The 69780-nt window shown below is 54.4% G+C and overlaps 1 protein-coding gene across 6 annotated transcripts; it reads left to right on the forward strand.

Annotated features, from left to right (window-relative positions):
- Positions 1-11094: 11094 nt before the first annotated feature.
- On the forward strand, positions 11095-57093 carry CTNNBIP1 (catenin beta interacting protein 1). 6 transcript variants are annotated; one of them, XM_054579784.1, is made up of 6 exons: positions 11095-11320; positions 34397-34480; positions 34830-34957; positions 39129-39245; positions 39804-39894; positions 55621-57093. In XM_054579784.1, exons 4-6 carry the CDS (start codon positions 39150-39152, stop codon positions 55677-55679), a joined length of 246 nt encoding a protein of 81 aa, XP_054435759.1. In that variant the 5' UTR covers positions 11095-11320; positions 34397-34480; positions 34830-34957; positions 39129-39149; the 3' UTR covers positions 55680-57093. The 6 variants fall into 6 exon arrangements, with proteins under 6 accessions (XP_054435759.1, XP_054435756.1, XP_054435755.1 ...); XM_054579781.1 differs by having other exon boundaries at positions 34830-34953; XM_054579780.1 differs by lacking the exon at positions 34830-34957.
- The last annotated feature ends 12687 nt before the right edge of the window (positions 57094-69780 follow it).

Genomic DNA, 69780 nt, shown 5'->3' on the forward strand with positions numbered 1-69780 from the left:
TTTTTCTGTTATATTTTTCTCAATGATGTAAGTTGTGCTAAAAAGATCTTCTAATAACCCAAGATTTTCTAATGAAAGAATGTTACTGGGTGTGTGGGAATCCGTTACTGTGGTAGCCTGTCTCAGCAGGGCGTTGTGAGCAGCAGAAATGGAGGGCAAATTAGAACTGGCTCCTTTATCTTTTCCAGGCCCTTAAGCCCCTTTAGCATGTCTCTGAAAAGAAATTAAGTGGGAATTGCCTGCCCAAAGTTGTTTTGAGAAGTCACAAGTGTCACCTATATGCTTTCCTAAGGACTCCATCCTCTTCTCTGTAAGCTGTCTTCTGCTCTTTCCTAAGAAAGCTTTTCTACTTATTGGTGAAATAAGTGTCCCCTTTTTTTCCTGTCTGTATTTAGCCACCAATTAGTAAGATGAGCAGAAACGCTGCCATGCTGAGCGCAGGGCTAGGGGCATGAAAGAGGCCCAGGCTGCATGTTGCCGGCTATAGAAGTGCCTTCTTTTCTTCCAGGAGAGGTCCTCAATAGGTTAGCCTACCCCCTGGAGCCATAGCTATTTCGGTCCAAGCGCTCATTAAAGTCAATCTGAGATATTGCTGAAGCCTTTGGATTCTTTGAGTGAATTGCCTCCACTTGAATTCAGCTAAAAATAGTTCACTTTTACTCCCCACAGGGCTGTTCCCAAATTACGTGAACTCTCCCCTCAGCCTCCCACCTGACCAAAAGTATCGATGTCCGCAGCAAGACTAGCTTCTTAATAAAGACCCAGGACTGTCGCTGTGAATGCCTGCCCAACAGCAAGAAGGGAGGGGAAAGGGGAACCCCCATTAAAGCTGAGCCTGAGAATGTGAGAAAAGGAATCAGGACTTCAGGGAGAGGAAAAAAGTTTTTCTATTCCCCTCAAATAATAAATTATTTTTTAAAAGAAAAGAATAATTACAAATATGTCTAAAAACTGATGAGAGTACAGAGCAGTGTGCCGGACCCATCCAAATAAAGTAAGTACCTACTGTGCCTTTCCATTTGGAAAACATTGTAGAATCAGGTAGCCTTGGAGCCGGGGGCGGGGGGTGGGGGGCGGGGGGGGGGGGCGGGGAGGACGGGAGGGTGAGCATTTCTGGGCAAGCTGGAGCCAGCCCTGACAAGAGGAAGCTCTTCTCATGTTTACTTAGGCATAAGTGCCAAAAGGGATCGATTCGTTTCTCAAAACTTGTACAACCATTTACCATTACAGCATGTGCTGCTGATCGCCTGCAAAGCACCCAGAGACTGCATCCACAGACACAGGTTCAGTGGACGAACTGGGGCCAAGGACCCTAAGCTGTTCTCTAAATGGTTAATGTAATCCTAGGCTGGTAATATTACACTGGTTTTACATCTCATCCATTAAAGGCTTTGGGAAATTTTAAGCTTTTGTTCGGGAGCTAAAGCAGGGTGGCTTAGGATAAGGGAAGCAATAGACTCCACCATTTATTTTGCTTCCATTAGAATGGAAAATGCCTTAATCATGACTGCTTTGATATATTTGAGTGTTACTCAACACATATTTATTCATACCTCCCTCCCTTGGGGTGGAATATGCTTTCTTGTCCTGCTGTCTCTGGACCCGACCATGGAACTGGATTTGATCAAGGAACTGTTTATGGATGTGACCCCTGGAGAATCCTCCATGTGCTTCCACAGTTGGGCTTGGTGCTCTTGCACTTCTGCCGTTTATCGTGAGAGGAATATGCCCTGGTAGCATCTGTTCGAAGACAGTGAGAGGACATGTGGAGCCGACTTACTCCCAATCTTCAGCTAAACCCTGGTGATGCCAGCCCAGCCCAGCAGTCATGGCCAGCCCGGAGGCTGAGGCAGACCAGTGTTAGTGCACAGCAGCCTGAGCAAAGACATGCTTGTGTAAACCCCTGCGTCTTGAGGCGGTTCATAATGCAGCAGCAGCCGCCTCGTACACCATTCTTGTCCCATTTTAGTCCGTTCTCCATGCTGAAGCTGTGATCGTCTATTTAAATACAAATCCAACCGTGTCGCCTCCTTCTTTAAACCTTTCAATAGTTCTCTTTACTTTTGGAATAAAGGCCTATGAAGTCCTCTGTGGTCCGGGCCTGGCCTCTGCCAGCCTCACTGGGGCCTTGTCCCCGTCACTCTGCGCGCCGGCCACCTGGCCTTCTCGCTCAGCTGTTTGCTGTCACCATGTTCTCTTTTCTCCTCATGGTCTTGTTGTGGTCCCACCGTGTATTGTCCTTCCCACTCTTCTCTAGGTAACTTCTACTTACACCTCAAGTGTAAGCTTAAATGTTACTTTTCCATAGACGCTCTCCTTGATGCAAGGTTTGATTCCCGATTATGCGGTCTCACAGCCCATTGTATTTCAGCTTTTAGCTCTTAATTATAGTTCTAATGAATTATTGGTGTCTGACTTATCCTCCATGAGGACAAGGATAGTGTATGTCTAATTTTGCTTTATCCCTTGCCTAGCACAGCGACATGCATCTGGGAAGTACTAAAATATTTTTTGAATGAGTGATTGACTAAAGAGACTATGCTGAACAAAAGCCATGGGATACATAATAGGTCACAGGTGATGCTGATGAAGACCTGAATTAGTTCGATTAAAAAGGCCTGTAAGAACTTAGTGTAAGGTATTGTGACTGTTGGGACACAATCAGAAAAAGACAATTGCGGGACTTGGGTCAAGATGGCAGTGTAGGTAAGCACGGCTTCCCTCCTCACACAACTACATCAAAATTACAACTAAATTGTAGAACAGCCATCACTCAGAACCGTCAGACATTGAGTTGAATAGAAGTCTGACGACTACGGAATTAAAGAAACCACACCCATCCAGACGGGTAGGAGGGGCACAGATGCAGAACGGGCTGGTCCCATACCCACGTGTGGTTGATAAAAACTCGGGAGGGATATCTCGGGAACAAGGAGTCCCAGCCCCTCACCAGGCTCCCCTAGCCCAGCGTTCCAGCACCAGGAAGATAAGTGCTCATAACTTCTGGCTGCAAAACTCAGCAGGGACTGAGTCGGTGGAAGAAACTGCTGGATTCTCACACAGTTCCCCTTAAAGAACCAATACAGACTTTCTCTGACTCACTCCGTCTGAGCTCCAGCACTGGGGTAGCAGCTTAAAAGGTACCAAAGGGAGAAACTGAAGTGTCTGGCATCAAGGTGAGAGCTGAGAGACAGCTTTCTCCCAGACAGAAAGGTGAGCAGAGGCCGTTGTCCCTTTTCTGAACCCTCCCCCTACATAGCCACATGGAGCTCATTGGTGGGTGCCATATCTGAGACTCCATCAACCAGGCTAACACTGTCCTGCTCTGGAGATTCCCTGAGTCTCCATCCCAACTAACTACAGCTGTTAACAGTGGCTTTTTCATATGAATGGCTGGTGTTGGCTCATTATTCACAGCTTCCTAAATCGTATCAAACAACATCTGACCTCAGTGAACCCAGCCCCATACCTCCTACGAAGGGGCCCCAGGCTTGGCACTAGCAGCAGCCAGCCTGGTTTCACAGCTTGGCTTTTCCTGGGAATCTCTAAGCCCAGCACAAGTAGCAGCCATCTCAGATTGCTTTATAGCTCAGGCAGGGTGGTCCTGGGGCAAAACATGGATGGAGGCTGATCTTGGTCTGCACCACCCAGGAAATGCCAGGACCTGGGGACCCAGTGGACTACCACCTCGGAGCACCACCACCCTGTCCCTGCATGGCTGAAACTCCACAGAGGATGGAGGTTGGTGGTCAATGGTCATAGCCAATCCTTGCAGCTGACTGGCTTGGGTAAATCCTTCCCACTGACCTGCCAACAGCAAACAAGGCTCACCTACAAGAGGAGAGTGTACTCAGCCCACTGAAGGGCACACCTTGAGTACCCAGCTTGGTGATAGGGGAGGTTGTGCCACTGGACCCTACAGGACACCTACTACATTAGACCACACTACCAAGACACAGAGTTAAAACAGCTCTACCTAATATGTAGAAACAAATACACGGAGGCTGCCAAAATCAGGAGACAAAGAAACATGACCCAAATGAAAGAACAGATCAAAACTCCAGAAAAAGAACTAAACAAAACGGAGATAAGCCATCTATCAGATTCAGAGTTCAAAACGCTTATTGTAAGGATGTTCAAGGAACTTAGTGAGGCCCACAACAGCGTAAAAAAGATCCAGTCAGAAATGAAGGATGTATTAATTGAAATAAAGAACAGTTTATAGGGAAGCAACGGAAGAGTGGATAAAGCTAAGAATCAAATCAATGACTTGGAACATAAGGAAGCAAAAACAAGTAATCAGAACAAGAAGGAAAAAAGAATCCATAAAAATGAGGATAGTGTAAGCAGCCTCTGGGACAATTTCAAGAGGTACAATGTTCGCATCATAGGGGTGCCAGAAAGAGAAGAGAAAGAGCAAGAAATTGGAAATCTGATTGAAAAAATAATGAAAGAAAACTTCTCTAATTTAGTGAAGGAAATAGACTTGTACATTCAAGAAGCACAGAGAGCCACAAACGTGATGGATGCAAAGAGGTCTGCTCCAAGACACATCATAATTAAAATGCCAATTGTTAAAGGTAAAGGGAGAATCTTAAAAGCAGCAAGAGAAAAACAGAGCATTACCTACAAAGGAGTTCCCATAAGACTGTCAGCTGATTTCTCAAAAGAAACTTTGCAGGCTAGAAGGGACTGGCAAGAAATATTCAAAGTCATGCAAAGCAGGGACCTACAGCCAAGATTCTATCTAGCAAAGCTATGTTAGAATTGAAGGGCAGATTAAAAGCTTCCCAGACAAGAAAAAAACTAAAGTAGTTCATCATCGCCAAACCATTATTTTATGAAATATTGAAGGAACTTCTTTAAGAAAGAGAATATCAAAACTATGAACAATAAAATGGCACTAAATACATATCTATCAACAATTGAATCTAAAAAACAAACTAAGCAAACAGGAAGAACAGAGAGAATCATGGATATGGAGAGCACTTTCATGGTTGCCAGATGGGGGGACGGGGGTGTGGGGGAAGAAGTGAGCAGATTAAGAAGTACAAATCGGTAGTTACAGAATAACCTTGGGGGTGTAAAGTGCAGTATAGGAAATGGAGTAGCCAAAGAACTTACATGCATGACCCATGGGCATGAACAATGGTGGGGACATTGCCTGAGGGAGTCAGGGCTGCTAGGTGGAGGGGGGCAAAAGGGGAAAAGCTGGGACAACTATAATAGCACAATCAATAAAATATAATTTTAAAATAAATTATACAAGGAAAAGACCCCTGCAAAGGAAGTGGGGTCTCTTGTTAATCACAGAGCCGGGGTAGTTAGAATGATAAGGAGAGCTAGATTCCTAAATATTACTGAATCAGAAATGAAAACTATAATTATAAGAGGAGATGTCATTAGCCGGAGGGGGACTGGCAATGTGGAAAGATTGGACTGTATATAGTAGGACTACCGATGAGTTTCAAACAAGTGAAGATAGCCAAGAATTTGAAAATACGGTCAAAACCATGCCTTTTGGGGTTAACTTTTCAAACAGCATCACAGCTTATCTAGTAGGGAGAAACCCTAGGTATCATGATATTTACAGAGAAAAAGTAAAACCTACCAGGAAGAACACAAAGTTTGAAACTTGAAGTGAAAATCTCTTGAAGGTTTCAGTTCAAAGTACAAAGAAGAAAGTCAGGACGGAGTTACGACTTCCCACGTTTTGACATCCTTACCGTGTATGAACAGGAAAGCCGCATCTTGAGGGGAGACTCGGGATTCACAGCCTCCGGGTCCCCCGGAGCCTACGAGGACCTGGCCGAGCCTCGCCGTGTCACTGCCCTGCACGCATGTGCCACCACAGAAGGGGGCCTGTGAAAGCCATTTCATTTTCATACTCCAGCTTGTCAGCAATGTACACAAATAGAACCTCAGTCGTATTTTTTTTTAAGGGACAATAATAAGTGGCAGAGAATTTTGAAAAATTCTGTAGCTATTACGTATCTCAGTCTATGTCCCTTGGCTCTATCGCTTGCGCTAATTAAAATGATTTCAGCAGAGGATCCTAGAGGGCTGCCTGTGTTAGCTCTCATGTTCTTTGCTTAAATAATTAATAATCATTGCTCTCTGTTAGGCAGTGTGTGGAAGAAGAGGGAGTAGGTGCGGATCCCAGGACATTCACACCATGCCTGTGCCCCTTTGCATAGGCTTTCATGTGAGGCTCTTCATTAGCTGGCACCAGGGTGTAGATTTTCCGCCCTTAGCCTTCACTGGGTGTTCACTATAAAGAGGAACTCCATCTGATTCACCAGCTGGGGGCACATACTGCCGATGGGAAGTGATTTCCCGGAAGAACAGCAATGAAGAAAGTGAAGGGAGGGGGAGAGACCAAACTACAAAGTTCATTTAGATTGAGCAATCCCTGCGGAACCAAAACGCAGGCTCTAAGTGTCTGTCACATCCTGCAAAGCCAGACCTCAGTCTTACAAATAGCAAAGGATCTCAGCTAAGGGTTTGAATGTCAAACAGGGAGGTTTATAGTCTCAGGTTGGTTTCAAATTCTTTTACAATGAAGGGCAGGAGCAAAGCTACAAATACTTAATAGTAACAGGCCCCGCTACTTGTTTGCAATAAACTGCTGGGCAATCTGTACTGCAGTCTGCAGGGACAGAAGGAACTGCTTGTCAGGAATGATCTTTTCAGCCTCACCTAAATGTGCTAATAGCATTGCAACATCTAGAGATACGAAATGCATTGTAAGTGCTGGGGGAAGGAGAGCTGTTTATCATTTATTCTCAGAGAGTAGAGGCTGTTTGCTTTTAGGCATGGTAATTTTTTATACTTAATTGGATGATAACCAGCAGGGGGAAAAAGGTGATAAACAGGCTATTATGCTGAAAGGCTGATAGACAGTATTTGGATCCAAGCTGAGGTCTTAAGTTGGCTTGTCTTTACTAAGTGAGTAGAATGTTGAAGGTTGCACAGACAAATACACTTATAAGACGTGTTGGTCTGTCAAAACACAGTCCAAGAAATGAATAATTATTTGTTTATACTGTTCCCAAGTGCAATACGAGCAGAATTCTCGGATATAGGGAGGCTCTGCCCACCAGAGGCTGCAGAAGCCAAAACTCTGGGGACAGGTTGGCGGAGAGCCAGAGGTTCGCAGCTGCACATACCCCACCCATGACACAAAATATGTATATTCACTGATCTACAAAATGCTTTCATCGCTGTGTTTAATAATTCCTTATTATCTCCAAAGTAAAATTAGATGACAAGTTATTTTCCAAGGCAAAACACAGGAGAATGGTACATGGCTGGCATGCTGTCCCCTGTGCCCTTAGCCTCCTTATCACTGTCCTCAGAGAAGATAGAGCCGAACCAAATGTAAACAGGATGGCAAACACAGGAACCAAAGCGAAAAAAAAATGTATATATGTATACATATATATATATTTTTACTTCCTCTATTGCTGGAAATTATTAATTAATGTTTAGAATTTGGTTCTCAAAACAAAAAGAATTATTTCTCATTTTTCCTTTACTAAGAAATCTCTTTTCATTCAGCACAAAATCTCTGCCTTTCTCTCCCATTCTCACCAGCACCTATTCAACTGGTAGGCAGGGAGGCCTTCTTATGGGGTGAAATTTGAGGACCACGGTTGCCATAACTGCTCCAAAATAGCCTCCTTCCCTGCACACAGCCTGCTGTGGTTCTGCCTCTGTCTCATGCTGTACTTGGCCTGAAAACTGTACTGTGTTGATAGCACTGGAGTTGGGGAAGTAGGAGGGGCTGGCCTGTGGGTGGAAAGCCCTGGGTAGGTATTTATCCATTTATACATTTGGTAATTCCTGCAATAATATTCACTGGGCATCTGCAAGTGCCAGGTACTGTGCTAGGCAGACATGGTTCACAGTGACCTCTTTGCCTTCCTGGAATTTATGGCCATGCTGGGACTGGACCTAGCACAGGTGAAAAGCCTCCTTGAAGACGACCAAATATTCAGTCAGATGAAGGGGGAGAGAAGGGGGAGAAATAGAGCCATAGAGGCAGAGGGAACTGCACACTCACAGTCTCCAAAGCACAAAGAAGTACCTTCTGGTCAAGGAATAGGGAGAAGGCCTGTGTGTAGCTGGGGCCCGGTCGGCAAGGGTGGTTCAAAGTCAGGCCAGAGCCAGCTTACGCATGGTCTTGTTGCCACGCTAAGGATTTTGAACTTCATCATGAAAAGAAAAGAACTCATGGAACAGCAGAAGTCTGACAACACTGGCTAAGAAGATTTCTCTAGTTGCTGTGTGGGTAATGGATTGGGGGTGGTAGGAAAAACCTGAATGAGAGAGTAATAAGGTGAGAGCTGACGGTCGGTTAAACTGAGACAGAAAGGTGGAGATGGGGGAAGTGGGGACATTCAAGATATGGTTTGGGCATGGAAATGGCACGGACTGGGTGAGGAGGAAAAGAGAGGGTGGTGTCAAGGATACCCGCCAGTTTCTGGTGTAAGCAACTGGGTGGAGCAGCGCCAGCTACTGGAGCGGGGAGCACACGAGGGGAGGGAAATTTGGGGACCTATCAAGTGTGAGATGTGAGATGGCGTGAGCAGAACTGGTGCAAGGTCTCCTGAAACCATGGAACAAGCTGTTAGAGGTCTCCCTCCTTTTCTTTCCCTTTCCCCTTCCCTCCCTCCAAATTTCTGTTTCTGCACAGTAACACTGCCTCATTCTTTCAGAATTTTCCATGTGGTGGGTGGAAGACGATGCTAATATTTTTGAGGTCTCATCTTTATAGTTCCTGACCCAGTAGGAAATACAGAACTTCATTTCTAATTCAGAAAATTTCAGGGAAGAACTCCAATAGGCTTAGCTCAGGTCACATCCTACTTGGCCATCGTCGAGAAAATGCAGCACTTGGATTGGTCCAGATTGAATTCCATGTCTTCCCTGTTTGTGTGTGTGTGAGGGGGGTGGGGGGCGCGTAGAGAGTGGGTACCAGGAGCCTCATCAGCACCTCTGGGAGGTAGAAGGGGGCGCGGAGAAGCAGTTCCCCACAGAGAAAAGATGGTGCTGGGCTGTCAGAACTAGCAGATGTTCCCTATCCCCTAAGCCTTCAATGCTTCATTTTAAGACCCTACAGATGGATGGAGCCTGAGTTAATCCTGAAGTAATACTGCTATCTAGAAACACAGAATTTTCCAGCTCTGAGCTCATGGGGTAGTTTGAGGCACTGGCTGTGTTGAGAATTTATTGTAATTTTGAACTATAAAAAATATATTTATGAAAATTTGGGAAAAAGGAACAGAATCCATTTCACACTGACACATTTTCATTTTAGGCATTCCTTTCCCACCTTCCTCCCTTAAGCATATAACTTTTTGAAAAATATAATTTATATATTGTGTCTTAAATAGCAAGTGACTTGTTCAATTTTAGTTCATTTGTTTAACTGTCAATATTTACATAAAAATAATTTGAATGTGTAAGTTTTTTTGTGTTGGTGTTCTCTGGAAAACTTGAAGGAACGACTCATACACCGTATTGGCTAATTCTGGTTGAGCTCTTGCTATAGGCACAGTAGTCTGGATGCGAGGGAATACAGGCATGATTAAGATCTGTTTCTGGCCCTTCAGAATTCACAATTTCATGACTTCTGATAAGATTAAAATATTCCTCAATTGTTAGCTACAATACAGTGTTAAAAGAGTAATATGGACATTTTAGAATATGAACAAAATAAAGTTAAAAAAAAAAAGTATCCCGTATCCTTCTTGCATAAGGAAGGGAGAGAAATATCTGGAGAGTGGAAAAGGATGGGACAGAAAAAGGGTGAAAAGAAAGGTTGGGGAAGTGGAGCAAATGGCCTTTTAAATTGCAGTTAGTATCATCCTATGTAATAGTTAAGTTAAAACATTGAAAACGAGATCACACTTAAGTACATGCGTCCCTTTAAAAGGAAGGTGAGTGTCCAACCCTGGCTTGTGTGGTTCAGTGGATTGAGTGCTGGCCTGCAAACTGAAAGATCATCAGTTCAATTCCCACTCAGGGCACATACCTAGGTTGCAGGCCAGGTCTCCAGGTAACCGATTGGTGTATCTCTCACACATCCCTGTGTCTCTCCCTCTCCTTCCTCCTTTTCCCTCTCCTCTCTAAGAATAAATACAATCTTTTTTTTTTTTTAAAGGAAGGGTGGTGTTCAAAGCAATTCACATTTTGCCTATAAAGATCTGTTTCTCTCCATACTGTCTCCAGAGAGAGCCAGATAGGAGAGTCAGACTTTCTATCGAAACATTCTAATCATGGACCGCTTTCCTCGACAAAAATGCGCTCCTTGGTACTGGTAAATACACATGATATTCTAAGTTTAATGGGCCCACAGAGGCCCATCCCTGGGCTCTCTGGGTTCCATGGATCCCAGGTTAGGGCCCCAATTCAAGAGCGGGCCTAACTGCTTCAAAGGTAGCAATGTTCCCAGCTCCAAGATTCAGGAAGACCACGCCTCTAAATGTCTTGCAACCTCGTCCATGCAGATTTTTCAGGGGCCCTGCGTAAACCAGTCTCACCAAGGATTCCGCCCTGACTGGCAGCTCCCATTTTTAAACATAAACCCGTGTGTGGGAGAGGCTATTATTTTTACGGGATCACCATGCTCCCGGAGCAGCTAACGACAGGCAAAGTTGCTTTACCTTGGCGACAGCTCCATCCTTAACCCGGGCTCCGCCCTCGGGCCACCTCCTCCTCCGAACCCCCGCCCCTTCTCCCCTGCCGACTACAGGTCCCGCCCCTAACCCTTTGCTCTCAGAGCTGCTCCACCGCTACCCGCGACCCCGCTCCACCCGCCCGTCTCGTGGTCCCGCCCCGGGTCCCATGGTCTCGCCCCTTTCTCAAGGAGTCCAATAAACGTCCCCGAGCGTCCCGCAGCTCCCGCCCTTCAGCAGGGAGCCCCGCCCCACAGCCCAATATAACCAATGAGCATCCCCGCGCGCACCAGGGCCCCGCCCCCAGCACGGCCCGCCCCTGGGGCTCGGCCCTTGGTGGCCCCCTCCACTTTGCGGGGCGTTGCCGTGGCCGAGCCTCCGCCGCCCGCTCGGAGCCAGATGCCGCCCCCTTCGCCGGTCCCACCCCCGGCGGTCTGGCGCCTCCCTCCCTCCCCGCCGCGGTGACTCACGGAGCGGGAGGCGGAGGCTGAGGTGGCCGCTCCCGCTGCTGCTGCTGCTGCTCCTGCTGCTGCTGCCGCCGCCGCGGCTGTTTGGGGTGATCGCGCCCCGGAACAGGCCGCCGCGCGCCGTGCACGGACCTGCAGCCCCCGCCGGCCCGGCCGGGTCGGGCGGCCCAGGTAAGCGCCGAGGCCAGTCCGCGCCCGTAGCTCCCGGGCCCGCGCCGCGCCTGGGCTCGGGGGAGCTGCCGGCCCTTTGTCTCCCGGGGAGGGGCCGCGGAGGGCACCCCCGACCCCGCTCGGACCCACCAGCTGGGCCCCCGGCGCGGCGCCCTGGTCTGGGCCAGGCCTCCTTGCCCCTCCCGGCCGCCGCTGCCTTCCGCCTCTCGCCCGCCCCCGCCGAAGACCACCCTGCAGGGTCCTCACCTTCTCGGGGGAATCGCCTCCACAGGTGTCCGAGCCACCCACGCTGTAGCTCGCGGCACCGCGTCGGCGTGGTTGTCATCGTCTGTCAGCACTCAGGGTCCTGCGTCCTCTTGTCTCTTGCCTCACCTGAGCCCCACTCTCAGCATCCTGACCCTGTGTATAGAGCTCCTCCATATTTCCCCAAACTAAAGGCTGCCAAGGTCTGGCCACTGGGCTGCCCTTCCTCTCTCTAGTTTGATTGAACTGCCTTCTCCCGACTCCACCTCTCTCCGCGAGTGTTACTGGAAGGTACACATTGTAGGCACATGTCTCATCTGTACGGCCAGCTGTTACGTGAACCTGCAAAATTAACCACTTGGATACCAAAACTACACTTCTCACCTCCTTTTCATCACCCCCTCCCCCAACCACCTTCCTTGTTCTTGAACCTGGTGACCAAGACAGGAAACTCTGGACACCCAACCTGTTAGACCCCACGTGCCTCCCCCTGTCTTGCGTGCTGAACTTGTCTGAGCCGCGCCTGCTGTCTGGTTAGCCCCTGGGAAGGCCGAGGAGGCCTGTGTGTGCAGCAAAACAGTTTACAAATAATGAGATGGGTGGCTAGTGGCACCTCTTATCTGAGGCTATAAGTATGCTATAGCTGTTAATTATTTTGTCTCCTGCCAGTTAGAACTTAGGGAAATGTGCCTGGCTGACGGCTGGGTAAACTGAGGCACAGGCTGTGTTGGTAAGGGGCCTGGAGGCAAGTTGGAGTTTTATCTGAGGTTCTGTTCCCAAGTGCCTTGACTCTGAGCTTCCTGCTACAACTGCTGGGCTCTAGTTCCTGGTTAGATCGTCAATGACACTGATCTTTTGAACCATTCAAGTATTCAGAGATAACAAGTTTCCTTTTTTTTAAAATTGATTTTAGAGGAAGAGGGAGACAAAAACATCAATTTGTTGTTCTACTTATTTATTCATTCATTGCTTGTTTTTGTATGTGCCTTGACCGTGGATCAAACCTGCAACCTTGACACATGGGGATGACACTCTAACCAACTGAGCTTCCCAGCCAGGGCCAAGGTTCCTCTGACTTAAAGCAGGACTTTGAATGATAAATAAAGGTGCCAGCTGTTAAATGCCAGTGTGTCGTTCATGGTTTCCTGGTGGAGTTTGTGGTCCTTGTAATCACAAGTTGCCTCTTTGGGATGGAGATTCATTCAATAGTGAATGCTTACTATGTGGCAGGCACCCTTCGAGCGTCAGGACCACAATGGTGAATGAAGGTAGACACAGCCCATGAGCTCCTGTTATGGACGTTCCAAAGAGGAGGGAGTGAACAAATACGCAGACAAAATAATTTCAGTAGCCGTAAGTGCTGTGAAGGTGGGAGAAACCAGTTTGAATTATATTCCAAGTGCAGTTAGAAACCGTTGGAGGATTTTCAGCAGAGAGGTGATAAGATCTAAATTTAAGTTCTCAAAGATCATTCTGGCTGCCATACCATGACTGGAGTGTAAGAAGCAAACAAAGGAGCAGGGTGCCAGTTGGGAGACAGACTGTTGCCTGGCAAGAGGTGATGGGGGCTTGGGGGCCAGCACGGTGACAGCACAACTGAAGAGGTGGGACCAGCCTGCTCCCCCGGGAGAGGCGGAGAGCTGCACAGCGAAACCTCAGGGAACGCCGACTGCGATTTCTATGTCTAGCAGCGAATTCCTAGACCGGACCGTGCTCAGGTTTAGCCCAGCAAACCTTACTCAGCACCGATTGCGCGCCAGGCACTGTGCCAGGCTCTGGGGGTCTAGACATGCACGAGGGGAAGAGGGAGCAGTCCCCACAATGTGACTATCTGTTCACAGAAGGGTCACGTCCTCCTTGACGGAGAGGGTTTGTGGGTTTAAAAGCCAGTTAGAAGGAGAGGAGGGCCGAGCACACTAGGCTTTGTTCCCCCACTAGCTGCATTATATAAATGAGAGCATTACTGCCCTTCTGCTGCTGAAAGTTGTTGCTCGAAGAAATCGGAACTATTCTTAGGAAGGAGAACATGAACAAGTTCAGTGGCCGTGAACTTCAACCATTAGCCAGAATAAAACTTGATCTCCATTCCCCTCCAAATCTGTGCCTGCAGGACACATCAGACCTGGAGGACCTTGGGGGTTATGTAGGCCAGCCCCTCTTTTATGGTTGGGCACCTGTGGTCCCTTAGAGGCTATATAACTCTTGAAATCCCATGGCAGTTTGTACATTTTCTTATGGTGCTTGCCACTTTCTACCTCTGTTTCAGCTCCATGTGAACGTGCATGGCTCTAAGCTTTCTGAGGCCAGGATCTCTGTTGGGAGAGCTTGTGTTTGCACCCCTCGCAGCGCCTGGATCAGTGTCCTGTACAAAAAGTAAACTCATCAAGTATCTGTTGACATGCCTGGGTGTTTTACAGCATCTAAAACGAGCAGCCAGGAATCCTGACCCTTGTCCTTCCATGTCTTTTTTTTTTTTTTTTTTAAGATTTTATTTATTTATTTTTAGAGAGAAAGGAAGGGACAGAGAGAAGGAAACATCAACATGTGGTTGCTTTTCATGCCCCGCCCCCCACTGAGGACCTGGTCCATAACCCAGGCATGTGCCCTGACTGGGAATCGAACCAGCAACCCTTTGGTTTGCAGGCCGGCACTCAATCCACTGAGCCACACCAGCTGGGGCTCCTGCCTTGTCTTTTCATCAGACCACACCGCTTTCAGCTTTCTCCTCACCAGTGTGCGGCACCGGTAAGCCCAGCAGCCCCTGTCTCACTGAGCTCCCAGGACAGGGCAGCCTTCCTTGATGGCTCTCTCCCCATCCCTGCCTGCAAGGAACAGCTGCCGGATTTGGGTCTTGGTTCTGCCATTATGAGCTGCGTGACCTTCAACAAGTAACTTAACCCCTCTGTGCCTCAGTTTCCCCATCCATAAAATAATAGCACTTCACGCATTTGTCAGCAAGATTGAATTAAGTAAATACCTGTCAGAGGCTTAGAATAGCACTGAGCACTGAGTAATAGCTTGGTTGAAGCTATTACTGCACTATTATTTATTTATCTTATCTTCCAACAGAATTTAAGCTCTTTGAGGGCAGAGATTTTTGTCTTTTGTTTGTTTGTTTGTTTGTCTACTGTTATATATAGTTCAGTGCCTAAACTTTGTAGGCACTCAGTAAGTATTTGTTAAATTCAGTGACTTATTGAACACCTACTAAGTGCCTGGCACACTTGTAGGTGCTGGGGAGGTAGCCAAGAGCAAGGTCACCAAGACACACAGTCTAATGAAGTTTATATTGTAGTGAGCGAAACAGACAGTAAACAAGGAGACACATGGACAGAATAACACAGAGTGGTAGAAGGAGCTACAGGGAGACCACAACAGGGCAGTGACGTGGAGAACGACTGGGCATAACGAGCTAGGTCGAGGAGGCGACTCGGAATGGACACCCAGTCGATGGGCAGAGGGGACCGCAGGAGCAATGAGCCCAGGGGGGCTGGAACGAGGTGCTTGAGGAGTTGATGGGAGCTGGATCTGTGGCCACAGTGAGGAGGTAGGGTTTTACCCTTTCATTCGGACCAATAGGGAGCCACCGTGGAGGAGGTTTTCCTGGCAGTCCATCCCGGGAGTAAGAGCAGGACACTGGGAAAGGCAGCAAGGGGGCTCCCCTCGTCCTGGGGCGGCTGTTGGAGGCTGGGAGGCAGGCAGTGTTGAGTTTGTTCCTGCCAGGTTTCTCATGTTTCTGGCCCAGGTACCCAGGAGTGTGGGGACATCAGCTAGGTTAGTGAAGGTGCAGGTGTGTGTCTGCATCGTACAGACTCCACTGAGCCTTCTTTTCCCCCTGAGTACATGAGTAATCAGTAACCATTTCCTGAGTTGAATGAATGAGCATTGCCAACTCTTAGCAGCCTGTCCAATGCAGGGGCATGTCCTGTGTTCTCTGTTCCTCTCTGCACGAGTTAAAGCTTCTCCTCTTGGTCTTGGCTCTAAAGTAACCTTGGGGTTTTGCTATTATTCTTCCTATGTGCACCAAGGACACCCACACACAAGTGTGGCACAGTGTCTCTGTAGGGGGCATACCAGGGTTGACTGGGCAGCCTTTCCTCGCCCCCCCACCCCTGCACCCTTCTCTTCCAGTCTCCTGTTGAGTATCACCAGGCCCTCTATAGAGGGCCGGGCCACGCTGTCACTGTTCGATTACATGATAAGGAACACAGCGGTACCTAGAAAGCATTGGCTGTCTTCGGTTGAGCTGAGTGGAGTCGAGCAGCTCAGCAGAGCACTCAGAGACAGGGCATTGCGAACCCCGGCGTCCGCTCACCAGGAATCCAGGTGGGCCGCCTCAGACGGGGGCAGTGGGCCAGCCAGCTTTTCAAATCCTCACTCAGGCATCCCTGGTCATCTAGTGTCCATGAGGCCATTGCTCTTTCTTAACCGTGAGAGGCCAGCAGGAGTGAGTGGGAATCAAATAGGACTTTTGTGCTGTAAGTCATTCTTGGGGTCCTGGGGCATTTCATCGGCAGGATCCGAGGTGCTGGTTAGTCATATGTTGTCTGTAGCCTTGTAAAAACTAAACAGAGTGGGTGCAACCTTTTTCTCATGTAACTGGTTTTTTAATTACAAGAGTGATATGTGCTCATTTAGAAAATGAGAAGATGAATGATAATGGCATTTCACATACTACAATGTCTCATTTAGTCCTCGCCGTACTTGCGGAGATACACACCATTAATACCATGTTACGTATTCAGAAGCTGAAGCCTGGAAAGGCTCAGTAACCTATTTGAGGTCAAGCTCGTCTGGAACAGAGTCAGATTCAAACCGAGGAAGCACGTATGGCTCCTGAGCGTGAGCTCTGGGCTCGGTGTTAGATTCTTCTTCGCAGAAGCAATAGAGAAGGAAAAAAAATCTCCCTTAAGCCCAGCGTGGGTGGCGTCGTTAGGGGCCAGAGTGAGCTCACTGGCCGCTGCAAAGAGTTTGAATCCTACGCCCTTTCCCCGTCTCCTCTGACCTTGGGCAAGCTAATTAACCTCCCTTTGCCTTACTTTCCCCAACGGTAAATAGGGATAATGATACCTGTACCTTCCTAGCTCGCAGGGGCATTGTGATCTTTGAGCCAAAGTGCTTTTGAACTTCTTTTATGAAAGAGCGCTGAGCACCAACTGCTGTTATACTCGGTTATTAAAGACCTATTATTCCCTGACCCTCCCCAAAGCCTTGTTAAAAGGGGAAGGCAACAGCCCGCGGAGGGAAAGGCGGCCTTCCGTGATGCGCGGAGCTGGACCCTAACGTTGTTTTCCTCCTTCTGAAGTTTCTTAACAATTGAGGGTCATGACTGTTTCTCAATTCTTCCTGGTCATGTGGTGCTGTGTGAGCTTCTGTGAGCAGATGTGTATCACCATAACGCGACCAAGGACCCCTAAGAACGCGGCAGAGAAGGGGTTAAAGGGCTTGGGTTCTAAGCCTGTCTTCATAATAGAAGCCGAGAACACAGAGATACCAAGTGATGGCTGTCTTCCATTTGTCCTTCCTTTTTTCCCTCCCTTCTAATGAGTCATTAATTCAATTAATAAATATTTACTGAGCTTTTATTACAGTCTGGGTCCCACTGGGAATTCTGTGGTGTGCAGAGTAAAAATAATTCTTCCCTTATAATCTAGGGTCACGAGGCTTATTATGTAGTTGGAGCCGTGTGAATAAAGAAAAAAAAGAAAGTGTTGGTGAGTGTTTTGAGCTCTCGGAGGGAGAGTCAGGATACAGTTTCCAGATGTGCATGCCGGCCCCGATGGGTGCCTGCCCTGGGAGGGTGTTAGGGCGGAGGGCTGCGCCGGCTTCCCGAAGAGCGAGGGGAGAGTTCATGGACCGGAGCCCTTCTGTGCCATGCCGAACAAAAGCCGCGCTTCCTGTGGGCATTTTAGGAACAGTTAGCACCTGGCGGCAGTGATTAGTAAGAACTTCATTTCCACATGGGGCCTCAACCTTCTGTTGCTGGAGTTCAAGCCAGGGAGAGTCCAGATCCTGGCGATGGGCTCTTTCCAAAGTTTTTTGAAGTTATGCCACCAGCCCAGTGTCTTTCTTTTGAAATGCCCGCCAGACCTGGTCTCTCTGGAATGCTTTCCCCTTCTGATAGGTCTCCGCTGCCCACTTTGGAAAGCAGGCACGGTTCACACGGTTCCGTGTGGCGGCCGGTGCCGGGGGGGGGGGGTGTGGGGGGCAGGCTAGCTGCTCGGCGCTCTCAGGCACGCTCACGAGGTTCCTGCAGGAACGGGTGCCTGTGGACGCCTGTGTCCTCAAGCCCCGTTTGGGGTCAGTCTATGCAGAGTGGGGTGGGGGCAGGTTCTGTCTTCCCTGAGTCTGCCCAGCACCCGTCCTCTGTCAGGGAGGCCCCCTGAGAAAGCACACGGTGTTCCTGTCTCCCTCCAGCTGGGGTGGGGTGGCGAGGGCAAAGGGCGGGCAGAGGAGGCACTGGCCCAGGCCAGAGCGAGAGGAAGGTGCCAGGACAGCGTGGTGTGCCCTGGGGGCATTACTGTCACCCAGCTCTTGACAGGTCGCTGCCTTCCTGGTGCTGCCCAGCTGCCCCCTCCTTTAGCACCTGATTAGGAGGAAATGGCCGGCTCCACAAGGAGACCAGGTCACTCAGTGTCCCTGGATTTCTGCAAGTGTGGCTGGAGCCCACAGGGACACCAGTTCAGCCGGGAGAATGTGACCCACTTTCATATCCTCTCCCACGTGGAGAGCTGGGTGGGAGGCTTTTGGAGACCAGCTCCAATTAAGGTTTTTTCAGGCCTGAGTACCTCCTGAGTATCCAACCCACATGTTTCCTGCTGTGGAATTCTGTGGTCCGTGTCCCTGAACTTTTGAAAACAACCCGAGACAGATGAAGTTACCGCCTAGTTGTTCTGCAGCCCCGGATTCCGCAAGCGGAGCTTCCTGCGGGGATTGGGGACCCTTGTGGGTTCAAACACCTCTCACAATGTGAGCCCCGCCCTTGTTCTTCCTGCAAAATCACCAGGCAGACCAGGGACCCAGGTTTCAAGGAGGTGGGTTAGCCTTGACCTCCCCTCCCAGACCATGGCCTCACAGCGCCGGGCAGCCCTGGCTTCCGACAGACCCATCCTGACCCTCGTCCTTGCAGAAGGTCCTTCTGCTGCAGCAATGGGAACCAAACCACGTTCCGGACCCTCTAGGTTTCTTCCCTTCTCTGCAGGTAGAGGACATTTGAATGATGTTCTGTTTGTAATCTTATGTTTCTCCTGTGTGGTTGGGGTGGGGGGCAGGGAGCCTGATTTAAATCCATGAAGCTGGGAGCACTGCCAGGGTGGTTTGGGGATTTTAGGCTGGTAGAGTGGCAGATCTGAGCCCCGAAGTGACCCAATCTTATTTACAAAGGAAGGAACAGAAGGAGGGGCAGGGAAGCTATAAGGTGGGCTCTGGCCAGGGAGTGCCCGGGCCTGCGTGAGCTTCCCCGCGGAGGCCGGGGCTGGTCAGCAGCACCCCCTCCACCACCACCGCGTCTGTCCCCGCCGTGGGCACTGCCCGGGGGCCTTTCAAGGCACACGGTGCTCCTCTGGCCGATTGGTGGAGTTGCAGGAAGACAGGGTTGCCCGTGATTTTGTAGGAGGACATGGTGGGGCTTCCCAGCCAGCAGGCCAGCTGTGGGGGCGTCTGTCCAAAGCCTTGGTTTTGCTTTCCTTCACGGAGCAGACTTCCAGTGCTTATGCTGGGACCCAGCAGAGGGGAGTCGGCCAGGCCAGGTGTCCTTCCTCCCACCTGGGTGAGGCTGCTCTCGCCACCTGAGAGGCTGCCTGTCCCCATCGCCTTGCATTTGCTCCGAGTGTCGTCTGTCGCCCTCACTTTCTGTCTCCTGGATGAGAAGAGGTTTCTTAGGCCTGCGAGGGATGATGGTGGAGCCTGAATCCTCAACACCAGACACCGGACTGGACTGGTTGGACCATGCGCAGGAAGAGCTCTTTTGTTCTCGTATTCTAACCCCATTCCACTTGCTATACAATTTTTTTTTTTTTGTTTTTTAGAGTAGGCAATGCATGCATCATACTTTGCACTGTGTAATGTGCAACCCACGTTTTTGGCCCAAACTTTCAGGGGAAAAAAATTCTTTTGTTTAAATTTCTTAAATTCAATTATTTGTTTATTTATATTTAGAAACAAAACCAACTGTTGTAGTCTAGGGTATTATTTTGCATACTGATATTGTTATTGCTTTCTAAAGTTATACTTTTAATGCATAAAAATTAATAATAGAATTCAAAGCATTTATATAACCCTGGCTGGTATGGCTCAGTGGATTGAGTGCCAGTCTGTGAACCAAAAAGTCACCGGTTCAATTCCTGATCAGGGCACATGCCCGGGTTGTGAGCCAGGTCCTCAGTTAGGGGTGTGTGAGAGACCAATAGATGTATCTCTCACACATTGCTGTTTCTCTCCCTCTCTTTCTCCCTCCGTTCCCCTCTCTCTAAAAGTAAATTAATAAAATCTTAAAAAAAGAAAACATTTATATAGATACAGAATTAGGACTACCCATATATAATATGCATCCTTATTTTTCCTTCAAAAATTTGGGCAAAAAAGTGTGCATTATACACAGCAAAATACAGTACATGGTATAGAATGTAAAGGGCTATATGGTACCCTGGCTGATGTGGCTCGGTTGGTGCCCCCATGCACTGAAAGGCTGTGGGTTTGATTCCAGGTCAGGGCACATACCCAGGTTGTGGGTTTGGTCGCTGGTTAGAGTCTCTATAAGAGACAACAGAACGATGTCTCTCTCTCTCCCCTATTCCTCTCTCTCTAAAAGCAATGAAAAAAATGTCCTCAGGTGAGGATTAAAAATAATAACAACAACAAGAACAACAAAAGGCTACGTGGTAAAAACTACCTCTTCCTTCTTCCCTGGATTCTCGTTCCCGGAAGAGACTGCTGTTCGAAAGAGCCCTGTGCATCTTAGCCAGAGACACTCTACATGGGGCCAAGTGCACGACACACACGTGTGATCACACACAGGCCTGACACGCGTGGTGTAATACACAGTGTTCTGCCCCTTTTTTCACTTCCCAGTAAATACTGGAACTCTGCATAACGCCCACCAGCGCTATCAGTAGGCTGATGCCTCTTGAGCGTTTCCTGCATGCTGGCTGTGGTTAAAAGTGCTTTACTTAAATCAGCTTGTTCACCCCTCACAATAACCTTATGAACTAAAGCACTGTTACTGTTGACAAGTTTGCAGATGCATAAACTGAAGCACAGAGAGGTTAAGTTACTTGTCTAAGGTCATTTAGAGCTATCACTCTCATTTTGATGGTTCCATAGCATTCTCTCAATTGGCTACATTTTAATTTTTTTTTAAAAAACCAGTCCCCTGCTGGTGAGCATTTAAGTTTTCTGTCTTTTGTTTCTATTGACAAGGAATATTCCACATGTATCTTTGTGTATTTCTGTAAGTGTATCTATAGGATCAGTTCCTACAGGCTAAATTTTTAGAGCAAAGGGTGTATCTGTTTTAGTTTTTAATATTGCCAAATTGCCCTTCCTGGAGATACTAACATTTTATACACCCACTGCAATTGTACGAGAATACCTATCGGCACCCATACCTTGGCAGAAGTTGCTAACCTTTTTGATTGTTGCTAAACAAATTGGTGAAAAGTGGTATATTATTATAACTTTAATTTGCATTTTCATTATGAGGAAATAAAGCATCATTTCATATCTTTAAGAACCATTTATGAACAGTCTGTTATATTGTTTGCCCATTTTTTTCTTGGCTTGGCAGTCTTTTTTGTTATTGACCTACAGCTATTGTTTATATATTAAGGAAGTTTGTCCTATTGCTGTGATAGATGTTACACATAGTTCCACAATTTGTTATTGTTCTTTTGATTATATTGTCTTTTTTCCATGCAGAGGGTTTCTTTTTATATAATCAGATTTTTAAATCTTTGATCACTTCTATTTCATGTTCTTTTCTTCTCCCACTATTTTCTCTCCTGTGTTTTCTTCTAATATACGTAAACTCTCTTCTCTGCACTTGAATGTTTGCCCCATGAGCGAGGCGCCAAGCCCAGCATTGCCAGGAATGGAGCGCACAGCCAATGCGTGCTCCAAGGGGACACCAACGACGTCAGCTGGGGTGGCTTCTTGCCATAATGTTTAACCTTACGCCAACTCTAAGGAACTATTAGAGAAATCTGAATTGTGGGACATCCTAAAGACAATGGTCCGGGACTCTAAAATTTAAACGTTCATGTTGTGACAAACAAAGAAAAGCTGGCGAACCGTTCTAGGCTAAAGGAGGTGAAAGAGCAGGGGAAGCAAATGCGATTGAGCTCCTCGATTGGATCCTGGATTAGAAACCGGTGAAGGCCAAAGCGAGGGAGTGGAGGGGGGAGGGGGCCGGGGGCCTTTGGAGATGGGCTGTATATCAGAGACCGCTGGTGGGTCAATATTATATTCCTTGGGGCTGAAAACAGTTCCATAGGAGAATGGCCTTAAGAGACACATAGTAAGACACATTGCCAAGGATCATGATGTCTGTCTGCAACTTACTTTCAGGTGGCTCAGGGTAAGAAGCAGACAGACCCTCCCCTACCCACAGTATGAGGAAGCACGAAACAGATGTGCCACAATGTCAGCAACGGAGGACTCTGGGGCAGGTATTGGGATGTTCTTTGTGCTGTTCTTTCAGCTTTTCTGTGGCTTTGAAATTTTTCCAAATAAAAAAGTAAGGAGAAAAAAACACCAACAACTTTGTTCCATCTAGAATTTATTTTGGTCTCAGTCCCCTTGGTTTCGCCTGGCTCTCTGGGGCAATTGTCTTGGATTCCTAGTGTCTCGCCCCTTATTTTACGGTGCACACAGTCGTCTGTTTCCTTTCTCTTAGGGATTTCTATTTTGAGTGAGCTATTCTTTGTTGGACATACAAGTTTTTATGATCGAGTATCTTTCTGGCAGACGCGTGACTTTTCTTGAGGCAGGTAAGAACTAGTGTGCGTTGGTGCCAGTATTTTTGTTGTTTTCTTTTAGCACTGCGTTATGTGCTCCAAGTACATTTGCAAGGAAGTTTAGCTCTCTGAGACTTAAACAAAGTAGTCACCCTCAGCAGTACCATCACACTGATGTGCCGTGGAACTAACCTTGCTCTCGGCGAACCTCGACACAAGCTTTTCCCCTCGCAGGTGAGAGTTTTCGCAAGAGGTGGGGTTCTGCCTGGGCTCCGTGGGTACGGGCTTGTCAAAGATGCCTGGGTTTCACTTATGAAACGTGACAGTCCTGGGTGAGTCTTTTGGCCAGCAGAGCGCCATCAGGCCAGTTTTGCCCGGAGCTTTCCTGTTGCCTTTCTGTGGCTTGGTGACTAATGGTTTTGTGGCTTTGGGAACGGGAATGTCATTATGAATGGGTGATGGGGGTTTGGCTCCTGAACTGGGTTATCTGGGTGTGCCTAGTCTGGGTGTCTATGCCTACACCCACTGGGAGTGGGCACAGTTTCTCAGGGCCCTCACACAGCCCCTGTGGCCTCCATTCCATTTCCATCCACGTGTCTGAGCTCTTGCGCGGAGGCCCCACGCCCACAGCCGACCGGCCAAGGGGCTCTGGGCAGGCTCCTGCTGTATTAGGTGCTCTGTTTTCCCCTCTCCTCCGAGCAGCGTGTGGGTTTTCTCTGCCCATCCCTCATCTGGCCTGCTGCTGCCACCATCCTTGCCTTCAGACTGGACGAGTTCAGTGACCCCTTAGGATTTCTTGTCCTCAGGCCGCTGCCCCCAGCGAGTTAATGGGACAATGCACGTAGGGTCCGCAATTGTCTTTGTGTGAAATATTTTTGACTCTGATTAGCAGCTTGTTCAACATTGAGGAAGGAAGGAAACCGAGTCTTCAGTAGCCTCTTAGGGGAGGTTTCCTCCTTCCTTGGATTATTTGTGTTTGGAGGGAGCTGGGGAGAAAGGAGAGGGAAGGTCAGGCCTGTGTGGTAGGCAGAGCAGAGTCATCCAAACAAGCCGTGTGCGCGGCTCCGGGCTCCCACGTGACAAATCCTGCTATCTGTGGCAATGGCCTGGGTGTTTTTCGAGGTAAACAAACATGTCTATATTCTTACGCAAATGAGCGCATATCTGTACACTGAAAGCCTATAGGAAGAGGAGGCAGGACCCCTAAAACCTCTTTTCTTAAGAGTTCATAGAAGTTTCCCCCAGGAGACCACACCTGGAGCCCGTCGGCTGGGCCCTGAGCACAGCCGTCCCCAGAGCTGGGCAGAGAGCCGCGCTGGAGGCCGAGTGGTTGGGGGTGAGGGGCCACGAGCCCTCGCCCTGCATGCAGCCCCATTGACTTAATGACCTACTCCTTGCACCAGGAAGCTGGGGCCCTTCCTGGCCCTGTGATTCTGAGGGGCTGCAGCGAACCAGTTCAGGAGGCTTATTCCTTGGACCCAATTCTAGGAGACTTCAGTGAAGGCAGAGCGGGGGCCCGGGGGAGGGCGGCGATTGCTGGGCGGGCCAGCCCGCCGTTGGGCGCTGGGAGGGCCGGGCGGCCGTGCTGGGGCCTGCCTCTGAGAACCAGGCTTGTCCCTGCGAGAATGAGGGTGGTGTGAACATGTCCATATGGCTCACAGTGGAGGGGCCTTCTGCAGCTCCTGGTGAATAAACAGCACTCTCTCACTTCCCCCTCCTTGCTCTTTCAAAACAAACAAACACATTTTAAATTTCCCAGTCTGATTAAAATCGTCAGTCAGCGGTGGCCCTGCAGGGTGTGACATAGCTCTGCGCAGCGGGGTTGAGGCGCTTCTACTCTTCCTCTGGAGGTGGCCCAAGGTCTGTGAGACCTCCTGGCCTGCCTCCTTCCCTGGGATTATTAGGCTTGGAACTGGTCCTTCCAGCCTCAAGTTGACTTCAACGAACTCCCCTAGAACGGAGAGCGGCATGGCAAACCGAGCGTTCCCTTGGCAAGGGGGAGGAGTGTCGTCAGCATGCTGGGGCACCTCGGATGCTAATCTAGGTCACAGGAGAAGAACAGGGTCCTGCCATCGGCTCGCATGAGTGGGCTTTTGACACTGCCAGGTGCTCAGCCCACGAAGGAGGCCCAGCCTGGGAGCTGCCTGCCTGGGCCGGGGGTGGGGCGCTTTCATCCACTTGAGAGCGGAGGGTTCCAGCCCTTACATTCATTTATAAATAGACAAGGCCTCTGGAGTCGGCATTACCCACCCCTAGGGAACCTGCCGGAGGCCAAAGGTCAGAGCCAGACTGAGTCGGGCTGAACCAGGGCCATCCGGAACGGGATTTTGTAGGCTTGCTCGTTCCGACTCCAGGTCTCAGGCTCCCCTTGGCCAGCTTTCGGGGCTCCAGCTGTTCTCCGGGAAGAAAAAAAGAATCCCTTTTTAAAGTAGGTCAAAAAATGCCGTTTTTTCCTCCTGTTCTTGTTCCCCTGCCGTGCGAAGAGGAGATAAAGCCCCCACCGGCATGTCCCTTGGTCAGAGCTGCAGAGCCAGCTGACTTGCCCAGGATGGGGAGCGCCCACTGCAGCTGCCGCAGCTTCCTCCGGCTCCACGGGCCCTTCCTGTTTGCGCTGTTCCCAGCGCCGCCCAGAGCTGGCCCACCAGGTGCCCCTTCTCAGCTGTGAAAAGGTGGGTTTCCCCAACTCAGGACCCAGAGACAGCGAGAGCTGGGTAACTTTTTCTACAAATCAGGCCAAAATCGCAGATGAATTTTTTTTAAACTAGACGCTCTAAACAGATGCCTTATACCAATCCAGTTGCATCAACCTTGTGTCATACATGCAGACAAACTCCTGCAGTTCCTCCGTGTCTCAGATTCCCTGAAGTAAGGACATCCCGCGGCTGGGAAGCTTTCTTCCTTCGAGGCTCCCAGGAAATCTAACCCAGAGGGGGCTGGCAGCGCTATTTCATCTGTCCACGTCCTTCATCTCAAAGACCTACAGGCTTTCCGCGGGGCCACGGAAATATTTGCGACCAAAAACAATCTTTCTGCTCCCTCCCTCTCTCCCCTTGGAGTTATATAACAATTCTATTTAATGAGACATGGTCCATTTTAATCTTCTCTGAGACCAAGGCCGCCTGGGGCCTCCCACCCACCTGTGGCCTGCCCTCAGCGGGCTTCCAGCTGGGATCTGGCACCAGATACGCAGACGCCCAGGTGCACATCAGGGCGGCGCCGTGGGTAGAGGCAATTTGGGCCGACGTGCAAACACAGGCTTCTGGGCTGCCCAGAGAGAGTCACGGTGGGACTGTGAACGGCCAGCAGGGAAGGGCCTCCCAGGCCGAGGGGCCAGCAGAGATGAAGGCCCAGGGCACTTGCAGGAGCCTGGTGCATGCAGTTGGTCACTCTGAGGTGACTACAAGCCGGGGTTCTCACCCTCGGTGCTATGGACATGGGCACCAGACAGCTCCTCTCCTTGTGGTGGGGGCTGTCCTGTGCATTGTAGGGCGTTCAGTAGCATCCTCCCAGCTCTGACGGTCAGAAATGTTTCCAGACATTGCCAAATGCCCCTGACTGTGTCTTACCACCGTGTGGGGAGCGTGGTTGGCAGCCAGGATCTGACCGCCTGCCCCCGCCCCAGGCAAAGCGGAGAGAGCTCTTCTCACATCCTGTCCAGTGTGCAGTCCTGGGTGGTGTGACATGCCCGTGGCGCCATCATGGGCTCGCTCAGAGGGGGAGTCATGCCACAGAAAGGAGGACACGCCCCCAGGCCCTCACGGTGCCTCCAGGTGCCCCCGCTCAGCCTACCTTCAGTGTTCGCTGTTGATGCCTTCCCTGTGGTCATCTGAACGGCTGGGCAGGGTGGCCACGCCCTGCTTGCTCATGGGTTGTTTTGAATCAGGTCGGGTGGATCTGATGCCAGTGCTTCAAGAACCTTCCTCAAAGGGCCTCCATCAGAGCGGCCCGTGCCTGGAACAGAATACGCGCCATTGCTGTGAAGGGGCAGGTTGCAGCTCTGAGGGTGGCGGTTGAGGGTGACCCCAGGGTAATTGCTGAGAGTTCTGGAGTCAGTCCTGGGCCAGCAGACCTGTGGCCAGAGCGGAGAGGGGCCCGCCCTGTCTGGGCTTCACAGCTACCCCCCAACTTGTGGAGGGCCGGCGGGCTGGTGGGGGCGATCGGGCGGGTTGCAGACAGACCTCCGTGCGTGTCCTGGGGCCACCGGAGAGCAACTGCAGGCCCCTCCCACCACCATGCCTTGCCGCGCGCCCCCCCCATCCCCCGCCCCCCGCAGCTTCTGAATGTTTTCCCGACTTTTAATTTTGATTTCAAGTCTACAGGGAAAGTTGAAGTAGTATAGGGAACAGTCCTATCTCCGGCTTTTGCCTGGATTCACCAGTGTTGACATTGTGCCGTATTTGCTCACACATTCTCTGCCTTGGGGCACATTTGCTCTCACGCACACTTGCTTGTTTTCCTGAACCATCTGAGAGTAAGTTGTGCGCATCGAGGTACCTCACCCTCAATTCTTCAGCCTGTGTCTCCTAAGAGCCAGGGTATTTTCCAACATAAGCACAATATGATCATCATACTCAATACACATACTGTTAGCTAATAAATACTTCCTCTTAAATTTTCTGCAGTTGTCCAATAGCGGCCCTTGTGACTCCTTCCCGTTTCCTGCTCCCCGGATCCCACTGAGGACCATTCATTGTATTTAGCTGGTGTGCTCCCTTATCTCATTTTCTGATTGGCAGTAGTTTGGAGCTCTGGCTTTCTTTCTGTAAAGTGAATTTTCATTTAAAAAACTTTTTTTAAAGACTTTATTTTTCCTTTAGAGAGAGGGAAAGGGAGGAAGAAAGAGTGTCAATGTGAGAGAGAAACATCAGTTGGTTGCTTCTCTCACGCACCTTGACCAGAGACCGAACCCACAACCCAGGCATGCGCCCTGATGGGGAATCGAACTGGTGACCTTCTGTTTTGCAGGACGATGCCCAACCAACTGAGCCACAATGGTCAGGGCAGATTTTCATTTTAATTTCAATTAAAGTGGATAATGCATCTGTAAATTTCTGAGCCAAGAGGGGCCGATAGGATGGAACAAGAGCATGGTTCAAATCCAGGCCCTGTCACTCGCTAGCTCTGTGACCTTGGACAGGTTATTTACCTTCTCTGAGCCTCAGTTGTCTGGTCTTTAAAATGGGAATAATTCTTACCCCGAAGGCGTGTTGTGAGGACAATGTGCTCAACAGGACAACACTGTGCCCAGCCCTTAAAAAATGCTCTGGCCCCCACAGTAATTATCACTGTCATGCGGTGTTGCCTGGCTCCAGAGAGCAGGAGGGAACTCTGGGTCAGGTCTGAACTGGGGTCAGTGACCTCAGGACAAATTCCTCTTCCCAGGCTCATCCCTCAAGGATGGCGCTGCATCCTGCAAACTCCCTGACTCACAGAGCCGGCACTAGACCTGCTTTGCTCATGCTGCTGGCGCGTGGTTCAGGAACGCTGAGCCTGGCTCTGGATTGAGGAGGCTGAAATGTGGAATTTATTAATTAAGGCCGTTGCTCATGGGGCCCGAGGGTCCGGGAGGCTGCAGTTTAATTACCGAGAGTGGGACTGGTGGAAATTCTCTCTCGTGCCCCAGTTTTGCTGTTGCTGGAGGACCTGAGGGGCTGCCCTGAGTGGGACTCTCAGCCAGGGCTGCAGATCAGGCCTCAGTCTTGCCTCCCTCCTCCTGGCTCTGAGCTCCTTTGTACCCACTCAACTATGTACTGGGGAGCATTCGAGTTTGCCTCCTGCCCTGGACACGGAGCAGGACTCACCGGCTGGGTGGAAACAGCAGGTCACTCTCCGCATCTCTGTGTCCTTACCTATAAAGCCTTATAGGGACGTTAGCTGTGAAGACTGAACAGATCCCTAAGTGAAGGGTTAAGAACAAGGTCTGGCCAACAGTAAGCTAGGAAATGTGTCAGCTCTTTCTTCACAGCGGTGATCACAACCAGGAGTGACTTTGCCCCTTAGGGGACACAATGACAACATCTTGGAGACATGCTTGACTGTGTCCGTGTCAGAACGTCCAAATTTGTAGAGGATTTTTATAAAACTTTATGTGAGCCAAACAGAGGAGGACACGCCTGGAGGCAAGATCTCCACCGACTGAGAGAAAAGCTTCCTGGAATAACAGCCTGCAGCTTATTTTATGCTTTTGGAACTAAGGCGAGAATGCGGGGACAACTGTGTGAAGGAGGGAGAAACCGAGGTGGGGATTGGACTACAGGAGGGTTAACACGACGAGGATGTGCCTTCTCCAGGGGGTTTAACCTAGATGCACAGAAACGATGGACAGGGCTTGCTTAAGGCGAAGATAAATGAAAGAAGCTATATGCCTGCGACTTAGCTTCCCACTATGACCTGCTCATTTAGGAATTTATGATCAGATCCCCCTGTGTGCTAATTTTCTGCAGAACCCCTTTTTCAGCCTCAGTTGGCACATCCAGGGGGTTGGTGCTACTGACATCCACGGCACGCGCTGCTTAATGATGGGAATACGGTCCGTATCAGTGGGCGATTTGGTTGTGCAAACATCCGAGTGCACTTGCACAAACCCAGACGGTCTAGCCTAGTACCCACCTGGGCTGCGCGGTGCCACTCATTGATCTGTAGGGGAGGAAAATCATTTCCCCTCTACCCTTCTGCATTCTTGGCTGGGGTATCCCTGCAATAAAAGACAGATTAACAGAAGAAAAAGCCCTGGCTGGTGTGGCTCACCAGATTGGGCACCAGCCTGTGAACCGAGGGGTCACTGGTTTGATTCCCAGTCAGGGCACATGCCTGGATTGGGGGGTAGTTCCCCAGCTGGGGATGTGCGAGAAGCAACCGATCAATGTACCTCTGGTACATTGATGTTTCTCTCCCTCTCTTTCTCCCTCCCTTCCCCTCTCTCTAAAAGTAAATAAAATCTTTTTTTAAAAAAAGGAAGAAAAACAAAAAACTTTAATAACATGTATGTTTCCTGTATACATGGGAGAGACCCAGGGAAACTGAGTAACAGCCAAATGGTGGAAGCCACCACCTTCAATACCACCTTCAGCTGAAGACAAAAGATGTTGGGGGTGGGGGGAGTCAGTTCTGGGGGTCACCAGGAGAGGCACAGCAGACCAGAGTAGTGTAGCTCTGCAGACTGAAGTCTTCTGCACGGATAAGAGTTCCTAGAGATAAGGTCATCCCCTCTTCCCGGTACTAATGGAGATTTCCCTTACAAATAACTGTAAATGTATTTTATAAAGAGTAACTTCTGTTTGGCTTTCAGAGCTTCTCCCATGTTTGCTGTTTCTTAAAATTAGTCAGCTTAAAATGATCCTTATGCTAGATAGACACATTCGGGGGTGACAGACTCTTCCCCCGCAGCTCCTAGGCTGCAAACCTGTACGGTGTGTTACTGTCCTGACTACCGCGGCATTTGTAACACCCTGGTATTTGTGTGATTACAAGGGCTACAATGTCACCAGGCGATAAGGAATTCTTTAGTTTCATCATAATCTTACGGGACTGTGTTGCGTAGGGGTCTGTTGTTGACTGAAGCATGACTGCGTTGCGTAGGGACCAGGGACCCCCAGTAGCTCTTCGCCCCTCACCGTGCCTTTGAGTTAGTCGGGAGCTGATGGGTGAATGGGGAGAGAAGAAGGGAGAAAACAAAGCTGGGGTATTTTAAGCCTTCGAATTCTTATTGTTTGTTCACTTTTACCCCCATCCTGTAACAAAAATATCTTTTACTTACATGGTCTGTGTTGCCTTCTGATCTTATCACTGGTAAGAGTAGCTGGTATTTATTGAGTGCTTGCTGTGCACCAGGCACTAAGCCTGGTGCTTTCTTTATACGTTTTCTTGTGTCATTTTCAGCCAGCACGCGAGGCAGTACCATTGTTGCCCCCATTCTGCAGATAAGGAGACTGAGGCTCCAAGCTGCCTAAAGTTTAACCCCTGGTCTTTTCCCTGGGTGCTCCGTTTGCATCCCACCCGTCTCGGCTGACGGGAACGCCCAGCTTCCGTCGCTCAGCCCACACCGCGGGGAGTCACCGTCACAGGTCCCTCATCTCGCCTCCATGCAGAGCTCACCGGCCCTCTGACGCCCTGCCCCCTCGGTGCCCACTGCCACTGCCTGCCTCCTCCTGCTCCTGCTCTCGCCCCCTCTGTTCTTGAGTCGGGGGCCCTGCTCCAACCCAAGTCAGAGCAGGCCTCAGCAGCTGCCCCTTCTCAGAGGTTGAGGTCGGGGCCTCACGGAGGCCTCCGTGGCCCCCTGTTGCCCTCTCCCCTCGCTCGCTTCCCTCCGGCTTCCCCCGCGGCCTTTCTTGCTCTCCCTCCCACACACCCCGCGGGCCCCAGCCAGGGCCTCTGTCCAGTGCTGCTCCGGGCTCCCCACAGCTCGCTCCCTCGCCTTCTCGTCTTTGCACAGGAAGGCCCACCCCGACCGCCCCGCACTCCTGTCCCCCGCAACCTGGCTGTTTTTTATCCAGCACCGATCGCCTCCTTCCCTACCGTATCATTTACCCATTGACTATTTTTTCTGCTGTTTTGTCTGCTGTCCCTCTTCACTGCAATGTGTGTAGGGATGTTTGACTGATATATGCCAATACACAGAGTAGGTGCTCCATAAACTCGCTGATTAAATGGGTACATGGGCCATATGGCTGGTAAGTGGCATCACGAGGATGCCAGCGTTTCACCTTCACTTACGTTGACCCTTCGTCCCAGAGTGGCCCCCCTCACCACCCCATCCAGTGCACGGTGTCTCCCAGAAGTGCCCTAGCCAGATCTGGTCAGCCACCACGCTGTGGCTGTCTCCGCAGATAGTCACAGTGGTACTGACTATCCGAAGGACACATCTGCTCTGCCTTCCGGGCCGTGGGCTTCTCCGTGGCCCGTGAGCCCGGGCCTAGTCCCGCCTGCCCTCGGGGCCTTCACCCACAGCCCGAGCAGCTCTCCTGCCAGCCTCCCCACCGCCCCGCTTCCCTCAGCCATGTGGCAGTCCTGGCTGTTATTACGCTGTTGCCATCCCACAGTCCCACCTGCCAAAGTGTCCCAAACCCAAACCCAACCCCCACCCTGTCCTCACCGTCCCCTCCCCGTCACCCCCAGCCCAAACCCTGGCTCTAACCGGGCCCACGGGGCCTCCCCTTTGGCTCTGCCCCAGTCTCTTCTCCACGCTGCAGCCTCACTGGCCTTCGAAAGCTCAGATCCTCCCTGACCCCCGCTGGGGACGCCCGCCCTCACCTCTCTCAGAGCCACCTGGTCCAGTGCTTGCTCCCGAGACCTCAGCGTGCCTTCCTCTTCTTCCAGTGTCCCCAAAGGCCCAGTCTCTTCATGACCTTTACACACATGCACCCCTGAGCACAGATGTGGCCCCCAGCCCAGCTGTTCCATATCCTTCAGGGACAAGCGCAGAAGTTTGTGTCACTTATTAGTGTCTGAGGAGGCATTGCCCAGGTGTGACGTGGTTGACGTCTGTCTCCCCCACTCACTGGGAGCCAGCCGTTCAGCACTGCGGGCCCTAACTGTGTTACTCACCTGTGCGTCTTCAGTGCCCAGCGCAGGGCCTGAGCATTAAGAGGTGCTCAGTCATCGTTTGTTCAGACGTCGGTTCCTGGTGCCTGTAATGCCCTTGCCCTTGTTCTCTACCAGCGAACTCCTATTCATCCTTCAAGACCCAGATCCGTGTCTTGTCCCCAGAGCACCCTGCAGCGAGTCCCCCCTTGCAGAGCTTTGCACAGCCCCTTACTCTGCCACCTCCTACACTGGGTCACGGTTTTCTCCTCCTGCCTCCGAGCTGCCTGGGGAGGCGCTGGCCCTGCACGTGGCATGCGGTTGGCACTCCGGAAGGGTTTGTGTCCTAACCTGACGTACCTTGTGACATGCTGTCTGTGTTGTTTCCTGTTCACCTTGTGTAGTTTGGTTCCCTCAGCCATTCGGCCACCTCCTGCAAGGCCCCGCTTTGGCAGCCCTGCTCCCTGAGCTGACACGGGGCTGTGTACACAGGAATCCTTCCTGCGTCCATGTCATGTCTGCTTCAGGCCGCAAGGCCCTTGGCATTCTGAGGGCACTTTGACATCGTCCTTCTCATTCTAGGTCAGCCATGTAATTTGTGGCGCCCAGTGCAGGGCCCCTTGTTCAAAAATTATTAGCAATTTCAACAAAGTGACACAGACCTTTAAACCCAGGTGCGAGGCCCTTCTCGGCACACAGACCTCACGCCCCTGAAGCCAGCCCCGACCCCGTGCGTCCGAGGGAAGGCACGGTAGAGTTCATGATCTCCTCTCCGCGGGTGGCAGAGTGCAGGGCCCGAGGGCCACAACCAACTCAGGTCGTGCAGCCTGTCAGCGACAGCAGAACCCAACGTAGGGCCCAGCCCCCGAGCCCGTGTGCTGTCTTGCTCTGGCTCTGGGGACGGGGGGCTTCAAGTCTCAGTTTCCTCCTCTATAAAATGACACAGAGGACAGCTGGCCGTGAGTCCCCAGAGCGGGAACACCCCAGCCTCCCTTTGACACCTTCCCCTCAAAGTCACGAAAACAAAGTTCCTCTCTGCTCCTTGGAAGGGCCTGAGCTGCAGGCAGTAGGAGGCTAATTGGCTGCTGTGGTGGGTGAAGAAGTTAAAGCCCCTCAGAAGTAGGAAAAGGTTGTCTCTTTTCATCTCGTTTTGAAGGAACGTGGGGACTCGGGTGGAGCGTTCCCCAGGGGCCCTCGGTATTTGGGTGTTATGATATCTAGAGGAATAAAAGAGCAATTAATCACTACAAACGTCAGTTCCCACAGGGGCAGTCTGGGCGGGGAGGGGTGGCGGTGGCGCGTGGCGGCTCATCCATTCCAGGGCCGTTGTTGGTGGAAGGGACACGCAAAACAGACACCCAGAGGACAGAGCCACGTCCGCCTGTAGGGGAGGCTTTTGAAATCTTATGTTTTATGGCAAACACGCCTTCCGCGGCCCCTTGGGTGGGCGAGCCGCCTTCTTCGCAGGAATTGTGGGAGACAAAGCGTTTCAACGCCCCCTCAGTGCTGCACCTCCCTCAGAACAGGTTTCTCAAGGTATTGCCCTCCGACCCCTGTCCTCATTGCAGGGCTGAGCCGGGAGGCCGCCTCCAGCTCTGAGGTCTGTGTGCCACAGCTGAGGAGAGGGCCAGGCAGCAGCCAGTGGGCAGGCCTCCCTGGCGACCCCTGTCTGCCTGCCCCGTGTCCCCCACCTGTGCCCCCCCCCATGCTTCTGGTAAATCGACCTGCAAAGGGCCCGAGCGAGGCGGTTGTGTCGGGGAGGCAAAAGACAGGAAGACAGCCTTTCCCGATTCCTGGAAGAGGCGTGTTCGGCACAAGCAGACCTGCGGCCAGGCCAGCAGGTTGTAAGTTGCCTGCATTTGTGTTGTGTGTGTGTGTGAGTTTACGTTTACATACACCAAGCGCGCAGTACAGCATGCACGTCTGAGCGCAGAGGGGGAAGGCGCCCAGGTCCCTGTGCCTCCCCTGTTAGGTTTGGTGGGCACGCCTGCTCGTGCAGGTGGGGAACGCGCCCGTCCACCATCCCGGAGTGATTCACTGTGCTCCACGCCGGCCCCCGGCGCAGCTCCTGGCTGGTCTTGGTGACTAACCCGGCGGGAGGAGGGTGTGTGGTGACCTGCTTGGACCGGAAATGACAGGCGAGCACAGCTGCAGTCCGCACCTTACCCCAGAGGTGTTGCTGCAGGTTTCCCGGGCTGGCCAGACACACAGGTATTTCTGGACTGTGGCAGAGCCCGTTGCCGGAGCGCCCGGCCCGCAGTCCTGTATCTGTCAGCACGGGCGTGTGCTCCGGGCGGGCTCCGGCAGCGGGCGGGCGGGCGCTCCTGGCTCCTCCCATGACCCGTGCTCCGTGTTTCCACAGGGCCGCACCTTCCTATTTCTTCCCGCCACAGCCTGCCTGTCACAGTTGAGCACCTGTTTGCCTGAAGTTAATTTCCAGAAGCAGGTAAGGACCCCAGCGGAACGGTGTCTGACGATGCCGCCATGGATCAGTGTTGGGGAGGGGGCCCTGGGTTCAGGCTCAAGGGCTGACCGAGAGGCTAGTGCCTCCCCATCACCCCTAATGATGCCCATTTCTGCAGATGGGTGGCTTCCTAGGGTGAATGCAGTGGTAGTACGGCTGGTTGCTTTTAGTCTGTTAAGATGTGTGCTGTCTCTGAATTAATATGTTATAGAAGCTCTATGAATAGCACAATTATATGGCATTATATTTGTATGCAGTGTAAATATTGTACAAATGAAAATGTACATTTTAAAAATGTGAGCATTTAAAATATATTGCATTTTTTAAAAAGGGGCAAAACGAAAGACAAGTGTTGGGACCCACGGGGCAAACGTGGCTTGTGCATCTGAAGGACCCCCTGCTGTCTGGCCCAGCCTGAGATTACTCAGTGTTTTCCAAGCAGATCCAGGAACACCGTGGGTATAAATGTATATTTCAACTTATATAAAATGTGGGTGTTCAAACAGCATTAGCTCCATTTTATAAATAAAAGCGAGTGTGGGTGGCTGTGTTTGCGTTCAGGGCCACACGTGCCTGTCAAAGGGAAGCCAGCCCCTGACACCACTCATCGGAAGGGGTCGAGGGCCACGCTGTGCGTTCAGCGACCCTGCTTGCCCCGCCCCGCCCCATTCCGCTCTAGTGAGATCTGTGGCTCGGAGCTGGCCTTGTGCTGGTAGAGATGGGGTCCCCACAGAGACTGGGCAGGGTGCCCCCCAGGGAAGGCAGTGTGGCCTCGCAGGCCACGGGTCCCATTCATCACTTCGGATCCTTCCCAGTGGTTATGTGCCCCCTCCTCACTGTCTGTGACCAGCCGTCCTTCCTTCAGCAGAGGTGCGGGCTCAGAGCAAACAGGAGTGTGTGTGTGGCGGGGTGGGGGTGGGGGCGGGATATGCCTGTGTGTCTGCAATGAAAGTATGTACCTCGGTTTTTCTTAATTGCATTTGTCCTAATCAGATGTAATTTTCTGGAATCACCTCCCCTTTTATCTACAGCAAGAAACATAGCCTCAGGCCTGTCCTGTACTATTCATTTGGATAGTTGATAATCGTTTCTTTCCATTTTCTATTCTTTAGCTCATTCATGCTTTTCCCTAGTTACCTGCCAGAATGTTATCTCTTAAGAGAGGGAGCAAGTTTGTCTCTGACTTGGGCAGTTGACACAGATTTTTCTGGGATTTAGAGTGGAAATGCCACCACATTAGATGATGGACGTTTGAGAAGCATCATTACCTTTGGCCCTAACAGCCAAGGACAGAATGAATAATTGGTGCGTTTAAATTAGTTGCAGTTTGGACTAAGGTAATTTAAACACATTTTAATGGAGACAAGCTCTTGATCCCTACAGGGCAGAGTAAGAACTCTCAAATGAAGTTAATCTGACACTTGTCAGAATTGTGATGAAAATTTAATAGCATTGCTTAGATAGGCACCAAATCCCAACATGCTCAGATATCCTTGGAGCACACCAGTGACTGAAATGCCTGTTGTCTGGGTTATTATGATCTCGTCTCTTCAATTATCCGTTTTTTTCACTCTGACACCCTTCATGCCAATTCTGTTGAGAACTGATGTAAACCAGCCACACAGGTCCAGTCCACTGAGATGGGAGCGTGAGGGACAGAAGGTGTGTGCAGTGGCCATGTGCTGCCCCAGCCCCTGCCTGGGCGTACCCTGCCCCGCCTCCCCCGTCCCTTCAGGAGGCAGGGAGGCGTTGGCTCCTTGGGAGCTGGAAGAACCCCAGAAGATCACACTTTATAGAACTAACTGACAAGGATCTTCCCCGAAGCAAGGAGACACAGAGAAGAACCAGTCTCTGCGGGAAAGTGTGCTCACGTGGGAATAGCCTGGCCTCCGAGACGCTCTCTGGCACCCACAACCCTGCGCCCCGCCCCCCCGCCCCCCGCCCGCTTGGTAACAGCACCCCAGAGCAGGAGGTTCCTGGGACAGGCTGCAGTGGGGGAAGACCACAGAACGACGCTGCTCTGTGCAGGGCCCTGGGGCAGGCTGTTGCATGGGGCGAAATTCTGAAAAACAGACCACGTGTAAAATGATTCGTGGGCGTGTGCACGCACACCCAGCCCTGTGGCCCTGAGCCTGCTTTCCTGGCGGGCAAGCTTGGCTCTCAGGAGCCACTGTGAAGCCAGGCCCCCGGGCTCCCCGGGGTGGGCGGCGCCCGGGAGAGTTGGGTTCCCGAATGAGTGACTGACCAGGTCCTGCTCTGGGGCCTGGGACGCGGGTGTGATTTGCAGCAGTCGGATCAGCCTAAGGGCTTGAGCCAGACGGGCCCGTTGCGGGTGGGGAGCGGGCGGCTCTGGCATGTTGGTTCTTTAGTGTGTAGCGACATCTAGTGGCTGGTCACTGTCACAAGGGGAGAGTATACCGGACACAGGACAGAACTGGAGATTTTACTCCTGGAAGCCCCCGCTCCAGTTTAGAGGCTTCCTGGAGCCTTTCAGGTGTCCTCTGGGGAACGCGGTAGCCCACAGCACACAAACCGCTCAGGGACAGGAGTCCTTTGGAAAAGTTCAGCCTGGTTCTGGAAGGTGGATTAGGCACTTTGGTCTCTTTCAACACGATGACATTTGGCCTTAAATTGGTGTGGATGTTGTAGGGATGAAGCCACAGTCTAGGCTCCATACTGCACTCAGCCAGCCGACTGTCTTCTTCAGCACCTGCCAGGCACCGGGCCAGGCTGCAGCAGGACGCGGCGAGCAAAGCACAGGGTGCTGGCCCTCCTGTCCCTCAGGGAAGAGACAAAAGTGAGCACCTTGACATGGTGCTTTCAGAAAATTGGGACAAGACAGGGCGGCGTGACTGAGAGGGCTGGGGTGGGGGTGGCGTAGGCGCCACTGTGGCTGGGCCGCCAGGAAAGGCTTCCTGGGAAGGCGTCTTCGAGTGGGACGAAGGGTGAGGCGGATCCAGTCCAGCCTCAGGGGGCACTCGGTGCAAAGGCTGCTGGGGAAAAAAGCTTCTCGGCATGTTCTAGAAGCAGATGGGGGCCAGGAAGGCAGAGTGGCAAGGGGAGGAGGGAGGTGAGGGAAGCAGGGCGACCGTGCGGCCCCGTGGGGTCCTGTGGGGTCCTGGCGAGACCGTGCGATGCCGAGCGAAGCGGGGAGCGGGGCCACATGTCCTGGCTTTTTGTGGAGGTCATTCGGGTGGGCTGGTGGGGTGGGAGGCAGCGAGACAGGGTCAACGTGGGAAGTGAAAGCCCAGAACCAAGCTTTCCCACGCAGCTGTGCCAGGAAGCCAGGGTCGTCACCTGCACCGTGCACACCCGGCGCTGGTGGCAGGGCTGCCTCTCGTCCAAGACCGGCCTCGAGACACCTTACCCTCTTGCCCCGGTACCAGTTGCTAGGTACCTCCCCCTTTCTGCGCCCGGAGGAGGGGAAGAGGGTAGGCAGTAGGCGAGGGAGCCTGGGTCTCCAGTAGTAGAAGCGAAGGCCCTGAAAAGGGACCATGTCACATCAAGGACATGGCTGCTACTGAAGCCCCAACTTGCCAGCTTTTTGGCCTATTGCGTGGGCTTTTCAGGCCAGGGCCTCTGTTAGGCTGCGGGGCCTGAGCAGTTGACAGGAGACCAACAGGAAGGCTGCTGTTCAGGGCTGCGGCGTGTTCCTGAGGCCACCCTTTGCACAGAGAGCCGCCCCCCCCCCCACCGCCCAGGAGGGAGAGCCTGCTGGTCCAGGGCTTACTGGCCCCCAAGGGATGGACGGTGTGAGGAGTGTTCTTGGCCCACCCGCCCAGTTCCCTTGGTCCTCCGAGCGCAGCTCCTTGGCACCGGGGCTGCCAAGTCTCCGCCCCCACCAGCTGCTGCGTTATTTCTGACTCATCCAGGAGTTACAAATATGTAATCTAAATCCCTCCACGCCTGGCTTCCTCTCCACCGGCTCCTCCCGGAGGGGAAACCCTGGGACGTCTCTCCTGGGACCTTTCTGCAGGTGGGGTCCCCAATGCGCGGGGACACAGCCGCTGCTGGCTGGTGCTGCCCTCGGACGGGTGGGGTATGCCTGCGGAGCGGCAGCTGTGAGTTTGGGGGTGCCCGTGCCCCGCAGCCCTGGGACCGCCTGTCCCCCTCGAGGGACTCCTTGGAGCCCAGCCCGGGAGCTGGCCTCCTGAACTCGTCAGGGGCTTGGCCGAGGGCGCTGCCTCGGGCTTTGGGGGCTGGGTGCTGATCTCACAGTTTCTCCAGCAAAGGCTCCAGCCAGCTGCCTCTGATCACACCACTTCTGCTCCTTGTGAGAGTTGCTTGCTTTGAAAATCTGGGACACTTTGGGGTCATGCAGCACATCTCCTGTGGCTCCTAGCAGGAGCCTTGCTGAGGGGAGGCCGGAAGGCAGAGCTGGCCAGGGGTCCGGGTCAGCTCAGCCTCCCCGGGCCTGACAGCTCTTCACACAGAGCTGCTGCTCTAGGTCCAGCCTCTCAGCCTGGTTGGGGCGTGTGGCGGGGAGGGGGAGCAGGCGCCTCAGCACCAGCTCTGGGCTCTCAGAAACGAGGCCCTGCAGCACAGCGGGCTGCCTGACGACCCCGCCAAGCCCCGTGTCTGTCTCTGCGCCTTGCCCCATGCGCCGCTCATGCCTCTCCTCGCCCCGCAGGAGTCCCAGAGCTGGCCGGGGATGAACCGTGAGGGGGCTCCCGGCAAGAGTCCGGAGGAGATGTACATCCAGCAGAAGGTCCGGGTGCTGCTCATGCTGAGGAAGATGGGATCAAACGTGAGTGTCGAGCCCCAGCCCCCGGTGGGCAGCGCTGAGGCTGCAGCCACTGCCCGCAGCAGCTGCTGTGGTTGGGGAAGGGATGCTGAGCCCGGGGTTTGGCTCTGAGGCTGGTTTGTGGGGCACGGGGTTCTGTATGTAAGTCCCGGGGGCTCTGCGGGGGCAGTCTTCCCACCTCTGGGCCGCGTGGGGCCTGGTGGGTAAGGGTTCTAATGCCTGACCGTCCCTTCCTCCGCCCTCCCAGCCGAGTCTTCTCTCCCAGGGAGTGTCCGAGGGACACTGCGCAGGATGGGCACCGGGAGGGCAGCAGGGGAGTTTCCCCAAGCAGGGCGTGCGTCTCCTTACCGGCCCTGTACCACCCTAGAGCCCAGCCTCAAGTCTGCTCTGAGTGGCAAGGCCCCGTAGACTGTTTCAGGGGTGGAAGAGTGCTCATTCCGTGACTTAGGGGTCATCTCCAGGGAGCAAAGGAGGAGGCACCCCTTGGGGATCCAGCAGGCCTTGGCGGGTGCCTCTGGGAGCATTGGGCTGCCCCTCACCTGCAGCCTCTCGCCCTTGCAGCTGACGGCCAGCGAGGAGGAGTTCCTGCGCACCTACGCGGGGGTCGTCAACAGCCAGCTCAGCCAGCTGCCGCAGCACTCCATCGACCAGGGTGAGTGCCCCGCGGGCAGCCGGCCACACCCTCCCGGGAGCACCCATCAGGGTTCCTTTGGAAAGCACAGCCGCAGTCCTCCTGGATGGGGGTCCACGAGAGACAGGGAGGGGCCTCAGCTCCCTCCCACCCCCCAGAGCGGCTGCATCAAGCCAGGGGCCCTGGAAGCCTCCCACCTGGTCTCAGCCTGGCGGGGTCCCTCTCCAGGCTGGGGGGAGGCCAGAGTGCAGGAGTCTGGAGACCTTGTCACTGCCGGGGCCCTGATGGTGGCATTCCTCAGCCCGCACCCTGGCCCTGCCCACCCAGACCCTGTCCAGGGCTAGTGAACCTGCCCTTGTGAGCTAGGCATGGCCTGGGGGCAGGCACCAGTGGCGGGGGTGTTCCTGGCTGTGCCCAGAGGGGAGGCTTCTTTGTGCCCTTGGGAGTTATTTCTTTCTTGGGTGTCCCCACCCAATCATAGTAGTGGCAGAGGGTGACGTTTGCATATACTATCTAGTGCGCGTGTGCTAAGTGCTCGATACATTTCATTTAATTGTAGGTAGCCACTGTTTGTATTACTTTCACTTAACCGGCAAGGAAACCGGGGTTCAGTCACAACAAGTTGCTGCCCTTGGTCATGCAACCCGTCACCAGGGGGTCCACGGCGCCACCCTGCAGCCGGATTCTGGGCCCAGCTCCTGGGTTCATCGCTGTCTGTTCTGGAGCCGCAGGAGGCTGCTAGGGATCCTCCTTTACGGAAGGCTTGTCTGGACCCTCTACCCAGCTTCCTGGCCAGCATCTCCTTCTAGTTGCTTTTTCTTGTTCTTATTGTGCTTAGTTTGAATCACTGGCCAAGAAATAGCGTGGGCATGTCCACTGGGCGGGGGCTGCATAGGCAGAATGCTGAGGGGTGTGTGTGCCCATCCTTGAGGCCAAGGGAAGGAGCAGGTCTGGCACACGGGGCTGCTTGTCTTGAAGTTGCCCTTGTTCTCCTGGATGTCACAGGGCTCTGCCCTGGCGCGGGGCCCAGTTCCCAAGCTCTGACGCTGGGTGTGACCGGGCCTGTGCACCTAACTCAGCAGAAACGTACAGGACGTCCCAGCGTCTCAGCAGCCCTCGCCATGGGGCAGCCTGTTCTGTGCCGATTGCACTGCGGGCGGAGCTGGGAAGGAGACCAGGGCAGTGCAGCCGGCCCCTTCCCCTCCTGGGATGTTTCCCGGGGGCACGCTGCTTGTCCAGGTTGACCTGATTTCTAGCTCAGGCCCCTCTCCCCAGCTGCTGAACCATCTCGACCCGAAACCCTCATGGCTCTGAGTCCTTGGGACCTTGCCTTTCTTCCTGCCCTGGTCTGGGGTCACTGAATTAACCTGAATTTGAGCTAGGGGGGCAGGGGGATAAGAACGCCTCTAGTAGAATGCTTGTAATGCAAAAATCAAAATAAGCTGTAGGACCGTATGTCAGCTTAGAAAACAAACAGATGCCCCTCTCCCGACATTCACGCATTTATGTGTATAGGGGGAAAAAAAGCTGAAAGGAAACACACCAGGCTGTTAATAGGAAATTTTGATAGAGGATAAAACTGTATAAGGGACTTCCACCTACCAAGTTGCATTTTCGTAAAACTAATTTTTTAACATTGCACACCCATTTCTTTTGTAATAAGGGATGTTTTCAAAAGTATTTTTACGAGAACTCTTTATCTTGCTCAGCTAAAACAACAATGAAGAATAAGCTGTCCCGAGTGGCTTAAGGAGCTCACAGCGGCCTCACCTGGGCTGAAACTGCTGAGCAGTCAGGAGTGAGTCACAGCTGTATGGGTGGGACCGTGTGGCCCCGGAAGCTGGGCCCTTCAGAGTGTGGGGCGTCCCCGGGTGCCAGGCCGGCTTCAGACACACCTCTGTCCAGGAAGCAGGCTTCTGGAGCTGAACCTGGAGCCAGGGGAGCCTTTTCGGGAGGCCAGTGGCAGGAGCTGTTCTCTGATATTGGGTGCCCTGCTGGCTGTCCCTCACCTGCACAGTCACGTCTGACCCAAGCCTCACGGGAAGGCCCGCCCTGCAGAAAGCCCCACGAGTTCCTGGGGACCCTGAGCTGGAAGGGGCGGGACGGTGTGCCTGGAAGAGCTCATACGCATGTTGCTATTCTTTGTGGGTCCAGAGGTGCTGCAAACAAACACAAGAACCACCAAAGAGCAGCCAGTCCAGTCTCCCACTGTGCAGGTACAAGCCCAAGGGCAGGACTTTACATTTCTGCCTTTACCAAGTGACTGTCAGCTAAAATTCTAGCCTGCCTACCTTCTCCGCTGTCAGAGCCAACCTCAACTGGTGCCACGAGCATGCTGCCATCAGAGGCTCCAGTGCTGCCCAAGTGGCAAAAGCCCTGGCTCACTGCTGCCAGTGCAGGGGACCCAGACATGAAAGACCCCGAAAGACCTAGTAGAAGCCTGGTGTGAGCGCCTCCTGCCACGAGGTGGCGCTCTCTCTCAGCGTATGACCCACACTCCCTTCTGGGTGCCTGCAACCTATTGCTGTTCCAGTTCCCCTCCGTAGGGCGCCTGAGGCCACCTCACCAGCGGATCAGTACTTGCTGTAGTCCTGGGGTCCCGCCCACAACCTTTAGACTTGCACACGCTTCTCTCCTGGGCACCTCTTGCCCAGGGTGATCTGACCCCTACCCCGGCCCGCGGTCTGCGGCCTCCTTCGTTCCCGGCCTGCCCTTGGTATCTGCTTGGTCCAGGCAGGTGCTGGAGACCCCAGCGCATGGGCTTGCCCCTGGGGGGCTCACTGAACAGTTCCATCGGGGGGCTCCCGCGGCACCCTATCACAAAACTGAGCAGTGCGCATGTCTGGCCCCTGCTGGCCTGAGAACCTATGACAGCCTCCTTCTGGAACCCCTGCTTTTTGCCCCTTGTCTTGCATGATACACATCTCTCTCTCTCTATGTCCCCTGCCCCAAATTCCCACCTTTCTCTGCTCATCCCCCCATGAGCCTCCTCTTTGCCTCCATCACTCTGCTCCCCCGTCTCCATCCTCTCGACGCTCAGTCTCGCGCACGCTCTCTGGGAGCTCGCACACACCGTGGCTTGCACAGACAGGCACTCTCAGCCCAGGCCGCGCTGCTGACCCCAAGCTCCGCAGGCAGCTCTGTGACGGTCTCACACAGACGTCCCACACTCAGCAGCCTGAGAGCCACAGCCGTCCTCGCCCATGCGTCCCCAGAGGTGAGGCAGGAGCCACCCATGCGCCACATGTCCTCCTCTCCTCCAAGCACCTAGTAGTTGCCGGGGCTGGCTCTCCTGCCGCAGTGCACCTCAGACCTGCCTCGTCTTCTCCCTTGTGGTGCGAACCCCCATCTGGTCTGAGCCCATGGTGGTTCTTGTCTTGATTACTGCAAACAGCTCCTCACTGGCACCTTGACTTCCTACGTGTCCCCCTCAGTGCGCTTTCTACCCTGTAGCCAGAGGGACTTCTGAAGGTCACCTCTGCAGGTCTCTTCCCAACTTAAACCTTTCAGTGGCTCTCTATTGCCTCAGGATGAAGTCCCGCCCCCTTAGCACCTAGAGCAAGACCCCCTGCCCACCTGCCACACCAGGACTGCAGGCACCGTCAACAGCCACAGCAGAGTGAATGGCTTTTAGCTCTGCCTCAGGCCATGCGTGTTCACGGCTTTCTGCCTCTGCTTTTGCCTCTTCGCTGTCAGGAGCCCAGCCCAGGCCGGCCACCACCCCCCTCCCCCGCCTCCGCAGGCCAGGCCCTCCTGTCATTTCCATCACACTGTCCCCTGGTCTGTCTCCCGACCACGTCTGAGCTCCTTGAGCTTGGGACTGTGGCTTCCCTCCTTGTCTTTGTGAGGCTGGGGGCCCATGATCCCCCAGAAGGGCAGAAACAGGAGCTGACCCTCTGAACACTATCCCCTGGCCCTTGTGGGCAGCCATGGGGCCCGGCAGCCAGGGAGAGCTGTCTTGGACCCAGAGGAAACCGACACATCTCTGGGTGGGTGGCCTTGCTGAGAAGGCCCCGCTGCAGCTTCCAAAGCCAGCGGGACGGGGTTCCGAGTTCCTCCCTGCCCCACTGCCGGTGCTCTCTCCGTCACGTAACCGGACCATTTGTCCTGGCCGGAAACTGGGGCGCAGTCATTGTAGAAAGCCAGGGAAACGGAGAAACTGCTGCGAAGCTTCAGGGATCAAATCCTGGCACATAGCTGTAACCTCCATTACCTTTCGTTAAATTTCCTGTCAGCCTTTTTAAAAAACATGCATCTATTTCCATCAAAGTCAGGATCATATACTGTAATCGTTTTACTACCACTGTAACATCCTTTTTTTTACGTATGATAATTTTACAACGTTCTTAAACAATTTTCAGGAAACGGTTTAGCAATTGCACAATATGCAGCCATATGACTGCGCCATGTTTTTTTGTTTTTGTTTTTTGTTTATACCAATCCTGTACCGTTGGATGTTTGTTTCTCATTTTTGCTATTAATCATAATCCCAGCAGATGGTCATGGAGGCCCCCCTCTGAGCCAGGGTTCTTGGCAAGGGCTTTCCTGGGGGCCCTCACGCTGGGCCTGCGAGGCAGGTGCTGTCACGGACCCCACTTTCAAGATGCGACGACAGGCTGGAGGGGTCAAGTAACAAGCTGACGGCTAGAGAGCCCGTCGTGTGGGGCCAGGGTGGGCCACACGGTGAATACCCTTCCGTGTAACTCTTCGTTTATTTTAAGATTAAACTCTAGGAGCTGTGACAGGCCATACGCATTTTTAAGCCAAGCAGTGCTTTACCGGGGAGACAGGCGCGGTTTAGGCGGTTAGCGGGGAATTTCCGGAGGGCACAGGAAAAACCAGAAGAGTTGACTACTGCTGTCGTTCTGGGCCCTGCAGTGCCTCCGAAGGCGCTGGTTCTCTGAGAGCTCCAGTCTCTCCCTTCCCCAGCACTGCACGGGGGCAGGGCACCAGCGAGTGCCAAGGGTCCCTGGTGCCCTTTGCAGACGCTTCTGTAGCCAGTGGCCTGCGGAGTGGCCATCCCCGTGCGTGCGGTGCATCGTATGGGCCCTGGTCCGGGCATCGTGGGGCTGTAAGGGACTCTGTCTAGATGAGGCCCATTTTGCTAAGGAAGATTTTGTTCCTTCTCTTGCCCTCTCCTTGGCCCTGGGAGCTGTGTTACTGGCTCGGTGACTCCACCCGCCTGTTCTGAGCCTCTGCCGGATCACACTTTTCTGTAGGAGGCTTTCCAGGGAAGGTCCCCAGCCTGGAGCCAGCTGGGCTCTCTCCGGGCTCCGCTGGCTTTCCCCCTCGGATGCCGAGGCTGCTGCCTGGCCCAGGGCATGCTGCCAGAGAGCCTAAAATAGGTCCTTTGGTCTCAGGGTTACGCTGGAACCTTGGTAAAGTAGCGGTGGCCACGGGCAACCCAGCAGGGAGCCAGCAGCTCCCAGGGCGTGGCCCACGCATGGCCCAGCACTTCACAGTTGGTTACCCCACTTGACCCTCTCAGCGGCTCTCAGTGAAGGTGCAGGCTCCCTCTTCTCCGTTTTCCAGCCAGCATGGTTCCTGGAATCCTCTCGGACACCCCTTGGGTCTCCGCTTTCTTACTTCCTCCACGCAGCCCTCGCTGGCCTCTTCCGGGCCCCTCCTCCTGCTCCTGAGCCATGTCCCCATTATCACATTTTGTCAGGAGCCCGGTGGGGCCGGGGTCTGCTCTGCGTCCGGCTTTGGGCACCGAGCCAGGGCTTGCTGGGCCCGTGCACAGGCCGAGGTTTCTCCCAGGGGCCTGTGGTGACTGACTGACCGGACTGAAACGATCGCCAGGCCCCGGGAGAATTCCGCTCTATGGGATGGGAAGCTAATCTTTTTTAACTTTAATCAACACTTAGGTGAGAATTACCTGTAACCTAATAATTTAAAAAGTGAACCAAAAAACATCACATACATTGAATCCAACTGAAAAATCAATCCAAAGGACCTGGTGTGTGGTAACTTGAGTTACGGAGGAAATAAAACCCCAAAAAATCCCAGAAAGGGGAAGGAATGTGCTGCAGTGCAGGCCAGTTGCTCGGTTCTGCATCCGGTTCTGGCTTACGAAGGGCTGCTGTGACTTCCCTTTGCCAGTGTAAGGGGCCTATTGTTTCGGACTGAGGACAAGGGCCTCCAAGCCCTTGTACAGCGCTGAGGAACCCCCAGACACCCTGGGAGAGGCCTCGAGCAAGGGCACCGGGGGCCCCTCTCCCTGCGACGGACACTTCCTCTCACATTAGCCCAAGGGGCTGCGTGCCGGGCATGGCGCCAGGGGCAGCCCCGCCCTCGAGCTGCCGGCCCAGCAGGGCAGACACCAGAACAGATGTGCAGGGAACTTCGGGCTCACAGATCACAGGATGACCATGGACTCTGAGAGAAGGGACGCTCACCCAGGAAACCACGGGGAGGAGGTGCTGTTTGCCTGGGCCTGGGAGGATGTGTGGGACTGTGTATGTGGGCACCCGGGGGTGGGGGCTGTCCCAGGCCGCAGGACCCCTGGGGCTTGCCCAGGCTGCGGGAGTGTTGAATGTCTACGTGTCTCCCTGGTGTGGTGGTTGCCAGGTGGGTGGTAAGTGGCTGGAAAGGCAAGTGGGCTCAGGACGCAGTTTATTCTGAGGACAGCAAGGGGTCACCATAGGCCTGAAGGGGAGGTGGCCAGGTCAACTGTCATCCACGTAGGATGAGCGCTATGGAGGGGTCATGGGCCAGAGGGTAAGGCAGGAAGACAGCTGGAAGGTCACAGTGATTTCATGTCCAAAGGGATGCGCCTGCATTTCAGAGGTGGGCCGTTTAGGACGAAGAACCTGCAGGTGGGTGGACAGGTAGGGGTGGGATTTGAGTCCAGGGTCCTAGTGGATGAGGCAGGAAGGGGAGCTCTGGGTGGGAGGAGCTGTGGGTGTCCACGAGGGGGTGGCAGCAAGGTCAGAGCCCGGGTGCCTGGTGGGAGCAGACGGGCTGGGTGTGGGCATGGGTGTGGGTGAGGCGTGGAGTCGGGGAGCTGGCCCAGGGAGGGGAGGCGGGGGGGGCGGGACACAGGGAGCTCTGGGAGGACGGGAGGGTCGGCCAGGCCACGGTCAGGGCTCCCTGGGCCTGTCACAGAGAGGTCCGCGGTGACTTTTCCCAAAACAGTTTCTGTGGCGCCCGGCTGGAAGCCAGTCTGCGGGGGGCCGGGCAGTGAGTGGGACACGAGGAAGGGAACGTGGGGTGGACGCCTCCTTCCGAACGTTGGCTGAGAGGGGCCAACAGCTCAGGGGTGGCGAGTGGCGGTCGAGGGACAGTCTGCAGCACCGAGTTCTCGGAGTGTGGGCCACAGACGGCCACCCTGGAGTCGGCGAGGGTATTTGTCTAAAGTGCAGGCCCCTGGCCCTGGCCCCACCCTGTCCTACAGAATCAGACAGACGAGCCCAGGAATCTGCATTTTAAAGAACCCTCAGGGGACTCCGATGCCTGCTTGAGTTTGAGAACATGCCAGGACTCGGAGAGCCTGGTCATTCCTGACCCCTGGAGGGGCCCACCCGTCCCTCTCAGATTCTATCCCTTCCCCGCGGAGCCAAGCTCTCTGGTCCAGGAGACCTTGCATTTTGGGAGACCAAAGAATTAGAGTGAGGAGCACGGGCACCTCACTCGTCTGGTAAGACAGACCTCAGGGGCAGGCGGTGCGTGTTGGGCTCAGGGAGGTACAGAGGGTAGGAGGGGACAGTGCGGGTCTGAGGAATCGGGGCTGGGACTAGAGCAGGAAGGTTGGGGGGCAGGTCTAGACTAGAGCAGGCGGGTTGGGGGCGGGTCTGGACTAGAGCAGCGCAGGCGTGGTAGGACTTGCGCAGTGGCCCCACGAGATGGTGTTTGCGGTGCTTTGAGCCGTGGGTGCTGTCCCCGCTGCAGAGATGGGTACGATCGCTGCGGTTCATCATGTTTTGCAGATGAAGAAGCAGAGGTGGGCATGAAGGGACCCTCCCTGCATCCCACATGTGGGCGTGGTCAGGCCCAGAATCAGGTTCAGGGTTCCAGAGTCCACAGGGGTAGCCCAAGTCCAGGGAGGGCGTTCCCAGGAGGCCCAGCTCCCCTGCTGGACGCTGGCTGTGTGCCCCACCTTCCGGCAGCCTAGGTGCCTGGTGACGGGCTGACAGCTGGGAGGCCAGGAGGGGCCACCAAGCCTGGAACCTGCTGAGGCTGCTAAGACCTTGGGGGACCAGGGCTGCTGTTCCTGTGGCAACCAGTGTCTTGCTGTCTCTGGGTAAAAGCCATCCCCGGGGAACTTTGGGCATCAGAACTGAGATGTACAGAACCCCCGGCCCCTCCTAGGCTGCGGCTGCTAAAAGCTGCGAGCACCACCCAGTGCTCAGAGTTTGTCTGGGAGGACGCCTAGTCCAGGGTGGCGGTCAAGCCTCATCTCCGTGGAAACGTCCCCCCTTGGCAGGGCTTTTCCAGGGGCCATGCTGCCTGGCTCACCTCCCCAGAGCGGTCACTGAGTCACTGCGGCGTTGCATAGCCAGGCAGCAGGCTCTCGTTGGGATGCACAGCAAGTCAACGAGGTCATTGGGTGAAGAGGTACCCCCACCAAAAATGATGCGGTCAAAGAAGGGGACAGACGTCGAGAGTGGGCGGTGATGTTTCCTCTACGGGCCGTGGCTGTGTGCAAGGACGGTGGCTGGGGCCCGGCAGGTCAGGTTCCCTGGGTGGCTTTGAAGCCCTTGGCCACAGCGAACACCCTTCGCTGTCTCCACCTCCAGTGATGTGGGAATTTGGAGACTGGGGTTTCAGGATTGTATTTCCGAGCTTCTCTGGCCCCAGTGGTTTACCCTCCGCAGGAAGGTGTTAGGCCCCTTGGGAGACCCCTGCCCTGCACCTCTGGCCCTGGAGCAGCTCTGGGAAGCCCTGGCTAGAGAGGGGTGCCGAGGTTTCAGGGGGCCACATGTCCTCAGAGCGTGTGGTCGTCAGGGGCTGTGCTTAGAGGAGCCCATGGCTCCAAACTGGGTGACGTGGGTGCTCCTTCTGGGAGTAACCGCTTCTGGGAGTAACCCCTTATCTCCGGTGACGTCTGTACGGGGCTGTGTCCTGGGCTGAGGGGCCCAGGCCTGCAGCCGTTCGGAGCTGAGCCAGGCCGTTTGTGCCCAGTGTCAACCGTTTGTGCCTGGTGCCTACGGCGTGGCTGGGGTTTGCCCTCAAGGCTGTTTGCTCTCCTCCGGCATCTAGAGCTGGGAGAGCTCTGAGGTCAGGTTGTCCCTGCTTCCCCGACCCAGCCTGGGGCTCTGGCTGAAGGGCAGGAGCTGCAGTGTGGGAGGCCGGCCCCGCCCTTCCTCACCTGGCCTCTCTGCAGGCCCGCCCCCCCAGGGAAGGAGGGCCAAGCCCAGGCCTCTGCGTGCTCCACGGTCTGTGCTTTTCCAGGACGGAGTTCCGAGCTCCTAGAGAAGGGCCGGCCTGAGACAGGCTGTCTGTCCTCACTCCACCCATCGGCCCAGGGCTGCCGCCTCCTCCCTGTGCCTCTTTCTGTTCTTTTTCACCCCCCCACCCCCGTCACGAACCCATAAAAGTACGTTCTGACAATTCTGGAAACAGACTGAGGTGCCTGGTGATGAAAAGACCTTTTTGGGGAGACATTAACTTGGAGCCTCAAATGCCATGAGTGTGCAGATGTTGCGGGGTGCGTCTCAGTGCCTTGGGGGCTTTCTCCAAGGCACACTGCTTCCTGCGCCCCAACACGGCGTAGTGAGCCACACTCCCTGGTGGCTCCGTGGAGGGTCCCTTCCGTCAGCGGTGACGTGGGCCCCGGGGGCTGCTGCTGTGTGCAGCCTGTTCTGGGCTCTCGATGCTGCCCTTGTGAATTCCTCCTGAGCTTGCACACAGACCAGTGACCCCATTGTCTGTCTCCCGCCCCCGGCTGGGGACCAGCTTCCTTTTATGAGCTCCTGCATATTTGTCATTTTTCCCTCCCCAGTCACTTGACTGGCCTCTGTTAACGGGGCAAAGCTGGTGCTGGGTGTGGGTGGGGACGGCCCGCGGGCGCTGCCTCAGTTCAGCGCGCCCTCACCAGCGCCGTGGCCCTGCTCTCCACAGCAGGTGGGCCTGGGACTAGACGGGGCCTGGCAGGGGACAGGCGGCCGGGGGCGGGGCTGCCCCCAGGGTGGCATTCTGGGTTCCGTGCCGGATTTCCTCCAGGGCACCCTCGGGCTGCTCTGCTGCTGTTTTTTCCAGTCCCGGTCTTGGTTCCACTCTGTCAGGGGCGGATGGATCGGCCCGGTCTCTGGCAGGAGATCCCAGCAGCCGTTGTGCGCGGGTGCCTGGGAGGTCGGTCATTCCCTCCCCTGGGGGGAAATGGCAAAGCGTGGAGCGGTGGTGAAGGCGTGGACTGCTCTGCCTCTGGTTCACCGAGCAGCTTTCTCTGTGAGCTCGCAAGTTCCTCACCCATGAAATAACGGTTTGTCCAGTGTCCCAGGAACTTTGCCTGGTGCTATGAATATGTGAGCGAACAAGACAGAGTCCCTGATCCTATGGAATGTTCTTTCCAGTGGGGCAAGAAAGGTCACATCAACATGTCACCCTGGGGCCGCACTGAGGGCACTGAGGCTGGCTGCAGCGCCGACTGACACGTGGCCCCGTTTCAGCAGCGGTGGCCTGGGGTCGGGGGGGGCCTCTGGGGGCGACTTGCAGAGGCTGGCACGAAGCACAAGAGCTGTGAGGCAGACTCGGGGAAGAGCGCCGAGGTGAAGGAAGCAGCAAGTGCCAAGGTCCGGAGGTGCAAGTGCTTGTGCGGGAGGACGGCCGGGAGCCCACGTGGCTGGAGGGGAAGGGGGGGAGAGGCACCCAGAGGCCGAATTACGTGGAGCTTTGCAGCCCACAGTGTGCCGAGTTGGAGTTTCCTCTGAGTGGAATGAGATGTCTTGAGATAAAACGCCTTTGGAGAGTTTCGAGCAAAGGAATGGCAAGTCTGATGTGTGTTCCTAGGAACTTCCTTCTGACTGCCGCGTGGAAAACGGACCATCAGGGGCCAACGTGAGGGGGTCCCGGGAAAGGGGGTACAGGAGGCTAGTGAGGGGTGGTGGTCTGGGCTGCGGTGGTGGTAGGGGAAACGTGAGGACGTATTCAGGGTAGATCTTAAAGGGAGAGTCAATAGGTTTGCCGATGTGCTGTCTTTGGAGGGGGTGGGGTGGGGGTTGGGCAATCAGGGGTTTTGACCTGAGCGAGGCTGAGAGAATGGAAGAGCTGTCAGGGGCGGGGAAGGCTGTGGTGGGGCAGGCTCAGGAGCTGAGCCATTTGACACTTCACCACCAGAGGCGGAGGGTCCTGATTTCTCCACCCCCTTGCTAATACTTGTTACTGTCTCACTTTTTGGGTCCCGCCGTCCTAGTGGTGTGAAGTGGTGTCTCATTGCGGTTTTGATTTGCATTTCCATGATGACTAATGATGTTTCATGGGCTTGGTGACCATTCTGATATCTTCTTTGGAGAAATGTCTACTCAGGCTCTTCGTCCAGCTTTAAAATTTGGTCGTTTGATTTTTTATTATTATTGAGTTGTTATTTATAAATTTCAGACACCGATCCCTTACCAGATATAGGCATTGCACATATTTTCTCCCATTCTCTGGGTTGCCTTTCCACTCTTTGCTAATACCCTTTAAAGCACCAATGTTCCTAACTTGGATAAAGCCCAGAGTATCTATTTTTTTCCTTTTATTATTGTGCTTTGAGCATCATATCTAAGAAAGCATTTCCTAACCCAAGGTCATGAAGATTTACTCCTATGTTTTCTTCTAAGGGTTTTATAACTTTAGCTCTTAAATTTATGCCATTGGTCTATTTTGAGATAATTTTTTAAATACGGTGTGAATGAGTTAAGGGTCCAATATCGTCCTTTACGTGGGAATATCCAGCTGTTCCAACACCAATGGTTCACCTCTTTCCCACTGGGTCACCATGGCACCTTTGTCAAAACTTGGTTGACATCAATGAGAGGGTTCATTTCTGAACTCTTGATTCTGTTCCATTGATCTACATGTCTGTCCTTATGGCCAGCCATCCAGTCTTGTTTACTGTAGCTTTGTGGTAAGTTTTTTGTTTTTAAGATTTTATTTATCTAGTTTTAGAGAAAGAGGAAGGGAGGGAGAGAGGGAGAAAAACATCGATCGGTTGCTTCCTGTGTGCCTGCTACTGGGGATCTGGCCTGCAGCCCAGGCGTGTGCCCCGACTGGGAATCAACCAGCGACCCTTTGGTTTGCAGGATGACACCTAGCCCACGGAGCCACATCAGCCAGGGCTTTGTAGTAAGTTTTGACCCCAAAAGTATGAATCCAACTTTGTTCTTTCTCAAGGTTATTTTGACAGTTCTGGATCCTAGTGTTTCCATATGAATTTTAGGAACAGCTTGTCAAATTTTGCAAAAAAAAAAAAGCTAAGATTTTGATAGGGATTGTTTTGAATTTCTTTCAATGATATTTTATATATTTTAGAACACAGATTTTATACTTCATTTGTTAAGTTTACTTCTAATAATCTTATTAATTTTGATGCTATTGTAAATGAAGTTGTTTTTTACTTTTATTTTCAGATTGTTCATTGCTAGTGTATATAAATACAAATAATTTTTGTATATTGATCCTATATCCTGTAACTTTAATTTATTAGTTATAATAGTTTTTTAGTGGATTGCTTAAGATTTTCTATGTATAAGATCCATGTCATCTACAAATGTAGTTTTACTTCTTCCTTTCCAATATGCATGCCTTTTATTTCTTTTTCTTGCCAAATTGCCCTGAATAGAACCTTCAACACAATATTGAATAGAAATGTGAGAGCAGGACATCCTTTTCTTCTTCCCAATCTTAACGGGAAGAACATCCAGCCTTTCCTCATTCAATGTGATAACAGTTTGCGTTTCTAGTGAATGCCCTTTGTCAGATCGAGGAAGTTCCTTCTATTCCTAGTGTATTGGATGTTTGTACCACTGACAGGTGTTGAATTTTATCAGATGTTTTTCTGTGTCTGTTCGGATGATTATATGGATTTTGTCCTGTTTGCTATTCATTAACTGATTTTCTGATATTAAGCTAACCTTGCATTCCTGGGAAAAGTCTCATTGGTCACAGAATATAATTAGTTCTATGTGTTGCTTTTTCCAGTTTGCTAGTATTTTTTTTTCAGTATTTTTGCATATCATAGGTATTAGGAATATCTATATTCATAAAGGATACTGGTCTGTGGTTTTTTCTCTTGTGATGTATTTGTCTGGTTCTGGCCATTTTTGTCTTTGGCTGTGTTAGGGAGTGCGGACAGGAGAGGCGGATCAGCTGCCCCTCCCGCACTGTCCCCTGTCTGGTGGGACGGGACGAGCAGAAGCTCTGAGCCAGGTGCCGACGGTGCCCACAGAGGGACCGCAGGCAGGCACAGCCTCCCTGGGAAATGGGAGAGAAAGCCTCGCTGACTACCTGCTACCGGGGCCGGCCCACTGGCCTCTTCACAGCGTCTTCCTGTTCTGAGCCCCATGGTTCCACGACAGTGAGGACACCCAAGGGGGACACCACATGCTGGCCTTTAAAGGGGAAGCGGGGACTGTGGTGACCATCCTCTGAGGTCCTCCCTGGCTCCGAAGCCCTAGCAGCTTGAATCCTGACGACTAACCGAGCAGCTCCGCCCTGGGAGGTAACCGGCCCAGACACCTTGGAGAAAAGGAGAAGGAAGGGGCGTCCTGGCTTAGAGGCCTGCCGGGCTCGTGGCCGGGCCTTGGTAAAGGGTGGGTGCCAGGCCGCCAGGTCAGGTCAGAGGATGCTCTGGAAGAGCCTCCCTCCCCTGGCCCCCAAAGGAAAGCAGGTCCCTGTGGTGAGGGCTAGAAATCAGCAGGGCCCTTTGGGGACAGTCCAGGGCCTGGATGGGCAGGCGCGCTGGGGGCCCTTTCCGCCCACAGCTCCCGCAGCAGAGTGGGCGGCTCTATAAATGAGAGCCGCGGATTCCCGGCCTTCCCCACCCCCGCTTCAATGCAGTGACAGGCTGGCAGCGTGGCACAGGCGGGACTCTGGCAAATCCTCTGCTTCAGGTGTCTTGTTAAATGGTCACCGGAGTCCCTGGGTGACCTTGAGGCGGTTGCTTGCTCCTCTGACTCTGGGAGTGTGGACTGGATGCACATACCAGGCAGCTGGCGGGGCGGGGGGGCCAGCCTCTGGGTCGGAGCTCCTCCAAGAAGCCAGGGGCCCTTCCCTCTGCCGACTCCCCCTCCCTCCTGGGGCCACCTGTGCTCTCCCTGTGACTGCAGCTCAGCACAGAGCCCCAAGGAGAGCCCCCGGGGGAGAGAGCCCCCAGGACAGGCAAGGAAAGGAGTGAGGGGCTCCTGCTGCTCGTCGCAGCGCTGGCTCTCATGCCCACAGCTCCCCTGTCGCGGTGGCCCTCCTGCCCCCCACTGCTGAGCGAGCTGGGGAGGCGGCACCGGGGAAAAGCCGGCATCTGTTAGGTAACCGGCTCAGCGGCTGTGCAGGGTATGATGTAATCCTGGATCCTGTGGTTGCTAGGAAAATTCTGCCTGCAGCGATATTGCGTGGCCCGGTACTGAGGCGAGAATAGAACATTCCTGAGAAGACGGGAAGGGTTGGTAGGATTTCCCGAGCAAAGGAGCCCCATCCCAAGAAGTCAGACAATCAGAGCTCCTTTCCAGAACCCTCTCCAGGGCGAGCAGCTCAGAGCCCAGTCAAGGTAGGGAGGGTGGTTACAGCGCCTTGTGCTCTGGTGCCACATTGAAGGCACATTTCTGCCCTGCTGCATCCTGTGGGCAGGCCCTCCTTCTGCTGCGCCCATGGCAGGAGCCCCCTCCACTGTCCACGAGGCAGGACAGGTAGGAAGGAGGTCAGTAGGGGACCGCCAGTGTGAAGGAGAGAGTGCCCTGCGTGGCGTGGACAAGGGGCCAGCGCTGTGCCAGGGGCAGAGTCGGGCAAAGCTGCCCTGTGCACCTCCCACTCCGGCTCGCCCCTCGGGGGCCTTGCTGTGTCTCTGTTCCAGTCCTCTCCTCCCGGGAGAATTCCTCCTGTTAGTACACAAGACAAGTACGTCTGAAAGGCCACAGGCCACAGGCAACCGACTGTCCTTTAGAAAAAGGGGAGAAAGTGGCAGGAGGGGGAAGGCAGGGCCCAGAGGGCAGTAGGACCGCTGGTTACCTCACCTGCCCCACAGGGCTGGTGCCTCAGGCAGGTCAGTATTTCCAGCGCTTTCCCTACCCACCCCCACGGCCCCCCCCTTGCTTTTCTGGCTGCATGTCAGAACCTGTCCGATGGAAAGCAGGACAAAGGAAATGATTTCATGAGCCCCTGGGCCAGATTCTCAAATCCACAACAATAATAAAGGTTACGGCTGTTATCTGTCTCCGTAGGGCCAGGCTGACTGGGGGCTGGAAGCAGGCCTGGCCGCGCTCCTTGGAACAGGTGTCGGGTTTGGGCAAAGAGGAGTGGCTCCGAAGGGTCCCTGGCTTTGGCGACTTCAGAGCAAGGGATCTGAGCGGGGCCTCACTCCAGGGCTGGAGCCTGAGCCTCGCCCGCAGCCTGCAGCCCGCAGCCCGCAGCCCACAGCCCACAGTAGGGTTGCTGGCACGCCGCCCCGCCCCTACAACGAGGACCGCCTAGAGGGGAGGTGGGCTTGCTCAGAAGCACTTTGCATTCGAGAGGGTGGACTGCCGCTGCCCCTGGGGGCGGGGCCCCCTGGCCTGGTCCCAGGCCTCAGCCGGGTGCCAGAGGCCCACCCAGCAAGCCTCTTCCCCTGGTCCACAGGCGCAGAGGACGTGGTGATGGCGTTTTCCAGGTCGGAGACAGAGGACCGAAGGCAGTAGCGACGAACACCTTGGAACACCCTGAAAGCTGGCAAGGGCCAAGAGATCTGTGTGGACCTCGTCCGGCTGAGTGGCAGCAAGCAGGTCACCTTCCCCACCCTCAGCACCCCACCCACCTCGCCCCACGGCCACTCAGCAGGGCCGCATCGAGGGGAAACTCCAGCGGTGCGGTTCTGATTGGCTTAAAGGGGCGGACTCATGATTGGCTGCAGGAAGAAACCTTTTTATTTTTAAATCTTGACCAACGGAAACCCTTTATTTTTATTTCTGACTCTGTCTTTTTTTTTTAAATTTGCGCTTCGGTATATGGCTTCCCAGGAAGCTCTCCGAGCTCTGGTGCTTTTTTGGGGTCACTTTTTAGGAACGTGAAGATGTCCGATTGGCTGGCTGATGGGAAACGGTTTTTTCTTTGATTGGCTGCAGGTGTTCTGCTGATAGCACCAGCTTCTCTCTTTTGAACGCTGAAAACAGGGTTTGGGACATTGGTTGTTATATTTGACTTGAAAAAAAAAAGAAACCAAGTGCGCTTTGCAATATTTATTACACAGAGCTTGCTGCTTTTACATGTTTTGTTTGTGTTTGCATTTGATTGGCTCTTGCTATGTGTGTTCGGTTTCCCATCGGCTCGCCCGTGACTCCCCGTTGCCATGGCCTCCCCTGACTCCGCCGCCTGCAGTCCCACTGCAGCCGGTCCGCCTGGAGGGTGCATTGGCTTTAGTGACTGCACCGGGCTCCGCCAGCAAGGGGACCTTGAGGACCCTAAGCAGGATCCTCAGCTGGAAAATGGGGCCCCCAAGGAGATTTGTGTTGTCCTGAAGGGGCATCCCAGAGCTCAGAGGTGACCGATCGTTAGCCAGGGTTTGTGCGCCTCACGCCCAGGAGCTGTAGCCAGCCAGCTTCCCCGGACGGGAGGGAACTCCTGGCCCGCCTGCCTGCGCTAAGCAGAGGCGCGGCGCTGGGCCGCTCTGCCCTGTCGCCACTCCCTGTGTCCCACTGCCCGAGGCCTCATCCGGGGGCTCCTCCCGTAGAGGACAGGAGCTGCGCCCCCAGCTATGACCCTCCATGATGTAGCACAGGTCACTCTCTGCCCAGGGGACCGGAACCCACACAAAGACCCCAGCTCGGCTCACAAATCCTGAGAGTCCTTTGACTCCAAACACGCCTCCCCTCCCGCAGTGAGGCTCCTGAGGTGTCTGCCACTGGGACCCAGAACCTGGCCAGCACCCAGCGGGGTTCTCTCCTCCGGGCCTGGGCCTCTCACTGCCCTGCCTCCCGAAGGCTCCCTCCATGTCGGCCTGGAAGGAGCAGCGACAGTGTTCATTTACGAAGCGCTTCACCGAGCAAGGCCCACAGGCAGGCCCTCCACCTGCTGCCGAGCCCTTGTCTCTGAGTGGCTGCTGGCACCCCAACTCTTCCCACCTGCCCCCCCGCCACGGAGGTGGAGTCTGGGCAGGGAGGTAGAAGAAGATGCCGGCCTCCAAGTGGGAGGCCTCCACCCTCCCCTCAGGCAGCCACCCATTCTTGCCCTGGGTCCCAGAGCCAGAAGACTCTCAGAGCCAAACACCTACTTCTCAGGGCTCGAGGCTGTCGCGAAGCACAGGGCTGACTGTCACCGTGCCCCAGGCATGATCCCAGAGAGCCCTGTGGTCCGTGGAGGCTCATGCTGTGCTGAGTCTCGCCCCAGAAGGAGGACTCGGGTGTCACGGCCTGGACCCTGTCCCCTCCTCCTCCCCGCACAGGCCCCTGACTCTGGCGAGCTGACTGTTACCTGCAGAGGCCGTTGATCCCCAGGGGACGAGGACAGTGGGGACCCCAACAGGGGCCTCAGAGCATCTTCCTCCAGGGCAGTGTGTGTGCGCATGCGCTTGTGTGAGCACACACACCCACACACTCACACTCACACTCACAAGCACACTCACGCTCAGCTCCGTGACCTGCAGCTCCCCGGGGAAAGGTGAGTGTCTTCTGTCCCCCTCCCCCAGGTTGTAGCATCTGTTACCAGGGGCAGGTGCCTGTGTTGCTGGCTGCCCCTCTCTTTGTACCTGTTGCTCCCATAGAGTGTCCGCGTCATGGCCCATGCTGTGTTCTCTGCCCCAGCCTGTCCTTGTCAAGGTCATGGCCTCCCTCTTGTAACAGCGAAGGCCTGATCCGTCTCATCTTCTGAAGAAGAAAAGTGAAAGTGTTGCCGTGGCTTCGTATTTCAACTGAAAATATCTATCTGTTGGAGAAGAAAATTAGCAATAAAGATTTTTAATAGCTTGGTGCGTGAGCTGAGTTATTTCCCGCCGAGTTGGGGGCACTGGCTGACTTCCACGCGTCATGTGACCTGTGCTGCCCCTCCCTCCCCACGAAGGCGCCCAGGAGGGAAGAAAACACCAGTTTGCTGGTTGAGGTGTCTGTGATCTGGAGCGGAGCTCGGAGTTTGGAAGAGTTTCCAGATCTACCCAGCCCAGCTGACTGGTCCGCAGGAAGGCAGAGCCCCTTTCTGACCCGGAGATTCCAAATATCATCCGAGACTAGGCTGAGGTCAGTAATCTCCCGAGGGGACCTCGCCCTCCCTGGTCTTGAGCCAACACTGAGCATGTCGTAGGCGTGAGGCCCCTCCCGTGCCACACACTCCAACATCCTGTGTGATGGCAGCGGTTCTCAGAATGCTTGTAGCAAAAGTCCAGGCAGAATATCTGTCCCTTCCATCATCCCGGAAATGGAGGATTTATGGGTGTTTAGATGTAATTCAAATTTAGAAGCTGTAGTCATTTCTGCCTTAGGAATTTTTGCTTTGGAAGCATTTTCTAGAATTTTTCATTTCTATACCTCATCATCCCATTTTTGTCCTTTTTTTTTTTTTTTTTTTTGCTAATTATATAGGCTCACTGCTTCTATTTCCTTTTCGAAGAGTTTCACTGTGTGCTAAGTGCTATGGGGTGTATAGACTACGGTGACAGCCGGCACAGTTGCCATCATTCTTCACTCTTAGTATTGAGACAGACGCTGGGGTTGTCTAGCAGCCCATGCAGTGGCCAGGCGCGTGAGCCCCCTCCAAAATGTCTCTGAAAAGAGCCTGTCCCACCCTTGCTGGGATACCCTGGGGAACTCACTACCTCGCACAATAATGCCCCCATCTTCAGACGCTCCTCCGGGTGCTGAGCTGGTCTGCCCTTCTCTGGAACTTCCTTTTCCAGGGGGGAGTTTACAGTTGTTGAAAGAAAGACAAAACAAGACAGCCGTGATACCTAGAAATTACAGACGCATATCAAGTTCCCCAGGCCCCCCACTCCCCGGGGTTCTGAGTGGCACTGAGGTGGTTGACCTTGGAGTTGGCTGGCTCTTCTCAGCTGGGCCCTGAGCAGAGAAGGAGGAGCTGGCAGGCCCTGGTCCCACCGGCCCGGCCCCCACAGGCCCAGGGTGGGCACCACTAGCATCTCCATTTTACAAGTGAGGAGACCGAGGCATGGGGTGGCAGAGATGAGCTGAGACAGGGGAGCCCACCCGGAGCTGTCTAACTCCCTTCGTCTGTAGCAGGAACTAGGCCACGTAAGAAAGGTGACACTTAAGCAGGAAAAGGGAGAACGTTGGGGGCAGGGCTGGGTCTCTCACGGTCCCTCAGCCCACTCGGCAGGCAGCCCTCGCGGCCACCTTCCTAGGCGCAGGTACACATGGCCGGTGGGGACTCAGCGGGCAGGACTGAGGCAGTGGGGGGCCCAGCTGAGCCCGGGGCAGGGGGTCGGGCTCCCTGCTTGGGTCGGTGTTTCCCAGCCCTGGGGAGAGGGGGGTGGAGAATGAATGAAGTGCTTCATGCCCTGTCCCCACAGGTGAATAGCACCTGTGAGAATCCAGGCTGCTCCCGCCTGTGAACGGGGAGGGCCCTTTGTAGCAGCGAAAATGATCCCTGCACTGCACCTGGTTCTGCGGCGGGGGCCGCAGCTCTGTGGGGCCCAGGGACCCCAGCACCACCCCCCTGCCCTGCCTTCCTGCGCTGGTCCCCTCCGCCCTCTGCCCTGCCGCTCTCGCCGCCCACCCCTTCCCTGGAGAGGAGATCGCCCAGGCTGACTCGGAGACCCTGTTTAGAAAACACCTCTCTGCCTGATGAAGGCACATTCTCTTCTGGGGCAACAGCTGGGTGTTTAGGAAATTTGGGGGCTGGGGGGCCATAGCTGCTGGATAGCAGCCAGTGACTTGCCTTCACTTTCTCCTTGGCATTGGAACCGCCCTCTCAGGGACGGTTTCCCCGGGGGTGGTTTTTGCCAGAACTTCAGGCAGTGAGGTCAAGGGAGCTGTGGCAGTCGACAGGAGCTGAGCCCCACCCTGCCTGGGCCTCCTGCTGAGTCCCCAGGGAAGGAGCAGAGTGTGCAACAGGTGGCCGCCCTGTGTGCACACCTGTGGGAGACCCCCCACCTGCACAGCCGCAGGAGGTGACTTCAGACCCAGAGCCTCTGAGACTCCACCTCCGGGCCCGTGGCCTTGGCTGTGGAAGGGGGTGGGTTTTCACAAACATCTTTCATGCAGGTGTCTCTGCGCCCCAGTCTTAACACGGCGAATGTGCACTGGGTGCCACCTGTGTGGGCAGGTGCGCGGCGCTTCACACCCCCCCCATCAGTCACGTGTGAGGTAAGCAGGTGATTTTACAGAAGACAAAATAGGTCACATAGTTGGCTAAAGGTCAGTGTGATGCAGCCAGAATTTGGGCCCAGGTCGTCTGACCCCCGACTCGGGGTTTGCGGCCACTTCCAGCTTTGACGCAAAGGGATGGCGAGGGGTAAGTCCTGAATCACAGGGTTGCTCAGCGTCCTCTCCTGGGCCAGCTCTGCGACCCCAGGACCAGCCTGGCATTGGCCCTGTTCTCAAGCCCTGTCACTTCCTGTTGTAGAAGGTGATTAACAAATATTTGTCAGGCGGGCGAACCCGCGCTGCGTCCTGGGGCCAGCCCTCCTCTCCCGAACGGAGCTGCTGCCCCCCCGCTAGACTGGCGTGAAGCTGGCCTCCCATCAGCCCCCCATGGGGACCCAGCCGTCCTCCTGGCTGATCTGGTTTTTCTAGAATAGGCTGCTCTCTCACTTTGTACGGCTCTTCCTGTTCACAGCTGTGTCTGGCCAGCCTGCCTGGATGCACACCTGCCCCTAAGTGAGGGCAGCAAAAGAGCTCCAAAATTGGGGCCGCAGCCCTGCCTCCTTACTGTGACCTCTGTACCCTTGGGCAGGTCTCGGCCTTAATTTTCTCATCTGTAAAATGGGAAAAATAATACAAAAAATTGTGCCTTTGACATACTCTGCACAACAATGCTTTAACCCAGTAAAACCCTGGTCCAATGTTACTCTCTTCTGCCTGCAGTTTAGACTGTTTCCACCCACAAGATGAATCTCTGTCTTCGTGCAGTTGGGGGCTGAGGAGACACACCGGCTGCGGGCAGATTAAAGTCCGGATCTGACACTTGGCAGCTGTGTGACTTGGGGCAAATATCTAATTATTGGAAAAAAGAGAAAAACAAGAGCATCCCATAAGGCTGTCGCTGAGAATGAATGAGATGATGCACGTGACAGGCTTAGCAGAGTGACCCGCCCACAGCGGGTGGTCAGCACATGTGATCATCATTAAGTCCCCATGAGGGTGTCCCCCACCCCCATCTCCTCTGCTTAAGTCGCTCAGAGCGAGGCCTTGTCTGCAGCTCCTGGCGGGGAGGAGTGCACCCCCAGACCAATCAGGGGCTTGTTAGATGCCTTTTTGGGGAGGATGAAAGAGATGAGACGATCCTTTGAGAGAAGCCAAGTCAGAGCTGCCTCCTGCTCCCCGGCTGCCCCCCACCCCCGCCCCACCTCTCTCTGCTAAGCAGCTTCCCCTCGCCCGTGGGGGGGAAGGGCAGGAGTCCCTTCGCTTTCCTGAGCCCGCACAGTGAGGCGGTCCCCCAGATGGACCTTGTCGTGGCTAGGACAGGCAGGGCAGGGGCCTGGCAGTGGGAGTCCGGTGTTCCAGAGACCCTGCCTCTCCCCTGCTCGTGCTTAAACTCCAAATAGAACCAGAGCCAGCCAGGGAAGGGGATAAAATTAAATCCTTTATCACGATCAAGTGGTTAAAAAAAACCCATTCGTCAGAGGCTCCTTCCCACTGCACCCGTCTCTCTTCAGAGCAGACGGGAGGAGGGCGGGGAGCTGCTGGGCCCTGAAGCCTGCGTGCCTGTCCACCCCCCCGCCCCTCCTGCCTCCACCCAGGGCCTGGGGGTCCTTCTCCTACTTCCCATCCACCCCACTGCCTACTCCCATCTTGCCCAGAGTCCAGCAGACCTAGCACAAAACCCCCGAATGCCCCTTAGTGTGATGGCTGCAGTGGGGAGAAACCACCCAGCGCTCAGACCTGGGTTCGAATCCAGCCTTTGCTGGTTACATGCCTGCCTGGAGCCAGGCAATAGGGGAGGTACTGGCTAGAGAGAATTTCAAAACAATAAAACTGACTCAAAGTCTGGTTTCCTTTTTTTTCTTTTTCATTTTGTCTCTGGCCACCTGCAACACTAACCATGGGGCTGCCCCCAACCTTTGACCTCCCCTGAGGCTGGAGCCTCAGTGGGCCGTGGGAGTGGGTGGGCCGGGGGAGTGGGCGGGCCGTCGGTGTGGGGGGGGCTGAGGCACCCACCTCAGCAAAGGTCTCCCGGGCCTGGCTCTGGCACCCCCATGCCCCTCCCCAGCCTCACCGCCGGCTCACCCCACAGCTCCAGTCTCTTCCAAGGCGGCCCCTGAGGAACAGCAGGTGGCTGAGCTGCTGGCACCTGGCAGGACAGAGCCTGTGGTCCCAGCGGGCTCAGGGAGGGAGGACCGAGGTGTACCTTGGCTGGGGACCTAGGACGCTGAGAGAGGAAACAATAAGGCGGTAAAAATAGTCCTTTGTTTACTGTAGGCCGCACATCCTCATGAGTCCTGTGGGAAAGAAAATGCCATCCAGCCCGGGCGCCGGGGCCTGTGATCCTGGCCCCCCGGCACCGCGGAGGGAGCCGCGCTGTAAGTGGGGAAGGGGCCTGGCCCGGGGGAGGGGGACAGCCGCCCCCATGGGGCCAGACTCCCCCTCTCTCCCCCTCCGCTGTTTCCACGGATCTTGCCACCTACCCTCAAGTGCCCGAGGCAGCCTCTCCTGGGCCACTCCTGGCCAGGCCTATTGTGCAGCGCCCCCGACCCCCACCCCCTTGCCAGGCCCAGAGTAGGCCTGTGTCAGGCCAAGCCAGCCGTGGGGCCGGGGGTGAGGGCGGGGGCGGGGCGGGGGCGCAGTGGCGCGCTGGCTGCCCTTCCCCCCACCCCTTCACGCCAGACCATCCCTGCCGACTTGCTTGCCCCTTTGGGGGTGGTCCAGCATCCCGGGGTGCGTGAACTTTCCTCTGGGGGAATCGAATCATCCCCCACCTGCCCTCTGCTGCGCCCAGCAGTGCATGCCCCCGCCCCGACTATGGTCCCTGCCCGCCCCAGCACCGCAGTCAGACCGTAAGAGAGGGAAGCTGGAAACGGCTCCTGAAGAAGGAAACGTGGGCGGGGGTGGGCGGTCGGCTGGGGCAAGCCCAGGCCCTGGGGCGCACTGAGGCCCATCCAGCTGGGGGCTTCCAGCTCCCAGCTGGGTGGGCCGCTGCCAGCCCTCATTCAGGCCTGCTCTTGCCGCCCCCTCTGGGCTGTGTGATCTATTCAGGGCCCCAGATGTTTATCTGGGGTGTGGGATGGGGGATGGGCAGGAGGCGGCGTCCCAGTACCTTGTCCCTCCTCCAAGATGCAGGGAGGACGAGACCTCCTGTCTGTGTGTGGAAGGCCGGAGAAGCTTATGAGATTAAGTTCCCACAGGCCATTAGGCAGAAGGGGAGTCTGGGGCAGCGTGGGGAGGCGCTGGGGCTCCGCAGAGAGAGCGCTGACCTCGGGCAGGGGCTGGGTGCTACAGCCCACTCTGCCACCGACCTTGGGCAATCCCACCCATGTGTCTGCGCCTCCATTTCCCTCTAAAATGGGGTGTGGGAGTCACCGGTGCTGCTCCCCAAACACTCCCAGTTCGCTGTTCCCCAAACACTCCCCGTTCGTGGGCATCCAGAAGGAAGGGTTGTGTCCTTCTCGCCCACATTTGCCAGCTAAGTGTGGCCGCCCTGACTTGGTTGGCCAGAGAAATGGTGGCAGTGATGGACCAGTTCAGGTGGAAGCTTCAGACCCACTCGGTCCTGCTCTGGAGCAGCTGCGCCTCTGCCTGGGGGCTGGCGGAGCCTGCGGCCAGGCCGCCAGCGAGCGGGATGCGTGCTGCGGTCCTGAGCCCGAGGGCCCTGGGCCTGTGTGTTTCTGCAGCTCGCTCGGCCTCGCTGACCACTAGCTCGCGTCGACGATCTTGGGCCCTCGGAGCCAAGCCGAGGTGCACTCCGACCCCCGCTGTGTCGGAGAATACTGTCAGCTCCCCGCCCCTGAGCCTCCCTGAAAGGCAGTCCCCAGCAGCCACCTGCTTTTCTGGGACCTGAGAAAACACGAGTAAAGCGGCCCCTGGGCCCTGCAAGACAGCAGCTGCCCTTGGCATTCAGGATAAAATCTCCCCTTCCTCTCGTGGGAAGCCCAAGGTCTAGGTGACCTGCTTCTCGTGGACTTGCCTACCACGCTCCTCCGCTCTGCGCACCGGCCTCTGGCTTCCTCGGGCCCCTCGGAGGTGCTGAGCCTGCCCAACCTCAGGGCTTCTGTGTTTGCCGTTCCCTCTGCCTGCAACGTCCTTCCACGTGGCTGACTCCTCAAGTTCCCCTGTCGGCTCAACTGTCACCCCCTGTCTTGGCCCATTCAGGCTGCTCTAACAAAATATCACAGACGGGGTGGCTTAGAAACAGCAGACGTGTATTTCCCACAGTTCTGGAGGCTGGAATGCCAAGATCAGGGTGCAAGCAGGTCAAGCTCTGGTGACAGCCCTCTTCCGGGTTGCAGACGCCGACTTCTCGCTGTGTCCTGACGTGGTCTGTGGGAGCAGGGCACTCTGTGGGGCCTCTTTTTTATTTTTTTAAAGATTGTATTTATTTATTTTTAGGGAGAGGGGAAAGGTAAGGAGGAAGAGAGGGAGAGAAACATTGATGAGTGAGAGATACATTGATTGCTCGCCTCTTGCATGCCCCCAGCTGGGGACCTGGCCGGCAACCCAGGCATGTGCCCTGAGTGGGAATCAAACCAGTGACCCCCGTGGGCCCTCTTTCAGAAGAGCACTGATGCCATTCACGAGGGCTCCACCCTCATGACCTGAGCGTCCCCAAAGGCCCTGCCTCCAGATATCATCACATTGGAGGTTAGCGTTTCAACATATGACTTTTTGGGGAGGATGCACATATTCAGACAGGGGTCTTTATTGACCACCCTATTTTGCTTTCTACTCTCTGACATACTCTTTCCCATTTTGCTGATTATTTTCTTTCTCTGAAATAACCTTATTTATGAATTTCTTTCTTTGCCTATTTATCTCTTGCACCTCAAATTAGAAGGTAAGCTCGCAGGATCAGAGACCTCACCGACCTTCCTCACTGCTGTGTTGCCAGTACCTGACATAGTGTGGACCCTCAGTAAAGGTTTGTTGAGTGAATGAATAACCTTGACCTTGAATTGGCTCTTCTGCTGAGCCCTCTGTGACCCACAGGTACAGTGATCCCATTTTCAACAAGGAAATCTGAACCCTACAGAGAAAACAACATCATCTCTCTTCCTCTGGCCGAGGCCTCAGGACATGTTTCGGTGGGGTAGGGCCCTGGTGCCTGTGTGGCACCCCATGGCCACAGTTTTGTTAGGCCTGTCTTGGCAGGTAAATCAATTCTGGGCTACTGAAGAGGCTCGGGGACTTGTATTGGGCAGGACCTTTTGGTTTGCACGCAACAGAAACCCAGTTCCAACTGGCTTGGATCATTGGGGAGGCTCTGAGGATAGTCCCATAAAATTAAGGCAATTGCTGCAAGAACCAGGGCCTAGGGGTCTGGAACTGGAGCCTACATGCTTCTAGAATATTCTCTCCTTCTAGGTCCATCTCTACTTGTTTCTGCTTGACTTTGTCTTTTGGTCTCATCATCTCCTTTCAGACTGACCTCCTCCTCAGATAGCAGAACACAGCTCCCAGCAGCCTCAGTGGAAGGAAAGTTCTTTCTCTCAGCACCCTAAACAAACCCAGGGCAGCCTCTGATTGGCTCTGCTTGGGTGATGTGCCACCTGCTGGGCCAATCACAGTGGCTGGGGATTTAGTCATATCCCCTTCCTGTGGCCAGGGAGGGGCAGGCTATTGCGAATGTGAGGGCCACCAGAGCCACATACGGTGGAACCGGTAGTGCCTAAAGTGTGATCAGGGACAAGCTGTCACCACCAGGCTCTGATGCTGGCTGAACCCCAGAGCGTGAGAAATCTCAGGGACACCAAACGGGTGGTCAGCCAGCCAGGCATCAGGGAAGGGGGGAAGAGGGGCAGGCAGGGGACCTGCTCATGAACAGCAGAATTTTTAACTTCCACAAGGGGACCTGTGCCATCTTACAGTGGCACTGCGGTGTCTCTCAGCCCTGCCTGTAAAGGCAGGTGTCCCACAAAAGTAAACCAAGTCTGTAAAATGCTGCATGTTGTATAAATTCTTTTAGAGTCACTGTATATCGAAGGGCCTGAGAAGTCCTACAATAAAGACATCCATTTCATTTTGCTTTCCCCTCCTCTGTTTGACCCCAGAACACTTCGGTTTTTTAAGGGTTCTGGGGGACACCCCATCAGAACTGCTGCTGTGGAGAAGGAGCACAGGATACAAAATCAGAATTCAAGTCTGAGCCCTGCTACTTACACGTGACCTCCAAGCCTCAGTTTTTCCCATCTGCGAAATGGGTGAGAATACCAGCCCCCACAGGGCTGTTCTAAGTGTGGAATGAGAACAGGTCTTTAATAAGTATCTTGTAAGCTGTGAAGCACTGTGCAGATGCCTGACCACTGTCACTGGTTTAACCTGGATGCTCTTTACCTTCTCAGGTAGGCAACCCTCTATCACCAAGATTAGGGGAAGACAAAGGGAAAGGAAATGACGCATCCAGGACTGGCCGAGCCAGGTGACAGATTAGAGATATGGGTACAGGGGGAAGGAGGAACTCCAGTGGCAATGCCTTGAAGGACAAAGTCCAGGGCCAGGAGGACAGAGGTCATAACTGATGGCAAGTCCTGGGAAAGAGGCACCTGGTGGGAGGGGAGGGTCCACTCTTGCTGCCGGTCCCTTTTAGAGACTCTTAAACAGATAGCGACACTAGTGCCTCCTCCCTCCCCTGCTCCCTGTCCCCCCAGGAGGCTCTGCCTGGGACACAGGTAGGTCTCTGAGTTTACTTGGGCCACCTTCACAAAAATAGCATACATGACTTAAACAATAGAAATTTATTGCCTCACCATTTCGGAGTCTAAGACTCTCAAATCACGGTGCTGGCCGATTGTCCCTTCTGAGGACTTGGCTCCAGGCCTCTCTCCTCGCTGCACACAGCCGTCTTCTCCCACGTCCCCTCAGGCCATCTTCCTTCCAGTGGCCACATTTCCACTTTTTATAAGGACACTAGTCGTACTGGATCAGGGCATACCCTAGTGACCTCATTTTTTCCTTTGTTCATTTTTAGAGAGGGAGAGGGAAGGGAGAGAAACATCGATCGGTTGCCTCTCACACACGCCCTGACCGGGGACCAAACCCGCAACCCAGGCATGTGCCCAGACCTGGAACTGAACTGGCCCAGCCAACTGAGCCACATCAGTTAGGGCCTAATGACCTCATTTTAACTTGATTACTTCCATAAAGACTCCATCTCCAAATAAGATCTCATTCTGAGGTCCTGGGGGTTAGGACTTCAACATAGAACTTTTGGGGAGACACCATCAATCTGGAATAGTGGGCGTCCTCCTCAGGGGGCATCTCCCTGGGTCTCGCCAGCCCACCTGCTCCACCGGAGGCATGTGGCTTGTGTCCCCCCGGAAGAGAGGGGGCCCGGAATTGTGTTAATTGCCACAACACCAGGTCTGCAATCAATATGCCACGGGGAACAAAGAGCAAATGCACTAATGGCACATAATTGGGCTTAAACGACACCCTCAGCAGAGCTGTGCCACTGAGCCCCACTGTTTATGCTCTTTTTCAAATTAGCAAATTAACATCCACTTCCCCGCCCCCCGCCCCGCCCCCGCCCCCCCCCCCCCCCCGCCCTCAGAGTGGAGCCGTGGGGAGCCCTGGGAAGAGAGGGAGGCTGGGCGGGCGGCCTGTTGGGATCCTGGCCAGAGCCAGGCACCCAGGCCTGATCTTTGGAGCAGTGGGCATGGCCAATGGTGCCAACCTGACAGTGGCCTTGGCGGACCCCGCCCAGGGTGGTGGGGACAGGGCCTGGGGGCAGGTTTGGAACCTGGAGGTGCAGCGCTACAACCTGTCTTCCTCCATTCCTGGGGGGGCCGTCAAGTTTAGGGGCAGAGAACAAATGCTCCTGTCCCCTCTTCCTTCTGCCCTCTCCGCACACAGGCCCCACGGCTCCGTGTCTCCGTGGCCCGGGATAGGCTGCCGGGAGCTGGCCCTGCCCCTGCTTGCCTCCTGCAGCTGCAAGGCACCCTCCTAGGCCTGGAGGTGGCTGGCACGAGCTCCAATCCTGACAGGAGCATCCGTGCCCGGCCAGGCCAGGCAGGGCCTCCCTGCCCCCAGCGGGCTGTGTCAGGGCTCCTGGCCCCGGGCCTCTTCCTCCAGCTCCCTTGCCCTGCTGCTCGCTGCCCAGGCAGCTTCCCTTGTCATCCATCCACCGGCTCCCGGCTGGGCCTGCGCAGCTGGGGGTCCGCGTGGCAGTGGGATTCACAGGCTCCTCAGCTGGGCCCTCCCCGCCCCTGCAGGCCATCGGATCGCCCGCCCCAGCCTCCCAGGACTCAGAAGGGCTGGAGGGGCCTTTCTCGCTCCAGTGCTTTTTGGCAATTTGCCACCCTGCCTTTCCCAGGTGGCTGGGCCTCCTGCCTGGCTCCCGCTGAGCCAGTCCCACAAAGCTCGTGGGAATTCTCAGGGCCCTGTGCGAGGCAGGCTGGCGGGGGGAGGACGGCCTTCCTCCGACAGGCGGCCTCCTCGTCTGCACCCCCTAACTCAGTGCCCCGGGATGATGGAAACCCCCCAGCACTGCAACTCCAAGGGGGGCCTGTGAGGGGGAAGGGGAGAGGAGGCAGGAACCCCCCTTCCTGCTGCCCCTAGGAGTGCAAAAATGCAGGGGCAGAAGTGCCTCCCCAGGGAAGCATCCCCTTCCCCTGGCTCTTCCTGCAGGCTGCACAGGGAGGGCGCAGCGCCAGGCCTGTGATGGACGGCCAGGTGGCTGGGACGTGCCAGCCTTGACGGTGCCCGGGCCCTGGGGCACCCGACCCCGCTCCCCTAGCCAGACAGGCAGGGCCTCGGGCCTCGGGCCTCTGAAGGAACCAGCAGGGTTTGAACAGGCAGAGAGAGGAGGGTTCGTCCCTCCTGCCTGTCCACACCGGGGGCTGGGGGCTGACCGAGAAGGGACCCAGTTAGAAGGACAGACACCGTGCATTGAGCACGGACAATGCGCCAGGAACGGGGCTTCTTGCTTTCTGTGTGGTATCATGTTTACGTTTAATCCACACAATGACGTCCCTGGGAGGCACATGCCATTGTGGTCCCATCTTATAGATGATAGGCCAGAGAGGAGAAGCTGCAGAGCTAGAAAGCGGCAGACATGGGTTAAATGCGAGAAGGCTCCAGAAGGACAGGTGAGAAGGTCATGTCTGCAGTGTGTCAGGGCAGGAGCTGACCTGGGATGGTCAGGACAGGCCTGTGCTTGGACAGAGGGGACCATCCTTTGGGATGGATGAGGCCTGGTCCTTGGCCGGGACGCTCCCTCCCCTTCCTGTCCCCACCCCAGCGCCCTGGCTCCCCCACCTGACCGCCCACCACGCTGCGAGCTCCTAGAGGAGGCCTCAGTCAGGGCGGGGTCCTCCGAGCACTTCTCCCACCTGGACACCCCTGCGTCTTTTCATGGCTCTGCAGACGCTGTCACCGTCGGAGCGGTTTCTGGGGGACAGTAATGTCCTGGGTGAGAGCTTTGGCTCTGGGCTCCGGCGGATGTTGGTTTGAATCCTGGCTCCCCCACTTAGCCGTGTGACCTTAACCT

This window comes from Pteronotus mesoamericanus, unplaced genomic scaffold (genome assembly GCF_021234165.1).
Source record: "Pteronotus mesoamericanus isolate MK-2021 breed Mesoamerican mustached bat unplaced genomic scaffold, CSHL_Meso_final contig_557, whole genome shotgun sequence".
NCBI classification, from domain to species: Eukaryota; Metazoa; Chordata; class Mammalia; order Chiroptera; family Mormoopidae; genus Pteronotus; species Pteronotus mesoamericanus.

Coding starts and splice junctions, on each gene's coding strand:
- CTNNBIP1 (XM_054579784.1), top strand. CDS start 39,150: ATGAACCGTGAGGGGGCTCCCGGCAAGAGTCCGGAGGAGATGTACATC. Junction 39,246..39,803: donor TGAGGAAGATGGGATCAAAC/GTGAGTGTCGAG, acceptor TCGCCCTTGCAG/CTGACGGCCAGCGAGGAGGA. Junction 39,895..55,620: donor GCAGCACTCCATCGACCAGG/GTGAGTGCCCCG, acceptor CCTGGTCCACAG/GCGCAGAGGACGTGGTGATG.